General features: G+C 31.8%; 7 protein-coding genes and 1 long non-coding RNA gene across 13 annotated transcripts in view; 5 read left to right on the top strand and 3 right to left on the bottom strand.

Annotated features, from left to right (window-relative positions):
- LOC105120408 (transport inhibitor response 1-like protein) overlaps positions 1–2,189 on the top strand; it is a 3,660-nt gene extending 1,471 nt beyond the window's left edge. Inside the window, exons 2-3 of the mRNA XM_011018582.1 lie at positions 80–581; positions 667–2,189. Of these exons, the coding sequence (XP_011016884.1) occupies positions 80–581; positions 667–1,425 (1,261 nt within the window). The 3' untranslated portion in view covers positions 1,426–2,189. The remainder of the gene's footprint in view (positions 1–79; positions 582–666) is intronic.
- A 10,235-nt stretch (positions 2,190–12,424) lies between these two features.
- LOC105120407 (pyridoxin (pyrodoxamine) 5'-phosphate oxidase) lies at positions 12,425–19,622 on the bottom strand. 3 transcript variants are annotated; one of them, XR_841328.1, is made up of 15 exons: positions 19,406–19,622; positions 19,102–19,299; positions 18,970–19,008; positions 18,721–18,888; positions 18,527–18,632; positions 17,231–17,397; positions 16,851–17,093; positions 16,579–16,667; positions 15,083–15,133; positions 14,891–14,981; positions 13,739–13,843; positions 13,585–13,655; positions 13,246–13,341; positions 12,770–12,886; positions 12,425–12,579 (listed from the first exon to the last, which is right to left on the bottom strand). XR_841328.1 is itself a non-coding variant. In XM_011018581.1 (14 exons), the coding sequence occupies exons 1-14, from the start codon at positions 19,544–19,546 to the stop codon at positions 12,820–12,822; spliced, it is 1,632 nt and encodes a 543-aa protein (XP_011016883.1). In that variant the 5' UTR covers positions 19,547–19,622; the 3' UTR covers positions 12,527–12,819. The 3 variants fall into 3 exon arrangements, 1 of the variants encoding a protein (XP_011016883.1); XR_841327.1 differs by having other exon boundaries at positions 12,527–12,668; XM_011018581.1 differs by having other exon boundaries at positions 12,527–12,886.
- A 3,093-nt stretch (positions 19,623–22,715) lies between these two features.
- Positions 22,716–24,828, bottom strand: LOC105120406 (UPF0483 protein CG5412). The gene is made up of 6 exons (XM_011018580.1): positions 24,476–24,828; positions 24,197–24,295; positions 23,989–24,030; positions 23,674–23,803; positions 23,349–23,450; positions 22,716–23,067 (listed from the first exon to the last, which is right to left on the bottom strand). The coding sequence occupies exons 1-6, from the start codon at positions 24,695–24,697 to the stop codon at positions 23,000–23,002; spliced, it is 663 nt and encodes a 220-aa protein (XP_011016882.1). The 5' UTR covers positions 24,698–24,828; the 3' UTR covers positions 22,716–22,999.
- Positions 24,829–28,065: 3,237 nt separating this feature from the next.
- On the top strand, positions 28,066–30,204 carry LOC105120404 (uncharacterized). Of its 4 annotated transcripts, none has more exons than XR_841324.1 (3): positions 28,066–28,139; positions 28,204–29,268; positions 29,615–30,204. It is a non-coding gene; the product is annotated as an uncharacterized LOC105120404 (long non-coding RNA). The 4 variants fall into 4 exon arrangements; XR_841326.1 differs by having other exon boundaries at positions 28,072–28,568; positions 28,670–29,268; XR_841325.1 differs by having other exon boundaries at positions 28,072–29,268; positions 29,697–30,204.
- LOC105120405 (uncharacterized) lies at positions 30,024–32,409 on the bottom strand. Its single transcript, XM_011018579.1, has 2 exons — positions 31,182–32,409; positions 30,024–30,561 (listed from the first exon to the last, which is right to left on the bottom strand). Exons 1-2 carry the CDS (start codon positions 32,226–32,228, stop codon positions 30,157–30,159), a joined length of 1,452 nt encoding a protein of 483 aa, XP_011016881.1. The 5' UTR covers positions 32,229–32,409; the 3' UTR covers positions 30,024–30,156.
- Positions 32,410–46,940: 14,531 nt separating this feature from the next.
- On the top strand, positions 46,941–50,433 carry LOC105120403 (protein TRANSPARENT TESTA 12-like). Its single transcript, XM_011018577.1, has 8 exons — positions 46,941–47,350; positions 47,446–47,987; positions 48,672–48,758; positions 48,937–48,993; positions 49,190–49,428; positions 49,567–49,685; positions 49,926–50,015; positions 50,114–50,433. The coding sequence occupies exons 1-8, from the start codon at positions 47,066–47,068 to the stop codon at positions 50,171–50,173; spliced, it is 1,479 nt and encodes a 492-aa protein (XP_011016879.1). The 5' UTR covers positions 46,941–47,065; the 3' UTR covers positions 50,174–50,433.
- Positions 50,434–53,911: 3,478 nt separating this feature from the next.
- LOC105120402 (protein TRANSPARENT TESTA 12-like) lies at positions 53,912–57,028 on the top strand. Its single transcript, XM_011018576.1, has 8 exons — positions 53,912–54,284; positions 54,416–54,958; positions 55,422–55,508; positions 55,601–55,657; positions 55,952–56,190; positions 56,360–56,478; positions 56,680–56,769; positions 56,860–57,028. The coding sequence occupies exons 1-8, from the start codon at positions 53,938–53,940 to the stop codon at positions 56,893–56,895; spliced, it is 1,518 nt and encodes a 505-aa protein (XP_011016878.1). The 5' UTR covers positions 53,912–53,937; the 3' UTR covers positions 56,896–57,028.
- A 13,975-nt stretch (positions 57,029–71,003) lies between these two features.
- Positions 71,004–71,297, top strand: part of LOC105120401 (transcription factor bHLH94) — a 1,859-nt gene continuing 1,565 nt past the window's right edge. Inside the window, exon 1 of the mRNA XM_011018575.1 lies at positions 71,004–71,297. This exon is cut by the window's right edge and continues 438 nt beyond it. Coding sequence (XP_011016877.1) covers positions 71,256–71,297 — 42 coding nt within the window. The 5' untranslated portion in view covers positions 71,004–71,255.

The following is a 71,297-nucleotide window of genomic DNA, read 5'->3' as shown; positions in this document are numbered from 1 at the left end:
AAATTATTGAAATTTCTGATAAGAAAGTTGTTGTCTGGTGGACTTATAGTATGTTGTGTACTGCTCTGTTTGTGTACAGGCAACTCAAAGTGCTTGATCTGATTGAATCAGAAGTATCGGATGATGAAGTGGATTGGATTTTGTGTTTTCCAGATACTGAAACATGTCTTGAATCCCTGATTTTAGATTGTGTAGAATGTCCCATTGATTTTGATGCACTAGAGAGGCTGGTGGCTAGGTCCCCATCACTTAAGAAACTTAGGCTAAACAGATTCGTTTCAATTGGGCAACTATACCGTCTAATGGTTCGAGCTCCGCAGCTCACACATCTTGGGACAGGCTCATTTAGCCAATCAGAGGATGTGGCTCAAGGTGAACAGGAACTAGATTATGTCTCTGCATTTGCTGCTTGCAAATCACTAGTTTGCCTATCTGGATTCAGGGAAATCATTCCAGATTATTTGCCTGCAATATACCCAGTCTGCGCCAATCTCACTTCACTGAACTTTAGTTATGCTAATATCAGCGCAGAACAGCTCAAACCAATTATAAGCAATTGCCACAAGCTTCAGACTTTCTGGGTATGTGTTTTGTTGGGTCCCTTGTTTAAACAGAAACTGCCATGAAATGTGTGTTCTGAGAATTCTTTTGGTTTTCATTGCCCAGGTTCTTGATTCAATATGCGATGAAGGACTTCAGGCTGTGGCTACAACTTGCAAGGAACTACGTGAGCTTCGGGTTTTCCCTTTTGAAGCCAGGGAGGACATCGAGGGCCCCGTTTCTGAAGTGGGCCTCCAAGCAATTTCAGAGGGTTGCAGGAAGCTCCAATCTATTTTGTATTTTTGCCCGCGGATGACAAATGCTGCTGTTATAGCTATGTCAAAGAACTGCCCAGACCTTGTGGCCTTCCGTCTCTGCATAATGGGACTCCACCAGCCTGATCATGTCACTGGAGAACCTATGGATGAAGGGTTTGGAGCCATTGTCATGAATTGCAGGAAGCTCACTCGACTTGCAGTATCTGGTTTATTGACTGATAGAGCTTTTGCTTACATTGGAAAATATGGGAAGATTGTAAGGACCCTATCAGTTGCTTTTGCTGGCGATAGTGACATGGGGTTGAAGTATGTGCTTGAGGGTTGTCCCAAATTACAGAAGCTTGAGATTAGAGACAGTCCATTTGGGGATGCAGCTCTACTATCTGGTCTGCACCACTATTACAATATGAGATTCCTTTGGATGTCCGCTTGCAAGTTGTCTCATCAGGGCTGCCAACAGGTTGCTCAAGCATTGCCTCACCTGGTGGTGGAAGTGATTAAGCATGAAGATAATGTGGACATGGATGAGTATGTTGATACATTGTACATGTATCGGTCTCTTGCAGGGAGAAGACATGATGTGCCACAATTTGTTTCCATCTTGTAAGGCATTTGTACTAGAAGAAGTTGCATCAGCTGTTCTGATGGTGGCTGTGGGCATTTGTTTGCTCGAAATTAGATTTGATGGGTACCTTTTTCATAGCCCGTAAGAAAGTCATGGTGATCCTTGCTAGAGAAAGTTGAGTTCAGTCCTTGGGCGGTGTTGTTGCAAATGGCATTCAAGCCAGAAGCCTGATATTTTCAAGAGGACAGACATCTCTTTGTGGGGGGTGGGGGTTTGGATGCATCTGCTTCAAGGTACTGGACCACCATTGGATCTTGTTGTATTGGTATGCTTCTATATTTTATTTCTTTTTTGCTTTTCATATTCATTTGATCATAAATGAGAAGGCTCCCAGAGGAAAGGGATGGGTGTTGAGGTGCGTAAAGTATTCAATGGAAAGAATCGTTTTATCCTCTTTGTATGAAGAAATCAAGATGGGTTGGAGATTTGGAAAAATTAAGGATCTTTTCTTCCGCTTTGAGTGCCACCAGTGAAGGAGAATCAGAAAAAGCAAAACCAATGAGCAAGCAATCGCAGTTGAAAGAAGTTAGTATCTTAATTTGATTCAAATGGTAGCTTAGTCGTAAGGTGTAGCTGGTGAGAACTAAATGCCCAGACTTGATTCGTCTCTCTCTCTCTCTCTCAACGTTTGTTTTTTTCAGATGTGTTGTTGTAGCACTTGACTGTTGATTTATTATTTTTATTGGTAGCCTATGTGAGATGGGTAATAAATGCCAAATATGCAGCATGTGCATGGACCATACACATACACATCTTTAGTGGGAATGTGTCAATACCCTCCCTCCCTCCCTCTCTCCCTCTCTCTCACTCACTTCCCTGAATGTGGAATAATCAATTGACAGGGAGGCCCCTATTAATTATATATGGAAAGTGTTGTACAAGTACATGTTGCAGCCCCCCCTGCCCACCGTGTGGGGTTGCATTGGGTGGGAATCCCAATCCTCAAGGTTGTGGACGGGTCTGATCATTTCTCATCTCTCATGTTCCTCCTTGAGGCTTGTTGTAACTTGAGTTGCAAATGCGAGCTAGGTTGTCCACAAGAGAATCCGGTGGTTTGGGCTATTAGCGATTGAGAATTACTTCAGGTCTCTTTGGTGTCCTGTGACTTGTATCACGGCGGCGCTTCTCTCTATGGCTGGAGGTGGGACCAATAATCTGATGATTTGTCACAGCCAAGTACTCTCCTCACTCTCATTATCAGGAGAGAAATCCATCTACCCGCCAACTTTGTTGGTGTTCTCTCAGGCAAGATGGTAAAAGCAAGCTTAATTATCATCGAAGTGGAATCTGACTGCATTTGAAAAAGTAATGGGAAGCATGGCATAGCGCATAGCAAGGCCAGGTCTATCTATTCCAGTTGACTCAGCCGTTGTTTGTTTTTCTTCATCTTCCACCACGCTAAAAAACAAGTGACAGCCAAACCATGTATGTGCATAAATCACAGTAAAAAGAGAACCATTTGAGTTAGACCTAGGGTCAAGGATAAGAAGATGTACGTGTTCGAGGGTTCGACAAAAACATAAAAAGCATGTCGAGTTTTTTGGTACTTGCCCCTTGGCTTATCCATTTTGCTTTTCTCGGATCTCATGGTGGGATTGAACAATCCCACGGATGACCAGAGCCAAACAATGGTGGCCTCTGCTTTTTGATTTTATCCTTGCTTACACAGTCTTGCCTTTATTTCTTCTTTTTGAGCACTGCTTCCTTGTCCCCATGTAGAAAGGAAGAGATCTGACGATGACCACACACAAGGACTACTAGGATTGGCATCACTCAATTTCTTAGCCCTGGATATGTGGTAGTGTCATCTCTTGATTAAACCGTCTTACCTAATGAACATATCCTATCTATCTATCTATCTATCATTTGATAGAGAGGCTTTCATTTAATTGAATGGTCATGATATTAACCCAACCCATTTAGGGTTTTGCCCACGCCGTGCACTGTTTGCTAAGCAGATGCATCGTCATGATATGCTGCCATGACAGAGTTGAGGCTTCGCTGCCCTGATTGGTGGATGCCCATCTCAAGATGTGCCCCACACAGATCAATCAATATTGTGGGCCACGTGTACGGTATGGGAGGTGGGATACCTTAATAACTTTACACATTAAAAGACAATAAGAAGCTATAATCATGCATTTAATAATGATATCATTGTTGTTAAGAAATAATGGAGAGTCAGAAAGAGGGGCTAACGTACATAATAGCAACAAACTACAACAAAACTAAATAAATATTGGCATCTGGCAGGTGATAAGTGATCCGGTGGGTGGTGTGGGCGTGGAAAAAGTCGGTGAAGCCAAAAAAGAGTTTGGTTTTTCATTATTTTTGCCTGTTAAGCACATTCATAGCTGAGCTAAGCACGAGGTCAACCACTAAAGTATGTGCTCCCTTGTGCTGCTCCACTTAATTTAAATCTCTTCTCATCTCCATTGTTTAATTTGTACAAGCACGCATAAACTACTGGTACTGGCAGTATTATATCTTTTCTTACATGCATTGCACCTTTTTCCGAGCACTATTTCCAGGATCGATCTTGCTTTTCCCAGTGAACCCCATCATACATGTTTTTATTATTTGCAAATCTGATGCTCATATTTTTAGCATGCAGATTGATCGGTGCTGATAAAGTGAAGCTGCACTACTGATGTGACAAGAAATTTACTAGGATTCATTTTGATTTAAACAAATATTGAATGCTTCGCGATTCTTTCTTTCCCTTTGTTTTTGGATTCAGTGTAGAGAGGAGAAAGGAAAGATTTGGCTCCAACTCGAGACCCCAACAAGTATAAAATACTCCCAAACAATTGGGTTTCCTGCCACTCAACTAGTCGATGACTGCAGGTATATAATTATAGCATAGAATACTAGCTGATGCCTTGAGCATTGAACATGACGCTGATGGTAATTAATAGGATTCTTGCGTTCATGTATTTCTCTATTCAGCCTGAGGAACGTTGACGTTGTCCCAATATTCATAACAATGGCGCACCATAGCAACCCCATGGTCATGTATAACTGGAATGAATCATGCAAGGAGTGATTGGGCTACTATTTCTTAAGGAAATGATTGCACAACGTTCCGTTGCCGACATGTCCTTGTGGATGACCAGTAAATGGATTTGGTGTGAAGTGATTTGTAATCCAGCTGGAGGAGAGAACATAGTTTAGCTTCGCATAAAATGGAACATAATTACCTTGCAGGCCTCTGGTGTATGAGCTTTCTCCAAGAGATGGCAATGATATCGCAGCCACCCGTAGTAGAAAAGAAAATTATATATGACTAATACTTTAGAAAAATGGGGGCATACCAAATTATCAATCATATGCAAACAAAAGCACATTTTGACACGAACCTAATTCCTTTGACTTGGCTTGAATTTGAATTTGGGAGGAAGAACATCCAAGCAACGCAGCATCCTGGGATTTAATCCTCTACTTATTCTGCATGGATAATATTGTCTAGCTATTAGTGTCGAAATGTCAAATAAAACTTCTCTATATTGTAATTATCAAGGTTAAATACATTCAATAAGATTAAGATTAAGATACAACACCTCAAATGTCAAAGCCTCAAGATAAGAGTTGTTGAGTGTTGATATTAAAAGCAAAATGTTCTTATTTGTTGGATAAACGAAGAAGATGTTGTTTTCTTTCTCTTCCGCAGGCAAAAAATTAAAATATATATTTTTTATTTTTTAAAATTTATGTTGACTATCGAAATTCAAATATCTTAAGTCATTTTATTTTTATATCAAATTTAGTTATTATTTTTTTTTTGTTTTTAATATGTTTTTATTGCTTTTTTTTTTCGATTTTGACCCTCAACATTTGGTTTTATTTAATTGTTATATTAAATTTAATCTTGATTATTTTTATTGCTATTTTTTTTATTCTTTTCATAATTGATTTGTTTCTAGTTTCATCCCTCATCATTTTGTTTTATTTTATTTTTATATCAAATTTAATTTTTATTTTTTTCATTGTTATTTGTTTGATTGAGAATTTTACTTTGTGATTTTTTGAGTTTGCCTTCTATGGGGTTAGTTTTAACCTCAAGACCTAAGTTATGAATTTTAAAAATTATCACGAGTTAACTTTAGTTTTTTTTTATTTTTTAATTTTAAAAATTATCACGAGTTAACTTTAATTTTTTTTTTAAAAAAATTTATTTCATCATTCAATATTAGGTTAGTTATGGATTATGCTTCATAATTATTTTTTACTTTATTTTATATTAATTTTTTTTTATTTTTATGTCCTAGATTGTGGGTTTGGTGAGTTTATTTTAGTTAAATTTGATCTTTTTTATTTTTTTCTTATATTATATGTATATTTTTTAATTTTACTCTTTAACACTATATTGTTTTAAACTTGAGTCTTGTAATTTTATTCCATTTACTTTCTACAGAGTTATCTTAGTTTCACAATCAAGTTGTGGATTTTATAGGCTAATTTGGATGAACTCGAGTCAATTTATTTATTTTATTTTATTTTCAATTTCATACTTCAACATTTCATTTACTAAAAATAGAGATTTGAGTTATTTTAATTTTTATAAGGTTATTATATTTTCATTTATTTTTTTTCTTTGTCATCAAATAAGACTTTTTAAGAATCGAACTTATTACTATTAGCAAGCATTTATTTTTTAAGTTGATTATTGTTAATTTTTTTGCTAATTCAATTTATTTTTTTAATCATATTATTAAATTAAGCTAACTTATTAAATCTAGTCGAGTCAATGATCTAAATCTCTGATTTTTCTTGCTTATTTAAAAATATCGGCGCCACCAGAATATCTTAGTTCAAAAATTAATTGTTTTATGTATTGTCTTCAAAATAAAATAATCATTCATCAAAACCAATGATAGATTTATGCATGCTTTATCCAACAAAGGAAATTATTGTGATAAAAATAAAAAAAGGGTTTCATAAAAATTAAAAAATTATAAAAATAGCTATATCTCTTCTTAAAATTATTCTACCCAAGAAAGAGATTAATGTGTATTACAATAATAATTCATAGTGATTTCCTTTTTTTTCTTCTTATTTTCTAGTATTTTATGTTATTTTTTATTTGATCCTTTGATATTGCAATAATATGGATTTAGGCTTAATGAGTTATTTTGTCTATTTATAAATGGAACCTTCAGATATCAAGAAAATATTTCATTACTTAATTTTACAAATTAAAATATAATTTTATTAGTTTATATTAATTAAAGCTTTAGGGACCAGGTTGCATGATCAGGGCAAATATTTTTTTTCCTTTATTTGTTGTTGTTTTTAATTGATCCTTTTATGAACTTGTTTTTTGAGAATTGACTTTGGCCTTATTTGTTTCATGAAAAGTGGTTTCTTTCCAATCTTTCTTGTGTTTATTTATCATTAGAAAAGTTGATCAACGAAAAATATTTTTTAGTTAAAGAAAAATCTGACTTGATTTCTACAAAAGTGTTTTCTTTTTATTTTGAGCGGAAAACACTTTACAGAAGTTGTAAAAAATTTAGAAATATCATATTATTTATTGATTATATCAAATTTAATCTTCAAACTTTTGATCGCTATATATTTTATTGAGAATCTTTTTTTTTTCAATTTCATCCCTTAGAACTTGATTTAATTTAATTTTTATATTAACTTTACTTCTTATTTTTATGATTATTATTTGCTTTTCTCTTATTATTTTTTTAATTAAAATTTTTTATCTATCAAATTTGGTCATCATTCCTTTGATTGTTACTTCTTTTATTATGAAATTATAATTATAATTATTTTAATTTCATCATCTTTTAATTTTGTTATTTGTTAGATTTGATCTTTATTTATTTTATTTATTTAATTTGGGTCAATTTATGAAATTAGATTTTTTTTTCAATTTCATTCTTATTTAAAATTTTAATTTGTAAGATTTTTTTTATTATTTTAATAAAATAAAAAAAATATTAATAAGTTATTTTTCAATTTATTTTTTATGATATAACCAAACACTGAAAAGTATTTTTCAACTTATTTTTTATGACACTAACAAACATTGAAAAATAGTTCAGTTTTTAAGAATTCACTTTCCAAGAAAATTACTTTCTATCAAACAAATAGGGCCTTAATAACTTATTTTGGCTACCTAGATATAAGGGTCTCGCTTTGTCAAGAAAAAATTGTAATGCTTGGTTGTCTAAATTTGTCAAAATATATTTAAATTCCATTGATTTAGAAAAACAAAGGCTTCATGATGATGCTGAACCAAACATAGGTAATTGTAGTTAACTTGTTGACTCATGCAGTGCACATGGCAAAAAGTGAGTGAGGTTGTAGATTTTTGGCTACACGTGTTGCCTCTTCTAATGGCCAAATCTAATTTTCTGCAGTGCATATAGATGCAATGTTGTGTTCTTCCATGTGAGTCGGTCATAGAGCCCGAATCATAATAGTTTGTCATGAGAGGCTATTTTTTTTTGTCTCTCTTTAAAATTTGCACTACACTATAAAAATTTCAAATTATCCTTTTATTTTTATTGTTATTTCATATTGCTAAATTTTCATGTTGAGTCCATTTATGAAATTTAAAAGTTTTTTTTAATTTCACTTTTCAATCAGAAAATTATAGATTATCCTCTTATTGTATTCTTCAACTTTGATCCTTATTCTTTTAATTACTTCTTCTTTAATATTTCGAATCCTTTTGTCTTTCAATCTATGCTGCCCTTTCAATTTTTTTTTTTAATTTGGTCCTTATTCTTTCAATTGCTTTCTTCGATCATTTTGTATTTTTTTTTAATTTCATCCTTTTATACATGATTGACTGTAAAATCTGGTGCTATTTTTTTCTTGATGGGGTGATCTCAATTTTATAACCATAGTTACAAGTTTGAAAACTCAACCCAGTTAACATAAAAAAAAAATGTTAGGGTTTTTTTATACTAATTTTATTTTTCAATCTCATTCTTCCATGCTATTGTTTTTTTAAAAAAATTAGACTTTGTGATTTCCTTTTAATTTGGATATCCCAATCTCATCACTTGAACTGTAGGTTTGGTGAGTTTATCCAAGTTGACTCTAGTTTTTTGGTCATTTATTTTTAAATTTTAATATTTTTTTTGTTTTATCTTTCAACATTTATTTGTTTTAAATTCGAGTTTCATAATTTTCTTGATTTGTCTTTTATTAAGTTATCTTATTAGCATGATTCGGGTCGCAAGGTTTGGTGGATTTCGCCGGTTTGTTGGTATTTTTATTTTTCTTTTTATTAATTGATTTTTTTCCCTTAATTTCATCATTTTACATTAAATTTGTTTAGAATTGGATTTTATTATTTTATTATTTGTTTTATATTAGTTTATTATAGTCTCATAATCCAAATTATAAATTTGACATACTCACTTACATTAGTTCAAGTTTTTTTTTTTCAATTTTGTTTATCCATATTGGATTAGATAGGATCCAAGCTTCATAGTTTTTTTTTACAAGCTTTTCTTTATTCAGATAAAAATATTTTTTTTATTATCATTACATGTTTTTTTAATAACTAATTAAATAATACTAATTCATCGGACTATCTAATTCAGATCATGAATTTTGTTTTTTTTTCAAAAACATGCTTGCATTCGCTTGGAAATTTTATTTAAAAAAGAAAAAACAAATTTGAATGGAGCGCGGCATAACTTGAGCCACAATATCTAGTAATTGCATAAATCCACTTGTAAAACTTTTTAGGTCTCCTCAGATAACTTAAGGGCTGTAACTTGTAAGAACATCGAGAGGACACCGTCCCACAACCCCATATTTTATATCTAGTGCAGTCCTCACTGACCAACCAATTACGTGTCCACATCAATGACACAGTAGAAAATGGACTTTCCCTGTTATTGTGGTCCCTCTCCATCTATGCAAAGAATCTCCCCACCGCCTTCTTCTTTTTCTTTTTTTCTTTTTTAGCTCTATACCTGTACTAGTTAAGAATTAACATTTAAAAGACTTATTAAATTTATATGAATATATTAATGATGTGTTTTTAAAATCGGTTGAGAAAGAATTTTATTCTTAATTAACGTAAAAAGATGCATTTTATTATTAAATAAATAAAAACCTTTAGCGTAAAGTGTCATGGTTCGAAGGTGCAGAATCTGGACTCCCCCTCAGGCGTGGTCCCTCCCCTTCCTACCATAATTTATCATAATCACCACAATGGTGGAGCTGACTTATAATTTGTTTGTATGTTGATTTTTTATTTATTTAATTATATTATTAAAAATGATTATCATAATTAATTTTTCAATTAAACAAAAATATAAGTTTTAGATAAAGAAAAATGATTTTTAATTTAAATATCAGAAAATATTTTTCATAAAGAAACCAAAATCTAAAGTGGAACATTATATATATATATATATTTGAGACACAAACTACCATGTAAATCTCCATGAATTTCTCTTTCGGGACCTAAGGTAGGAAGTGGGAGTGTCCATGGCGTGTGTGTGTGTCCATGGTGGTATAGCAGCTCAACAATTTGTACCAATTCTCAACAATGATTCAAGCAATTGAATGCATCTTCCTCGATGTGATCCTTACCCTCCAAACAGTAATCATCTCTTGCAAAGTTTAGGGCGAATAGAAAGGAACATGAATCTCGACTTTGCTTTCTAGGATTTTATCCCCCAGATTTTTGCTAAAGAATCTTCCGAATTTCAAGTGTGGTAATAGAGGAGTTAGTGAAAATGATTTTTTTTTAAAAAAAAAGAAAAGTGGCCTTTTTTATTCTCTCCCAAAGGACGGTTGAAAAATGACCCGGGGAGATAATGGGAATATAAAGCAAATACATCCCCGGCGATCGAAGTTTTTTCTATTAAAACATGCTCTATCCAGGGCATTACAACTTGTTGATCTGGACGTGGCCACTTATTATTTAACGTCGGGTCAACCTTCGTTAGTGGTTGCTGATGGGCTCTTCAATAGCTGGTGTTTCTCTTGGAGTCGATGGTCTTCAAGAGATTTCCTTAATGATCTCTTTAACTGTTGACAACTCATCATGTATGTGATCGAACAGCACTACCCACTTGTGGTGGCTCCGAGTTCATTTAATGGATCATAGGCCAGTAGACCTTACTTTCAGAGACACTGATTTTTGAAAAAGAGAGAGAGGAGACTCCTTTAATCATTCTCTTTACAACTCTAAAAATCCCCCCACCGCTCGATCTTGGATCTTTGGGAGGGTGGGGTTGAGGTGTAACGACAACAGAAGAAACAGTGCCTTTGAATTTCACCCTGACAAGTAACACCTGAGATCCATGATTTTCCACTCACCGCACACTTCTCGGTCTGACCCATTTGAAAAGAAAGTGGTGTGTGGTGTGGTCACCTTGCATCGAAATGGTCTTTCATAAAGTAGTGCGTCAGAATTCAGCTTCAGTTCGGTCAAAAGAACCTTGAAAAGAAACTCTAGATATTTTATATTCGAGGTGGAGCCCCGTTTTGGTCAGGATATAGCCAATATTACAGCATCAGCAAAACATGGATGGTGAAACCCTCCAATGAAGCTGTAGCTTCATTTTTGCTTGAAAAGAAGCCAGATTTTCCTTCCGTTCCAAGGCCTAGCATCCGATATCATGGCCGGATGAAAAATTGTTTCGGAGTCATTCACACTAGTGGTTGGTTTCGATCGATAGTTACCAATTATTTTGGAGTCATCGTTTCGATCGATAGTTACCAATTATTTTGGCTATTCACAAAGGGAAGATTTATAGATCCACTAAACAAAGTGACTTCCCATCACAACTCACTGTATCTTTCGATGTCCATCCATGATTTTGTAGAGTTTGCTCGAGCACAGGTAGATAAACCAGTACATTGCATAGGCTATGTTGCGAGTTGTGTATATATAAAAAAACTAAACAAAAGAATTATTTGGGATTCTTTTTTATATTATTTTTAAATTTCATATTATAGATCAAATCTAAAAACTCATGACGCCATTTATTATTTAGGTCAGATTTTAAATTAAATTATATTAAAATTAATTTGGTATGGCCATACAAACCTGCCAAATCAAAATGACAACTTGAATAATTACTAAAAAAATAAAATATATAACAATTAAAAAATTAAAAATTAAATTTAATACAGTCAACAATAATAAAATATTTTTAATTTTTTCATAATTTCTAGAAAATATTTCCAGCTCAAATTTAAAAAAAAATACTTTTATAAAAATTAAACTAAATTTTTTTTATTAATTTTTTTTTTGTTAACCATCTTTTGTAATAGAAAAATAAACACAAGAAAATTTAAAAAATAATTTCCTAGAAATCAAAGTCTTAATTATGTTTCTACTACAAATACAGACTATATCTTATATTACATTAATCTCCAATCAAGTTTTATAAACTAACAAAAACCTTTAAAACTCAGAAAACATGAAAATAAGAACTACCAACTCCTGAAACAACTCAGAAAAGGATACAACGACAAAATAACAACTGAAAAAATAGGCATCATTGTAATCCACAAGATGGCATGGTTGAAAGACCCCAGCCCTTAATGTACTTTTAATTGTAAGGTGATCCTTACGAGTTGTGACAAACAAATGGAAAATTACGCACGACTCTACTAGGTGCGATAGGAAATATTTATTTTTACAGTTGAGCTTTATATATATATATATATAAAATATAAAATTATTTTTTTTAGATAATTTTTAATGGTTTTAATATGTTAATGTTTAAAAAAATTATTTTAATATATTTTTAATTAAAAAGGAGGCAATCTACTCCAACAAATACATACATGGTGCCCAACGAAATTGAAGTACCAGTGATCTAATGCAAAAGTTTGAGGAATTAACAGATTACAGGCTAGTTAAGTTTCAAAATAATAGTTTGAGTCATGTTTTTGCTATCGTATGAAACATATAACAAGTTATACTTGTAACAAAATTCTTTTCTTTTCTTTTTTTCATTTTTTCAATTTCAACATTCCATTATATATTAAATAACAGCAACAGCCTACCTCTGCCGCCCACAACTTTTGGAGTATAGCGTGTCTCTTCTCGTCCATAACTTGCTTTCCAATTAAAATGCACAAATTTAAACCCAACCTCGACCCATGCCTTTCACTTCAATTATTTCGCCAATAGATCTGCGATCCAAGATCAAAATTTACGGTACAAGGTTCCTCGCTGAATAAGAATTTATGTTCCTGGGTATACTAACAAGACTTTTGGAAGTCTAGCAACACAATCAAATAAACAGAAAAGACAGAGAACATAATTATACTATTTGCTACTTGTACCAAAATAACTAAACACGGGCAACAGATAACAAAGTACCATGACATCATGAATGACAAGCTTCACAATGAGGAAGCTGGAAGTACTAGTCAGGGAGCTAACCGCACAATCTTCCAAACTAGCTTTCTGTCAATTTCTTGAGGAATATACTGCAACCTGTAAAAGAGCATGCATATATTAACCATGCAGTTAACTACCATAAGACCATTTGATATCCAAAACTCTCTATAATTATGAATACTTTTATACTTTCCAAACCCATTTTTCTCAATACTTCACATATATATATATCTCATAGTATGCAAAATAGAGTACCTTCCTGTGAGAATTATATTTTTTTTCCTGGAGAAGCCACATTCCTAACTAACATTTTTGTAAAATTGTGATGCAGTCAAGCATTCAGCAAAACACAATAGACAACAAAATATGATATGGGGGATTGCTAAAAAACCTGCTCCATTCAATGTTTGCATGCAAATATAAATATGCAGCACGAGAAATGAGATGAAACTAACCTGTCATGTAAACGAGACTGCTGTCCTTGCCAAAACTCGAAAAGTTGTGGTTTAAGCCTGTACCCTCCCCAGTGTTTAGGTTTTGGAATCAAACTTCTGCACTTAGACAACAGGCAAAAAAACACTACATTTTATTGATACTTGCTCTTAAACAACCATACCCACTTAAACAAGAAATTGCTAACCACCAATCTTAAAATCCAGAGTAATCATTTTCTTTCAAAAAAAGGTAGCAGAAATAGTCTTGTGTGTAATAATAAACTGAGTTATATTACAGAATCGTAAAAGCTAGTTATTTGAAGCCACTCAAAGAGGAGAACGAAGAGAAGTGCAACTTACCCATCAGAATATTTTTCCTCTAATTCTTTGTATGTTTGGTGCAGAATATGCCGTCCAGGGATTATAGTACTCTGAAAGGAGAAAGAAGATGATAAACAAAGCTCACACCAATATTTTGATGTGTTGGATACACTCTGAAAAGAATAAAAGAAACCTGCTTGCTAGCTATTGCTCCAATTTGACTCCCTCGAGGACGGCTATGAAAGTACTGTTCTGATTCCTCATCAGGAACTTTCTGCACAGATCCTTCCACTCGTACCTAAAAATCACAGTTATCATGCGTTTAAGCAACAGACCCAACATGAAAACAGAAAACATTTTCTGCATAATTCTTAGCATGTTTCATGTTTATATAACTGTATATGGACTTTAGAACCAGGCCTAAAGTGGAGTGGAAGGATAGCCTAAATATCATGCAATATAGGATAATGGTTAGCATAATTCATTGTTAACTGATGGTCATACTTAGGCAACAAGCATGATTGATGGAATGCTAACATCATGCTTAACATAATTCATTGTTAATTGATGGTCATACTTAGGCAACAAGCATCATCGATGGATTGCTAACATCATACTCTTGACAATGGCAAAATATGGCTTTTCCTCTCCTACCTAATTCCCACAACTAACAATGCAGCATTGTTATTTGGGACAACCAGTTATGTCCCTATATACAATGACAACAGACCTACTGCTATAGATACTCAGCATGTTTGATAAAACTAATTAAACTGCGTGTGAGCAAATTGTGATGCCATTTTGCAGCTGCTAAATATTTACCGCAAAAGGAGCACCAGATTCAACATGGAAATTTTGAGGTAAGTCCACAAATTATTTGAGATTTAATCATCTGAGCTAACTTTAACTAGAAAAGAAAAGCTACCCCGTGGACAAATGGAATAACAGAAAAGTATGTGAAACTACAGGGTCATATTTTTTTTCAAATCTTCCAAACAGATGTGACAGAAAAAAACATGCAGAAAGACTACAGCACAGATCTATCAGCAGGCAACTAAAACACAACCCAACAATAACGGTCACCGGAAAGCACATGAAACTGAAAACCAGTGTCTTTTTTAGTTTCAGTAATCCTTAAGAAATTACACTTTTTGTCCAATCTCACATGTAAAATAGCCATCAAAGTTGTCTACTAGGTCAGTATATAATATAAGCTCACATACAGCATACAACAATGAATATGATATAAATAAAATTCCTCCCACCATCCTTCTGTTGGGTGAATCCTCAAAAAACCCCTTCCCCCAAGAGAGAGAGAGAGAGAGAGAGGTGATGCTTGGAATACCTGCCGATTAAGACCATCCCAGTAGAAGAGGAGTGATGCTTGGGGATTTTCAGATAATTCATGCGCCTTTTGACTTTCATAATTGGTGTACCTGAAAAGGGTAAAATTTTCAGCAATTTTTAAAACCACGAGCAGTCATGAAACCACTTCTAATCTCACTATTGCCACCAATAATAGCAGAAGAACACTTACCAAACAAACCCATCCTTGTCAACTCCTTTCAACAACACAATTCTTGATGAGCTGTTGCAAAAAGTCAAGTGACAAGTGATGACTGTTAGATAAACAAATACCATACATGAATAAGGAGTCATCATATAGTCATTCCAGCATCTTTACAGACATCTGACAATGTTGAAAGAACATTTGATGTGCAGATCTTCCACATAATCATTAATATGATTGAAAAATGACAATCAATTCTACAAAACAGCCAGCTATGCATTTTATAAACAGAAAAAACGTAGAACAAGATTTGAGCAGCAAATCCTTTCATTTTCAATTCATGAGAGAACTGAGTTAGTTTTAACTGAGTAGCAAAATTTAAGAGTAAGAGATGCTTTAGACTTTTTGATAATACCAAACAGAGACAACACTCTTCAAGAAATGGAGAGTAACTCATCTACAACTTCTGTTAGGATTGTAAAATCACACATGACAGCTGAAAATTCAATCTGAGCCCACTCGTTAATTTATTCTTTGTATAAGCCTCGAGTCTTGGTAGATTGTTCTACTTAAAGCTTAGTAGTCTAGAATTTGTAGAATTAAGATACCTAACAAATCTCATGTAATGGTATCAATCAGGAAGGAGGCTAGTTTTACAAACGTGTCAAGTTGTTAAGCCATCTATATGAGATTATGTGATGCAATCCTGACCCAAGGAGTGATGTCATGAAAACATTGGGTCCTATGCCCAAGGAGATCTGAAAATGATGATTGTAGCATTAATTTCTTTAATTGCACCGAGGAATGTATGGAAGAATTATTTATCTTTTTCATCCATACAAGCCCAATAAATCTTACCTTTGTGATCCAAATCCATCTTATAATCAAATTTTTTTTATTAAAAAAAGACTTTCTAAAAGTACCATAAACAGCACCTGCACCAGCCCTAAGAACTGGATTTCCTTGTCTAGTTCCAACTCACATTTGTCCTTTTTACAAACTCCAAAGGAGCCAAACCACTCCACATAGTTTTGTGCCTTTGAATTGCCTGTAAACCACCTAAAAGAGTTCCATGTACTTGTGCCTACAACAAATCTGCGGATTTATTTTGAAAGTCTTATATGTTACGCGGCAATTCAGTCATTACTTGGAACTCCCATCAAAAATGTTGCACAAGCTTCAAAGTTTCCATAAATTACAAGGGTGGATAAGTATCCTTCTGGGTCCATAAGCTCCCTCTTCAAATTCAGATTGAAGAACCCAATTAAGAAAGCATACATGGTCTAACATTCTTTACAGTTTACTGTGTCATGAATTTAGTACTTCAGAAATTAGTAATACAAGAGTATTCTGAATTTAGATGTAGAAGTGAAACCATATCACTGTAAATCAGATCACATGAACCACTAAACAAAGAAGCAAACAATGCATCCAATCATTACCCTCAAAAGTAGCATGCATGTTAACTTGGATTGTAATTTAACAAACTATCAACAATGAATAGCAAACGAAGAGCAACATACGGTTTTCCATCCTTTCCAACAGTTGACAGGGCCATAGCATTTGGTTCCCTCAACCCAGCAGTCAATGCTTCGTCAAACCATTTACGAAACTGCAAGATAGAAAATGGCAGACTTAGAATACAGCAGAATAATTTTCCATTGATTGTGAAAGACCAAGAGCAGAGATTGGGAGAGGGAAAAACTCTGAAAGCTATGTGTTAACAGTTATGCTGTCAACTCAAGCATCTAAGGGAAAGAATACTTAAGTAAATGGCCAACAATAGTGTTCATACCTGATCAATGGGGTCAGCTGCCACCTGCTCCTCAAGCAATTCTGGAGAAATATAGTTTTGTCTGAGAGCTGATATATCAATTTGTAGAGGCTTTCCAATCCTGACACACATGGAAGTTCCTGGATAAGGTGGAAGATGCAGCTTAAATTTGTCCGCAATAGATGGTGGGACAAATCTACCCCCTAGAAAGTGGTGTGGACCAGTAAATTTCTTTGCGCACAATTTTGGAGCAGTCAAAGAAACCTAGATAATACTAAAGTAGTATCAATAAGATGGTTTGAATATAATTAAATTGGATTATGTTTTGGAAAATTATCTGCAATCTTTCAAATTATTGAAGTGGTAATAGTATGATACAAATGTCTCCACTAAAAACATACCAACATATCAGGCTTAACTCCCTCACCGCTAACATCACCCTCTTCAACATGCCATCCAGATGGAATATCCACAGACACAATTACAGTGGATTTTTGGTGATTTTGAGCAAAATTACACAATTGCACCAGCTTCTGGATTAGGTCATCAAAAGGTGGTCTTGGGGAACCTGAAAAATATTTGAAAATGTTGAAAGTCAGATTATAAACACGATTAAATTCATGTCAGAAGTAAGAATTTATGTTGAAAGTCAGATTATAAACATGATTAAATTCATGTCAGAAGTAAGAATTTTGATGTATGATAGATAAAGAAGTTATCCAGGCAAATTATAGAATCAAATAAATAAAACAATTGAGGTTTCTAAGCTCTGATAAGTTGATTTTGCATGGGGATGGAACTACATATTGCACTGGAGGACCATGGCACCCCTGATTTTTTAAATTTCCTAATTTGACCCTTAGGTTGTGTTTGGTATGGGGTGAAAAATTTAAAGGAGAAATGTTGACTGGCTGGGATTTAAAGGTGAAGTGTTAAAGAGTGTAAAAAAGGTTAAAGGATGAAGTCTTAAGGACGCCTGGTGGGATGTAGAAAAATTATGGATAATAATGAGTCCCCATAAAGATAAGATCAAATTTTAAATTAAATAGAATAGTAAAAGATTAAATACTTAAAATTTTGGTCTAAGATAGAAGGAGATGAAAAAAAGAATATAATAGTGTTGAATTATATATGTAGAAAAGAGAAGGAGGGGGGGGCTGCAAAAAACCTGACATGCCCCCTCAAAATTTATTTACCCCTCTCCACACAAGTTTAACATTTAACCCCTTTTTTGAGTTAAATTTTAACCTCCATTAAAAATTTTCCTCCCTGCAAGGGTAATTTTTATCCCCTTTACCCTCCTAGCAAACATGTACTTCGTGATGTTTCATATGAGGAGTGCATTTGATGGTACACCAAAACTAGCATATTTTCTCTTTGATCCTTGTTTAATTTTATTAATTTCATGTTCATCATTCACATTTTTATGCCAGCCCTCAATTTATATTTTCTACTTCCTCACTCTAAGCTGCTCAATTAAATAGAATATCAAAGGAAAAATAAACCAAACTGTAGCAACTTGAAAAGAACTATATTTCAGTATTGCTACAGCATTTTGCAAATCGAGCATTAGCATAAAATCTTAATACACTTCACATAAAGAATGCATAACAATAATCTCAAGTTGTTGAGACACTTATATGTATACACAGTCATAGAAAAATCAAGAGATAGTTTGCACTAAGACAAGTAATTACCATGGAATGAGAACCCGAACATTGCATCTACTAGAATGTCAAAATCTTCAGACAAATCCACAGGCAAATCCTCCACTGAAAGGAAAGGGACTGACAGTGATTCCAACTACCAAAAAAAGCAACATCGTAATGGGTCTCCAATGTTATACTATAATTTAAATACAGTTCAATTCAAGACCAGATGAATACTTTACCTGAGTAACAAGACCATTATAAAGAGGTTTTTGAGTCCGTTTTGGATAACAAACGGAAGGTTTGTATCCAAAATGATGCAAGTGACGAGCTGCCACTAAACCATCACCGCCATTATTCCCTGGACCGCAGATTGCAAGAACACGACTGTATTCGCTAGGTTTATACACCTTTGATTCACAATACTAGAGGTTAATAACAATTTTATTTATAAACTCGATTTCATAGAAATAATAAAAATTTGGCAATACCTCGGCTATTGAAGTAGCAACACTCAATCCAGCCAATTCCTAAAAGAAGAACAAGCAGCAAAATGAAAAATTGAGTCTGTTAATAATAATAATAACAATGATAAAAAAATCGAGATAAAGATTGAGAGTGACCATCAACTGATCGACGCTGAAGCCGAGCGGGCCCATGAGAATCTCATCGACTTCAGCAGCTTCTCGCTGAGTTAGGTATGATATGGACTCTGAATTTTGCATTCTTGCGGTGGTGCTGGATTCGCTGAATTTTGAACTAAATGAACGAATTGTACGAGCTGCACAGACTGTGGGACACCAGATTGAACCTAGAAAATCCTAATAAACAAACAACAAACAAAAAAAAAGGAGTGTGATTACAGGCTGTGTTGGTTAGTTATGTAGAGATGTGCCGGTTTGAGAGAGAGAGCGAGCGCTAAGTTACCGAGGGAGTTTTAGAGAGAGAGCGACAGGATTTGTAAATGGAAAAGGAGTGGTTATGGTGAGAGAGCGTGGGAGGAAGTAATTGAGATAGAAATAAGCATGTCATTGCTCTACTGCTACTCTTTCGAATCACCATCGTCATTGTTATTGCCCGCTGCCCACATGATTCTTCTAGAATTCCCTGATGGAATCGATCCTTTGCTTCGATCGTTAGCACGCTAGCGGTGGTTTTGGTTATTTTTTAAATATATTTTATTTAAAAATATATTTAAATAACATTTTTTTATTTTTAAAAATGAGTTTTGATATTAATATATTTAAAATTTTAAAAATACTAGATTAATATTAATTTAAAATAAAAAAATTAAAAGTATTAATATTAATTTAAAATAAAAAATTAAAATATTTTGAAAACATAAAAATAAATCTAAATTAACGAAAAACCAGCGTTGCAGGTATTTTTTTTTTCTAGTGTTGTGGATAGAATTAAAAGTTCATTTCTATTGTAATTGAAGAAAGGATTGGTAGTATAGATTTTTTTTATTATTATTATAACATTTTTAATTGAGAAAATAAAGATGTTGTGTTTTATTAAATATTAAAATAAAAGGCTAATTTTTTTAATAAAAAAGGATAAATAGATATACATGTCAATATTTAGTCTCAGAAGCTTTTTTTATTTTAAATATTTTATCTTATGGATTAATTTTAAGAGCAAGTAATTTTTATTTTTATAGATATGCAATGTAAACGTAATTTATTTATATAAAATAAAAGATAAAAGATCAATTAAAATATATTTTAAATCATTATGAAATTAAAAAATATCAATTACTATTTAAAAAATATACACCAAGCATTTTTTTTAAAAAAAAAAGAAATATGGTATTAATTAAGATTTTTTAAAAAAGAAATATGGTATTAATTAAGATTTTAATAAGAAAATAATATGAAGTAAAAAAATAAAAAATAAGAGAATTTTTTTAAAAAAAGTTATGAAATACTAAGCTTTTGTTTTGTTTGCACGATTGTTTTTTTATTTCAAATAAATAATAAGTTATTTATTCTTACAAACAACATGTCTTTTTTATGATAAAAAATTAAAGATTAAGTTTTTTTATTTTAAAAACCTATTTTTTAAAAAATTTTCTACTTAGAAACACCCAATAAACTACTAGATCAATTTTTGACCCCAAAATAATATTTAATCTCTATAAAAAATTACAATTAAACATGTTTAAAAAATTAAGGATCTTAATTTATTTTTTTTATACAATCAAAGGGTATAATTATCTCTAAGCTTGTCTTAAAAAAACAAACTTACTAATATTAAAATTAACTTTTATTATTATTGAAAAGTTGTTATCTGAATATTTTCTCTCTCTTTAATATTTTGATGACTCTTTTTTTCTCTTATCATATAAAACCTAAAATGAAAAAAAAATAGATTAAAATATAAAATTAAAAAACAACAAGGACCAAATAAAATAGATAAATCAAAATTTTAATGAGAAAATTAAAGTTTTTTATGATAATATCCAAACAGGGTATGTTTTGTTTGTTTTTATTAAACTTAATCTCTTTTATTATAATTTTTTTTAACTAACAACAAAGTTTTATTTTAGAGAAATGATCTTTAATTCATGATCGTTATATTCCTCAACACTTTATGTGCAAAAGGGCAAGTGCATGTTCCTGGACCAAGTTGATTCCTGTTAAGGTGGTAAGCTTGGTAATACCATTATAATAATTAGAATATGAAGACATATATGAATCAACCTTTAATGTGCTACCCCCGTAGTTAAAGGTGGAAAGCTACTTGGACTCTTGTTACCCCCGTGGTTAAAGGTGGAAAGCTACTTGGACTCTTGAGACCAATAACGGGAGACTTATGGAGAAGTAAAGCGTGGTTCTTAGGGTGAAACAGAGGGCAGGCGCAACTCCAAGATAAGTAAATTCTTGGAAGAGTGGTGAGTTCGTGATCACATTGAAATACTCAGTAACTGTCGCACTTGGAAAAAGAAATTTTCGAGTGACTGTCGCACTTGGAAAAAGAAATTTTCGTTTAAGGAGGTGTTGTAAGCTTTGGTGTGAGGCCTGAACAATCATTCTAGACCGAGCATGATTGATATGCTCGAAGGGGAATATTGTGTCCTAGAGATAAGTTTTAACACTCTTCAAATGTGATGAAGTAAATTATTTGGTTAAACTGATCATTTGAAGTGAGCAAAGGGATGCTTGGGTTACTTTGGTGATTGAAAGATTTGGCGAGTATCTATAAACTTGACCACAGACGCTCTCAAAATAGTAAGTTTGAAAGAGCTGCAGAATGCAAGCTTGTGCTGGAAAAACAAAAGGACAATTGCTCATATAAATGTTAAAGGGGGTGATTGTTGAGATTTTCCATTAATAGACAACAAATTATGCAGCCTACCCTAAAAAGTAGGGTTACTATTGCCAAAAGGCTATAATAGTAGTTGCACCAACCCATTGCCAAAAAGCTACAATAGTAGTTGCACCAACCATTAACAAAAATGGTGCAACCTATCTGTTGTTACCATTAGTGCCATGATTTATGACCTCTTGTTTGTCATAGAATTGCCTATAAATAAAGGCATTATTTGAGAACAAAATGAGTGTGAGAGTGCAACATGTGAGAAGAATAGAGAAAAAGGAATTGTCAAAAGTAACACCTCTACTACAACGTGCAACAGTTTGTGTAAGCTGAGAGTTGAGTTTGAGTAAATGTAATCTTTTTCCATCATATATTTGTTTTTTATTTTTTTTATAGATATAGATAATTTATAAATATCATGTCAATATATTTAATTTTTTATGATTAATTATCAATACATTAGCCATAGAATTCTTTAAAATAATGTACTTCCACCGAATCCATATTGTGGACGGCAAAACATCACTTGGTGACCGCATACCTGATTTTGCCATTTTGGCATATTGAATTATTTGAGGGAATAGGATAGCATGTAAAGGGTGATCAGACGGGAACCGTCAAATATGGAATGTGATGTTTAGATATGCCGGCAGCTCTTATCAGGAGGTGCGTTATTGGACTCCTCATATTCATTAAAAAATGATCCCATGACAGAAAAAAAGTTCTCTCCCATCTAAAAGAAAAGGATGTCAATAATTGTCCAGATCAACTACATATTTTTAATTAATTTTATAAATTTTAAAATTAACAACCATATAAAAACTAAAATTATAAGTGAATTCTGTCAGAGAACATGGCTTGGCTTGTGTAAAATTGAATGGCGAGCGGGCTCGCTTTGCAAACATAAACTAATGGATTCAGATAAAGCCACGTTACTTATCAAGTAACCAATACAAACCGTGCATCATCGTCTGGAAAATAATGGCTTGGATTCAAAAAATACCAGTACACAGGCTCACACAGAAGAAGGCAGCAGGTAGAAACAAAAATAAGAGCATGTATGGGGGTGAAACTGTCAAATTGCATTAAAAAACTACGTGTCGGCACTGGATTAATATCATGCGAGCTCTGGCTAGCCATCATACACTATTGATCCGCTTAAAGTGAATCGATGACGCGCTAAACAAGCGCCACCATTATCTACTTGTCTAGTAACATGTTTTGAATTCTGTCAATGAAGCTCAGCATGGTTTCCAAACCCTTTTCATCTGAAAGAAGAAGAGAAATAATTGCCTGTTAGTAAATAACAATGATAGAAATGTAATAAGCAACACGAAGAAACACGAGAGATAAAAGAGTTGTTGGGTCCCTCGTCAGCAATTAAGACTTGGGATTTACACTTGAATATTTTAGATCCAAATCATGCGAAGGATGCACTTAAGATTCAATGATTGACGGCGATCTATCCCTTATTACAATAGCACAAGATGCATTGAGCCTCCTGTTAGAGCAAAACAGAAAGAAGGGTGATTCACATTTCAGTACTCACCAAGTCTTGGTATCGTATGACCCTTAGGATGATGAATCACAACATGGTCTGCACAACATTTCAAGAGTTCCATTCCATATTGCTTCAAGAAGTCCGTCTCCCCTGCAACAAACAGGCAGGATGACATTAGCAAATATGTTCTTTCTGAATTCAATTATATACAGGTTTGTTTTATATTCTTTTCACAATGATTGTTAACCGTTTCTTTTATAAACAAGGAGCCCGAAATGCCTTATTAGTACATATCAAAGCTGCTAGAGGAGTAATGGCAAAAGATATGGAACTCTATACTCGTAGAAAGAAACAATAAATGGAGATAAGATACCTAAAAAGTGGAGGGATGGGCATTCAATTGGGGAAGCATATGCTTTCTCAGCCAGAGATGGTGACTTAAACATGGCTCCTCCAATTATTATCAGAAACTTTATTTTGGGCACTTTGGTTAGAGCCACACCCTGCAAAAGGAAACAGCAAACAGCCCAATAAATCATCTAGCATTATTATAATTCTATTAATAAACTAGAGGCTGCCAGTGACTTGTATTCATATTCTCCTTCCCAGAGATGTCGGGTTTCGAGCCTCTCATCTGTAAAAAATAAATTATAATTTAAAAAATAAAAAACGAGCAACTTCATCTAACCGTCGCTTGCAATCCGGGAAGCCCAGCCGATAAAATTGCGCCCTGTATCATATATGCACATCCAGTGAATAAGTTACATGAATATATTAAATTAGCCACGAGTAAAATGTAAACAACAAGAATCATTACAGTTTTCTGCATTTTCTCTGCAACCAAATAGAATCTTTATATATGTGGAAACAAATAAAGAACACAGTTTTTCACACACCTGAGAAAAGCCAAGTAGACCATCGAAGGGTCCGTTCTTGATCATGAAATCCTCGATATAAGCGAGGCATTCATCAAAATTAGTGTATTCATTGAATTCCTGGAAGAAAACACACCAAACATCTCTTCAAATTAAAAACAAATATACAACAAAACAAACCGAGTATCAAAATCAAACCACAGAGAAACAATATAAATTTATCCTTTTACATATAAAGATTATTCGAAAATCAAATTTCTTTCTTTGAACTTTATACAGTTGATGCATAAGGATTTGGACCTTGTTAAATTGGAACCACTCATAATAAGGAGGGTCAAAGATTCCTTCCACATCTGATTTTCCTTGGCTAGGAAAAGGGGCATCTAGATAAACGAGATCGAGCATTTGAAGCACTGATTCAGGCCACTTGTGCACTTGTTTCTTGAGAATTTCTCCGCTTGTTCTGAATCCATGAAGACATAAAAACCTGGGCTTTTTAGGAACCTCAGCTTCACTTCCCATATTGCAAAGTTTGGGGGCAATCCTCTCTCTCTCTCTCTCTCTGGGGATTTTTTTATAGGAGAGAGAAAGGCTGTGATACCTGTGGCTATGGAGGGCAATAATTTATAGCCAGACATCGCGTGTTATTTCTGCGTTTACGAAAAGGGTGTGGCGTTGATGGACATGGATTGATGGAAACTTCCAAACAACGCGTGTAATTTGTTTGACAGTGAAAGTGGTTTCTTGGGCAGCGTTGGATTCCTCGAAGATCAAACTAGTGGATGGTGGAGGATGTGCGTCAGGCATGACTAAAGGTTGTGATCCATGGGTAAATATGGAAATATACATCTTAGAGCATCTCTTTGTTTCGAAGAGTCAAATTGATAAATTTGTATTTTAAATAGTATAAATATAGTTTTTTATGTATATTTTAATAAAAGAAACTATTTGAAAAATCAATTTTATTGGAGTATAATAAATAAGTGTTTTATTTAAAAAAAAAACTCAATGTCATTTTATTACACATTACTGTATTTAATTGATTTATTTTTTTATTGACCTTGCTTTATTGGTTTTTACTAAATATATAGGAGCACACTTGGAGCACATGAAATAAACATTGAAAAATTAAAATAATATTTTTATTATTATTTTTTACTCTTCTTTTGCCACGTCCCTTGGAGTTGCACTTAGGTTACTGTGCATTAGAGAATTAATTATCACACAGGTTCCAATTGACTTGACCACGTGAGGAAAGAAAAACAAAAAAACAGAAAGCCACCGAAAAGGAAAATCAACGACGAATTTAAGACGCTTTTCACCGCAGAAAAAACTAGTCAATTACCCGTTTTAAAATTAATTTTTATCAGGAGAGAAAATTATTAGGTATCGTGATAACATTTTTTAACATTACAAAATATTAATTGAAAATTTAAAAATTAATGTGTGAGTTTACAAAAATAAAATAAAAATTTAATGAGTTTGTAAATCATAAAAAATATAGTTGATGCTAACTAAAAAAAAATATAAGTAGAGATATTTAATTTCGTGGGTATTTTAAAATTTAATTATATATTAATAAAAAAGAATTTTTATAAGAAAAATATTAATTTAAATTATATAAGAAAATGTAATTGTGTATATTTCCATACAAGACGCTAATATTATTTGAAAATAATAATGTACCTGGATAATTATTTAAATATTATTTAAATAGATTTGTTTTTAAAAATCTAATTATAAAATGTGAAATAAAAACAGAAAGAAAAAAATGTAGAGCTAGGCATGCATGGTCTAAAAAAATGGGTTTGCAAGCCTGGCTGTGAAAACCTAGACCCCCACCCAATGTTTATATATTTTTTTTAAGAGTGTGTTTGGTATTGCGATAGCTATTGTGATTATAATTTAAAAAAATTTGTTTTATAAAAAGTATTTTTAGTTAAGGTTGATATTTTTTTTTTTAAGAGTGTGTTTGATATTGCGATAGCTGTTGTGATTGTAATTTAAAAAAAATTGTTTTATAAAAAGTATTTTTAGTTAAGGTTGATTTGAAAAAATAGATATTTGGTTAAAACTATGGTTGAAATTGAGGTTAAAAAAAAGTAGTTTAATGTGTTCGGTTAAAAATACTTTTGAAATTAAGGCTATAAAATAATTTTAAAAAATATATATTAATATTGATGGTTTTAAATTTAAATATTGTAAAATTAATTACTCCTATTACATCATGAAATAAATAATACTTTATATAAAATATTTTTTATTATTCTATTAAATTATTTATAATTCCATTACATACAAAATTTATCCGATAAAAACTATAGTTTTCATAATATTTTGAGCGTGTAATAAAATTAAATAAAATATTATCAGGTATAAAATTGATATTATAGTGCGAGTGAATTTAATTCACTATATATTAATTTTTCAAGAAAAAAATATTATTCACATTACAATATAAATTAATTTAATTTACTTTAAACTAGTTTTTTTTTTAAATATTAATAAAATTAACAATCTTTAACAAAAAGAGTATGTGAACAGTGCAAGTGAATTGCAAAGTTCACGCGAACAGTGCAGTGCATTGTTCGTTATTTTTCAAGCGAACAGTGCAGATCTACTGCATTGTTCACATACACTGTTCACGCTAATTAAAATTAGCGTGAACAATGTGCACAAAGCAGCAAAACGCTGCTTCTTCTTTTCCTACGTCTCGGATGCGAAAAAACATGAGACCTATATATAGTAAAATACGTTTTGTTTTTACCAAACAATTTACATATGCGTTTTAAATAAAACGCAGACACAACCTCTTTGTCAAACGGGTTCTAAATGGCGGACGCTGCATCACCCATTCGAGTAAATGATGCACATTTGTTTACCATCCTTTTCAATTATATGAGGTAAGGATTGGGAAAAAAAAAACTGAAATATTAAAAAAATATATTAAATTAATTAGAATTTTTTAAAACTAATTGATTTGGTTTTATAAGTTTAAAATTTTTAAAAATAACATTGAATAAAAAAAAGTCAAACAAAAAAAATCAAGTCAAACCGAAAAAACTAAAATAAATCAATTTGAACTGGTTTGTTAATATAACCAAACCCAACTAAAATCAATCAATTTGAATATTTTTCAGTTTTTTTTTAAAAACCAATTTAGTTATTTTTTAATAAAAACTAAATCAAAATAAAAATATTATCTATAATATAAATTGGCTCAAGTACATCCAAAGTTTTTTATTTCCAGTAACCTAGATTCTAATCATCTTTAACCCAGGCATATAACAAAAATCTAAGCCTTTATAAACCCATTTGTAATAACATGGCATGTTATAATTAAGTTAGAAACTCAAAAATTGAATCAGATAAAATAATTTTTTAGCTTTGATATATTTTTTCAGCATGATTGAAGATACAAAACATATCCATTAAGTTCTCTCAAAGCAAAATCTATAGACATCATAATCAAAATTATAATAAATAACTTTATTGTATGTTCATGGTCATGAGATGACTGTATATGGTCACGAGATGATTGTACGTGTAGGTTGAGAATCAAAGCCAAATAAATAATGCACTTTAGTGTTCCAGAAAAAAAAATGTTATGGATGCACATTAAAACAGGAAATTTTATAACAATAGTTATTTTATAAATTTATCTGGAAAAATAAATCCAATTAAGATAAATTTTAGATGAAAATATTTTTAACACTTTTATAGTTTGTAAATTTTCTTTTTTTCTTTTTCTTTAAAATTATTTTTAAAAATAATTAATACGTGGAATATAAAATTTTCGAAACTCGCTCGTAAAACGCCACTCCCCAATTCTTCGAATTTAAAAATTCGCGCAAATCTCCGGCCCTATTAATTTGGCTTCACCATTCAAATTTGCTTCAATGGAGGATGGTTTGAACCGAAGAGGCGGTTCTTTTTACAGAGGCGCTGCTCCTTACAGATCAAGGTATTTTTTATTCTCAAAGTTAGGGTTTATGATTCCTTTATTAATTCTTTTCAAATGTTTGTAGAGAAGGACTTAGCACGAGACCCGTGGCGAGCTCCGATTAAAAACAATTGCGGATTGACCCGATCCATTTGGATGTGGACGGTTAGATCACTGGCCTACGTCACCAAGTTAGGCAATTAAGAAACGTAACCTCCTCTTTAATTTTTATTTTTTTTTATATAAAAACTGTTGACCTTGCTTAATGAAGGCAAAGCAATTCCTCTGGAAAAAAGCGGACGCGTTTCTGTATTGTTGAGCTAATATTTTGCACGAGGGCTGTAAAATGGAGTGATTTATTAAAGATTAGATTTTCCAAACCCAATTACATAAACAAGCCTGGCTGTGTTGCAAATTTGGGCAGCTCCACTTGCTGTTTCTCCAAGCCATGTAAGATGTTGTTTCGGGGTTTATTTTTATGACATCTGTTCCTACTGGTTTTGTATCGGCTGGCTTTCCCGTGCAATTGAAATGTTAACTGTGCATGCCAGGAAGATTGAGTCGTGGAGTGAGAAAAAGACCGTTAAGGTTGTATCGAAGACCCTTAAGTTCTATGATCTTTGCTCATAGTGGAAGATGTCTGTGATTGATCAACTCTGGGTTTGTGAAATTGTTCTTTCATGGGATTTTACAAAACTGTTGTCAATTTGTTATTGGACTCTGGATATTTTATTGTATTTAATAAAAGAAGAAACAAGATAAGGTCCTTTCTTGGGTTTTTTCCCAGTGAAGAAGGAATTATGGTGGATTGATTGCTTTGAAGGCTCTGAGGAAGTACATGCATGCCATTCTTGGCAATCGAAGCCAGGATTGGTCTGTGTTTGTTGTCGTATGGAATTTGGGCACATTTCCTGCAAAAATAAAAACTGCTGTTGATGATTTTTCTGTGTTTATATTGTTCGCATATTTTTGCGATGAAGATCTTTCCATTTGAAATTTAACATTACCATCTGATGTGGTCAGTTTGAGTGCAGAATTTTTCGAAGTTTCCTCTGTTGTAATGTTCAAGCTCCAATTTAATCATATGGTGTAGGTGGCTCAAGAGATATAATCAGAAGCAAAATATGAGAAGGATTTCTTAGAGACTCTGGTATATGCTTAAACCCTTATTTTTTTATTTTTTTTACATTTGTGCACGCTAACTTCTGCTATCTTTTAGTTTTTGGTTTGCTCAATGTTGCCACTCCTATGATATAATGATTTCTTTTTGAATTGCTAGTCTTCTAATTTCAAACTTTTTTTTAATAAAAAAAATTGAAACAAAACGCAATGGCCGTGTGAAATTTTTAAAGGGCAAGGAAATGGTGGATAAAATTACTGAACTTTAGAGATAGCGCATTATATTGTAAAAGAAGAGGACAGTTATCTGCCCGTAACTGAAAATACTGATTCTCAGATACAGAAAACAACTTGAAATGTTGAATATTTATTTTTAGGAAAGGAAATGGATAGATGAAACATGGGTCCAGTACAAAAATCTGCAACTGCCTTCGGAAAGCTTCCTTTGAATGACAACAGCAAATCACTGATGAAAGCTCAAGCTGGTGTGAAGAACAACCTTAGGAAATTAAACAAGAGTATCATCAAGAGTGGTGGAAACCATATTGTTCATGTGGTTCCTTTTGCACTGTTTTGTTTCTTGGTGGTTTATCTGTGGTCCAAAATGTCTAGAAGATGAGGTCTATTGAGCACCGAAGAATCTGTTAAAGCAATGCCCATCCTTTGGATGTATCAAGAGTTAAAATGCAGGTTCCATTGTAAATCTTCCCAGCAACTTCTTCAATTTTAATGCGACCCTTGAAAAATTCCCTATAATTGTAGTTGAATGCTATATTACTTTTGCAAAAAGAGAATATTACTGCATATTTTCCTCTTGTTTCTCATGTCCAAGAACAAAGCATTATTTCATCAAATTTTCTGTTACAATTCAACTGTGCCCTATAATATAAGATTGTAAAATGCCAAGTGAACAAATACACTAGCACTTGCAGGCAATTGAGTTTGGCTGTGGCTTGTTAGTGGGACTCCTAGTGGCAATTTGCATCTTGCTTATCCTAACTTCATTGAGAACAATTCTCGCCCACTCTGCAAAATAGGTTTCATTGTGACCAACTCTCCCATTTTTGTAAAACTTAAAGCAATCTACATCTTGTTGAGGAAATGGACATTCCTTTTTGTCCAGTGGATCCCACCATGCACCTCGGTGATTCATGCCAGATTGGTCTGCCATCCAGTGATGTGCGTACTGACCCACTCCGGCAAGCTCTAACCATCCTTTAGGGAAGAACTCCATCACACTACTGTTTCTGTCCATGAAAAGCATGTTTGTCAACTGAGCACCATGTGGGGATGCAACGACATCGGTGTAAGTCATTACTCTGACCTGAATGATGAACACAATTGTTAAAAGAATGAGCTAGATTGCAGCAACAGGCATTTCGAACCATCGAGCTTTTTATTAATTCCGGTTGGCTTATTGCTACTGTCATTGCATGTTGTTTAGTAAGCATGTACAAGAAAGAATTTCAGCAAAGGAAACTTAATGATCAGTAAGTTGCAAAATGTTCTAAATGTTCTTCATTCGACCAATCGGATGGATATATAGAAGTTCGATTATTATGGCATTCGCTTGAATTACTTCTGCTCCCAACCTAACCAGTTACTGCCCGCAGGTGTCCCTGACTAAGCCAGAGATTTTACCATCAAGATCTCTAGCATTTGTTCATAAGAAATTGAACGCTGGATAATTTGATTTCTCAGGAACAATGAAGGGGCCATGTCAGTAATATAAGATGAGTGTAAGAAAGTAACATAAGATGAGTGTTGTTTTTTTTTCATAGAGAACTATGTATGTTAAGTGTAATAAATGTATCGATATCTTGGGTATATTATGTTTTGCATGAATTCTCTTTGAAAATATCATCTTTTTTTTCAGTGTAAAAATAGTAGGAAAAGAAAGAAAATTTTTGGATCCAACAGAGTAGAGGTTTCAGACAAACAAACCTGGTCGCAGAAGCTTAGATTTTCTGACTGAGCTACCTTGAATGTGCAGCCCTCCACCTGTGCACACTCCCGTGCAAATATGTCCGTCACAGCGCTTGCATTCTTGAATGACCTCGAACCTCTCCTCATGAGCAGCGTCAGCCTTATAATCGGTTCACCTCTTTCATTGGTCTCTTGTCCCTTGCCTTCAGGGCTTATACCGCAAAATCTTCTAGCATTACATCGCAACAAATCGAAAACCTGAAGCTTCCTTTCCTTTCCCATACTTCCCTCGTTATGTCTCATCACAACTGCCTTCTCAAAGCAGTACGGCCCATCTCCTCTTTCAAATCCCTCAACTTTAACATCTCCAAAGTTAGCTTGCATTAGGTGTTGTAGCCATAACCCCATTTTAGACCTCAACTCTCCCCAATGGAACAGTACCCATCTTGTAGGATTCAGGCACTTATTTTTCAAAGACCAACCAACAAAGGGCGCCATACCAGTCAATCCATGCCACAAATTGCCATAATCATAGAATGTGTCTGACACAAAGGTCAAGCCCTTCATGAGTGTGGCAGAGTCTGGAAGAGCTTCTGGCCAAACCAAGGCATATGAGTTCCTGGTGCCGTCTGTCGCATGACTTCCCTTGATGCATAGAAGCCGCCCCTTGGACATTTGTGAAGGGAAATAGAGGTATTCAGCTTCGTTCGCCTCATGGGTGTCGTTCAAGGAGCTCATAAACCAAGTGTTCCCCTCCATGGCAGTTTCAGCGAACCTCAGATCTTTCAGGGGTAGGAAAGTGACTGACTCTCGAAGCTTTGAGATCAAACCGTCACTGTTGTTGGAGATAGAAGGACCAGCGGAGGCGTCAAGTGCTATTCCTTTCCATTTGTTGAAGAAAGCCCGTGAAGTAGCAGTGGGAGAGGTAAAGAAATAGAAAGGGGAAGCTTGCAAATGCACAAGTACGGGAATCAGCAGCAGTAGAAGAACACATGTGAAGATCTTGTTTGAGTGACATGAACTCTTCTTTTTGGTAAATGTTTTGGTGGTCTTTTTCACATCCATACCTAACTTAGTTTTGAGATGGAAGTGGTGGAAACCTGTAGCCTTTTTTATGGGTTTTTGTGAGGAGTTGAGCTCCCGAGATTGAAGTGGCCCTGATAAATAATTCTGCTAATCGTGATTGGTCAAAGGTTAATGCATAAAATATAGATTGTTCCCGCTCCAGGTCCGGCAGTGAGGGTTATCAGCTGCTGTGTACTATGTTAGTTGATTTTTTAGATATATATTAAAATAATATTTTATTTTATTTTTACATATTAAAACGATAAAAGAATATAAAAAAATTAAATTTTTATAAACCAATATTTTATGGAGCACTCCCAAACATGAATGGCAAGGGCGTGGGCGTTTAAATATTTATTGTCCATGATGTCATGTTCCCATCTTGCTAATTAGCTACCGACCCTTTGTTTGCGAAATTATAACGTCAAGTTGCTTGCGGAGGAGAACTAGTCGTGAGAGGCTAAGATTAGTGTTCCGAGGGATAAGATTAAGACATAAAAAAGAAGAAGATTCACTTTTCCAACGTCCAAGCCTTATTGAAACCACATCAACTTACTTCAGACATAAAATTAAAGACAGAACAAATAGAGGATGTTACGGATCTACATTCCTGTGTCCATCGAACCATGCCTCCTCAGCAGTTGACGTTTGGAAACAAAACCTGGGGAGCTATTGTTTATAAGATTTTACGCATCGAGATCCACAATTGACGGTGGCACAGAGTTTAGCATTTGAGACGGATAGCAGGAAGGCAATGCCAATACATTACAATCCCGAGGGCATCAACTGTTGTTCGACTTCGACATCATTGCTTCTCTGGAGCTCAAGGTGAAGAGCTCTTTTACACAGCTCCTTAGACAAATTAGTAAGGGCCTGCAATTTACTTCCGAAACAGACTTCGAAAAGCAAGGAACTAATCCATGCAATCTGACATCAAAAAATTAAATCATAATTGCTCATTGGCACTATTTACAAAATTCTGTTCATCAAATTTCTCAGCTAATCAGTCTAGAAACATCATCGGAGTTAAATCGAGAACATGGCTACTGAAAGAAATTACAGTCATATTTGATAAAAAAGAAATGACACCATATTTACCAGCTATGATTATGTTGCTCTGTAACCATCTTCGCCCAGTGCCCACTGAAAATTGGAGTTACGGTGTGGCTGTTTCAGATCTTCTCTCCCAGCTCACAAAACAGTGGAGATGAGCTTCGTTAGTGGTGTTAATCTGTCAGCAGGGTCAAAATACTCTACACAAATTGTTCGCTGTGATGCTAGATGATCACTCTGGCTCTATTGGGCCAGTGGGTCCACATCTGCTCCTCTATTGCTCATATTCGTCCTGCTCTTTGACTTGCAGGTTTAACTATCAGATGGAAGCTGATTTGAGTCCTCTTCGGGACAGCCAACTCTAACAGGTGCATTTGCAGGTTGGGACGAAGTTTCTGCAACTTGATTCTTTGTTTTTGACCTGATGGACAGTATCTTTAAGGTGCGCTCTGGGTAGAACAAAATCCATGGATGCCCTGGGAAGACACTAGTTAACAGTCAATTTAGTCAGCGGAACCAGCAATAAATTTATGAAAAACTCCACTTTCCACCATTATAGTGTACAAGAAACTTATCAAAGATCACAATGCATAAATCGAGAGAGTTAACAAGAGCTCGGTGAAAATGGATTTGACAGTCACATTTGCGGACAGACAAGGTTGCATGGACTGTAAACCTAGGACCTCAAGGCCGGGAATTGAGGACTTTCTACTGTACCTAAGAGGAGTTACTAGAAATTGAGATTAAATTGGAAACAAGCAACCAAGAAGGAAAACTTAATATCACACGAGGGAAACTTGCAAAGAATTATTAGGTTTTTTGACACCTAAGGATGCATCACGCACCATCAATCTTAATTTAAATGGCAGCTCGCCACATGAAAGCACGGAAGCTGAAAATTATTCTTTCAGCCAGAGGGGTTAATTACTTCCCAGAGATGTAAAGACCTCTGAGACAAGTATACATTAGAGATTTCGTCGAGGAGATAAACACAAGCAATCACCTAGAAAGCTTGTCATCAAGTTGCTGCTAAGCAGACAAGGAACTACAGAGTGAGGTTCCCTTAAAAGGCAAACTGCCACTCATTAAAGAAGCTGTCACTAAGTAGTCCAAGTCCTACCCATCTAGTTGGATAAACTAGCAAAAAAAATCCCAGTGCCACAATACGAGCAGACATGCGAACCCAGAAGAGAAAACAAAATGCAATCATATGTCCGTCGTCTTAGTTCATTGCGTCTCAGATATTTATCAAGTACTTCATCTGTGGTGATCCTGGCAGATACATCCCTTGTCAACACCCTTGCAAAAGATAGCGTGCAGGTTTAGATATTGACTCTCCTATCCCATTGTGAAGATCAAGCTGGACATTCTTGATTGCCTCAACCAGCCTATAAGGAGTCAGCTTGAAATGGAAGGCTCACGACCAACAGAGCATGTAGGAAGACATTAGCACTCCAAATGTCGACCTTCTCAGAATAGTTTCCCAGTGGAACATCAGGGACAACATACGCTGGGCTTCCAGCCAAACCAGATAAGGTCTGATATGCAGGAGAGTAAAAACGACATCTCATATGCATTAGATAAGCTTTGAGCACATCATTCAACTAATAATTACAAAAGGAGATTGTAAAGAGCATTTGATCTTAGTTCTGTGTTACATCGCACCTCGTCTACGGAAGTCAATTCATACAATAACATTGAACGTACTATTTATCTGATGACATCACAAATTAAAGAAAACAGCTTGCTTTCTCAACCAACAAATCATACAACAGACACCAAGTTATTTCTCCCTCCTACATTTCCTGCATTAATGCTTTTCAACGAAATGCTCTGATGTCCCCGTGTGCATGTCAAAGATTCTTCAATTTTGCTCTATATGCTTATTGTTGCATGCATAAGTTGCCGACGCGAAAAAGAGGAAGTGATATAAAAGCTAGCACTGGAAACAAAATTAGCGTTCTCAAAACAGATGCAGAATGCTTCCCATCTGAAATTCTCATGGCCAGGCATAAAATATATGAAAGAAAAATGATAAAAAAAAAAATCATGATTTAGCATTTCTTAAAAATAAAAAAAATTTAAAAATAGTTTTTATATTTTTTATGCATCATGGATTTAATAACAAGTTTATTAAATTTATGAAACTTGACATGAATTTCAAAAACACCAAAAACCAATTTATTTATTTTTAATATAAAAGATTATAAACTTATAGATAAAATATATTTCTATATTAAAGAAATATATGCAAAAATATATTTTACCTCTAGAACAACTAGATTTAACTCATAAAACTATAATCCATTCTACTGAAATGGATCTGCTTTAACCAATAAATAAACCACTATTATGAAATACACAATATTATCTTAGCAATAATCAGATAAATAAACAATGTGGTTTATTTTGGATGGAATGTACTAAAAATAATATTATCATTTCTATACACAACCACATCTTTTTATTTAGATTTTGAAGTTTATTTATGATTTCTAGTAATTAAAAATTACATGATGATTCCAAGTATTTTTAACAATACAAGAATTTTTTGTTTTTTCCAAATACCTAGAAATCATGATTTAGGATTGTGATTATGATAACGTTATATACATGCACTAAACAGCGATTAAAGTGGCTTTGCTTTAGTTGGAACCAGCTTACATATCATTTTAAATTAATATTTTTTGTTGAGAAATGGTGAGAGAAGTTTAAGGTTAATATATAAATAATCAATATTTTTAGTTAATATATATATATTATAAGAAATTTGTTTGATAGGATGCCACAAACTCTAGAGCAGTCAGGCAAATCTTGAAAAACCATAACAAAACTATATAAGTTTTAACATGTGAAGGAAATTTTTTTTTTGTGAAATTATGATCTATTTATATTTATTTAATTTAAAGAGTTTTAAAATCATATTGCATGATTTTTGTTATGATGCATATCTATGCTAAAAGAAAAGTTGAGTCAGATAACTTTAAGGTGTGAAAGAATTTTAAATCTTCTTATATCACTAAGAATAAATAAAAAGATATATCTAAAATTTTTTATATTTAACGGCTTTAGAAGATACTCACAAAATAGGTTATCGAATAGAAATAATAAACCTCACGGTTTCATTAGCAAGCTTATCATTCAAAGAATCTAGTATGAGTTTGTTTTCTTTTTTACTTATTTTGTTTGGGGATTGTATACTAATTACTAGGAATTTTCACCCTAGACATAAACAGTTTTCTCTTACTTTATTATTTTTTTGATTGGGAATTAAGCTATTATTTATGACGGGTTTACAGAATAGCCTTATGATAAGAAGAGAGATCATGAAAGGATATTCTGATGAAAAGAAATCCCAGTTCGATCTTGAAAGAGCCTTCCTAAAGGAAAAGATCTGATGCTAATCTTGTAATGGTCTTTTGATAAGATGAAATTTAATAGCGACCAAAACGATCTCCCAATAAGTGAAGAGATATGATGATGATGATCATGAAAACATCTTTTGATATGAAGAAATCTCATATTGATCCTGAAAGCATCTTCTGATTGGATGAGATTCGATCACTATCTTAAAACAATCTTCTGATCGAACGAGATCTGATGGATGCATGCCATAGTTGTAAAGCCCAGCATGGCAAGCCCAGCTTTTATTTTATTCTTCAATATGCTAGCTGTATGATTGGACTTACTTTGTGTGGGCTTTACTATTTCATTCCTTCATTGACACCTTGTCTCAATTTAACATTAGGTGTCGATCGAGCCACCACTTGGCTCGCCATGGCTAAGACCTTCTTCGATAACAAATATTGAGTAGACTTGGGGTGTTAGCTGAGAAATTCAAAGCCCATAGCCAGCAATTATGAAAAGAAGCTAGTCACGAGGCTGAATGATCGATTGATGTCATGAATGAGAGGCGTGCCTGTAGTTCTTGAAGGAGCAACCTCCCAAGTGGCCTTTACCGGCCAGTAGAATTATAATTGACAGTCGTGAAGAAACTTCTCGGGAGAATCTATGTTTTTTAGTGACATGAGCCTACCGTCTCTCGTCACAGATTTGTCACTTCTAATGCAGGAAGGATAATGATTATTTATTTGCACGGCAAGCTAAATATGAGATTATTGAAATCACTTGGCTTTCTCGCTCGGAACACCGAACATGCACTCCTCAATCATGCTTAAAGGTAACTTCTTTAATCTCATGATAATTATGCGTTATCTTTGTTGAAGTTCTTTGTTTAGTTAAAGTTAACTGTAATCTTTTTAATAATTTTATTTGAATCTCTGCTTCATAGAAGATGATTATTGTTTGTTTGTTTTTTAAATCTTTTGAGCCGCAATTAAACTATTATCCCGCTCTAGCGATTATCTTGAGGCGTTCGATAAATGAGCCTGTTCAAATAGCACTTATTGCTGTTGACTCCAGGAAGCACATGCATGGCCAGCGATTGCTGTTGACTCCAGGAAGCACATCATGGCCATAGAGGATTAATTATTAAAGATAGTGAAATTGGTGAAACATATTTGATTGTCTGTCGACAAAGGTACAATGCCATAAGTGTTTATGTAGCCATTGCTCGAGAACATCATCACTTAGGTTCTGACTGCTACACATGCAATTAAGAAGAGGAAGCGTGGAAGGAGCTTATTTTTTTTTTATTGTACTTAGATTCGCTTGTTAGCCCAGTGTTTTACCTATTTATTGTGTTTGTAGAATCTTTAGTGGGTCATCAGATTAGATGTGATACATATAAATTAATTTAAATATTTATATAAATAAAAAAAAATATGTATTTTCAGTTTACAAAGTATTTAGTTAAATAAAAAAAAGCATGTATTTTCAGTTTACAAAGTATTTAGTTAATTATGATATATATAAGTTAACTTAAATTTTAAAATAAAACATCGAGATTTATAAGCTAGTAATTTTAATAAGATTTTTTTATATAAGCATCTTAGATTTAAGTTTTAAAATGTATGCTTGTTATTTTCATGGTATTTATTTATTTATTAAATTTATAAAATATTTAATGAGTTTGAAAATTAATCATGATGTGTATAAAGTAACCCAAACATTCTAGATTATTAAAAAAAATAGAAAGAAATATGGTATTAAAATATTTAGTCGAAACGGAACTATATTAGCTATATGATTAAATTTAATTTATTAATTATAATATAAAATCTCAATAAGATATTGTATGAAAAAAAATTAATTTCTTTTATCTTGTCCATCTTGACTTTGTATTATATATATATCTTTCATAACCTTTATTTTAAGCAGTTTTTTCTTTCCAGGATTATCTAAAGCCTATGCTTTTTTTTAGTCTTATAATGTTATTGAATTCTATTATAGCTAGCAATTACCAAGGCATATATTTTCTTTTTATTTAAAAAATGAGACTTCGAAGAGATGATGTCACGTACTGGTTTCAAGTAGTTATGCTCATTAAAACACGTCAACATATCTTTCTTGTTCAATGTATATATTGAATATCTAGAGATTGAATTTATATGATTTTATCGAAATCTTCTGGTACATTGTACTCAAAGCTTAAGAACTTAAGGAATGCAGTGCCAGACAGGAAGAAAGTAAAACTACAATGTTACAAGTTTTAACGTGATTTTACGGATGGATGATTGATTGAGGTCATTTACGTTTGTACCCTTTCACCCTATTTTTTAATGTCCTCTAAACGCTATCTTAGATTGAAATAAAAGGGATATTGGATCCCCTTTTTTATATTACGGGCTTCGATAGTTCAATTGACGGAGAGTGGAACACGTGTGCTACTTCTGTAGGCCGGAGAATTTTCTCCGCTCTGGACCGCAAAACACAACGATTTTAATCCCCGCGATTAGGCTAGATGAGTAGAATTTTGGGGGAGTCCAAAAGTTACATGGGGCACGTCTCCTGTCTCTAGAGATCTGACGTGGGTAAGACGTGTCTGAAATTGTGGTTAAATTATATTTTTTTAAAAAAATAATTTTATTTTATTTTATTATTTTACAAATAAATTTTTAAAAATAAAAAATATTATTTTAATATATTTCTATTCATTTTAAAAAAAAAAAACAAACTATTATTTAATATTGCACTTTTCTATTCAATTTTTTTTTGAAAAACAAACTATTATTTAATATTGCACTGAAAAATTTGTCAATTTAAAACTAAATACTAAAATGAATAGTTGAATTTAGAAGAATGGGAAAGTGGCTATGTGATTTTCCCAAGGAAGTGTGATTTGTTTTATCTTTTTGGTGTTTTGTTTCTGGTCTTGCATTTGTCACGAACTGTAATCTCTAAGAATCATTATATAGTAAGGTATACATTTTGTTCATGTAGAAGAGATGATCTCGGAAGGATTTTCTTCGAAGAAACAATATGATGATAGAACTTGGAAAGAGTATTTTCCAGATAATATTCGAGATAAAATGTGAACAAGGCAGAGGAGACAAAATTGAATTCCAATTCCAATGAAACAACGTCAAGGGAAGTGGGGGCGCCAGACTTTCTTGACGAAAGGAGTAGTAAATTAGGACTTTTTTTATTTCTTTTTTGTGGCGAGAGAGTAGCAAAGGGGGAGGGATGTCTGGTGGACGAGATCTGACTGGCTTCCTTTCGTGGACCTATAGCGCACATTATTCTGCTGGGTCAACAATTATTGATGATTTTTGTTTTTTATAAATTATTAATTTAAATTTTATTTATTAAAAAAATATATATATATTAACTTTAAAATTTACAATACATACAAGTTAATTCAAATATCTACATTAAAAAAAACTGGATGACCATTCGCCTTCTCGAAAGAAAAAGAAAATAAATTCAGTGAATAAAGTTAAATTGCTTTTCCAGAAACGAGGGAGGCAGTCACGTGGAGTATCTATTCAGAATAGACGAGAACAATCATTGAGGCCGCTGTACGGGTGTTAAAAAAGAGGGGATAAAAAATAATTCTTTAAGTAAATTTTTTTAAAAATAAATTCTAGAAAAATAAATTATTTTTTAATATTTAGTAATATAATAAAAAATAAGTTTGGTTTTTTTTTAATATTTAGTTATATCATAGAAAATAAACTACAAAATAATTTGCTAATATTTTTTTTTTCAAGTTTATTAGAATAATAAGGAAAAAATATTACAAATTAAAAATTAAAATTAAATTAAAATTAAAAAATATAATTATATAAAATAAATAATAATCAAAGTGACAAATATCAAATCTAAGAAATAAAAAAATAAAAAATGAAGAAATTAAAATAATAATATTAATATTTCATAAATTATTTCAAATAAAATAAGTAACAATAAAAAAATAATGATCGAATTTGATAGATAAATTTTTTTAATAAAAAATAAATAATAATTATAAAAATAAGAATCAAAGTTAATATACAAATTAAATTTTAAGAGATGAAATTAAATAATAAATATTCAAAATAAAAAATATATAGCAATAAACAATTTGAGGACCAAATTTGATATAATCAATAAATAATATAATATTTTTAAATTTTTAACAACTTCAAGAAAGTATTTTTGACCCAGGTTTTTCAATAAAATATTTTCTTGAAAATCAAACTAAATATAAAGTATTTTTGACCCAGGTTTTTTAATAAAATATTTTCTTGAAAATCAAAGTAAATTTTTCTTTAATTGAAAATATTTTTTATTCACCAACTTTTTTAATAACAAACAAATATAATAAAATTTAAAAAATAGTTTTTCAAAAATTATTTAAAAAAAAAACAGTGCCTTGGTTAGTTCCTGCTTTCAAAACTAATTTTTATTTATTTATAAGATTTTAAAATATGTATAAGATAATTTAAATAAATATTTGCAAGTATCTTAATAATTTAAACAAAAGAGTGAAGGTTTTTATTTTTGATATTCCAAACTTTCATTTTTTTATTAACTGTCTTTATGAAAACATATTTGTTTATTATTAGCATGTTATATTTAAGAAAAAGCTGTTATATATATATATGGGGAGAGAGAGAGAGGAGGAGGAGGTTGCAGGCGGTGGTAGGAAGAGGAGAGGTGGGTGGCCACAAGGAGAGAAACGAGGGGAAAAAAATAAAGAAAAGAGAATAAAAAGGATCTTTAGGTCTAAATTGGGCACTGGTAGCCAGAGATAACTGGTCACCAATTAGGAGTTTATTTTACAATTATAAAAATATCTTCACACTAGAAGGCAAAGAGTGTTCATCGTGCCACTCGAGTGCCTCTAGATTTTCTTTAAAGACGGCGTACGATTTGCTTGAAAATGTTTTTAATCAGAGCACTCGTGCTTGGAATTTAGAAATCTCACAGTTGGACGCACTTTATGATAATCAGAAAAGGGAAGGGAAAGAATAAGTAAATTATCAAACACCGAGCATTCGTCGATCTGGTGATTTAATTTTCGGCTCCTTTAACACATTTGCTTGGTACAGTCATCATGTCAAGTTGACGCCATCATTGGGAGTCAGATAAAGGAAGTTGCTAGTCCACCTGTTCTATTTGCTGGCATTGGTCCACGTAGAAAAGTTTAGCTCCCTTTGTATACTTTTCATGGTTTGGATTTTTTCTCTTGTCCTCTCGGATTCTTCATGTGATTAGGGTTTGATTTTTCTAGATACGATTTGGAAGCACAGTCAATTGATTAATTTGTCCGGAAGCATATTGTTATTTTAATTATTGGAAACAAAACATAAAATACCCAAGATTGTACGGACAGAGCCAATCCCACGTCACTTCTCACGATCTTTTAAGGTAGCAATTACCACGAGGATAAAAACTGAAATTAGGACTGTAGAAGAATAATTACAGTAAGAGTAATTGTTAATTAAGAATGTCCACGATGGTAGAAAAAATGCAAACATTAGTTTTTAAAGATACTTAAATCACTGATAAATTTAATGATAAATTACTAGAAGAATTAAAATTAAAAAAATAAGAGAAAGAATAAAATAAATAATATTGATAATTTGGGGGTAATTTTACACTCCATTCTTGGAATGGTAATTTATGTCTTCCAGTAATTGAACCAGAAAGAGAGGCTTAGTTGATTTTTTAGTGCTTTAAAAGACTCATCACTCACACTTACAGCGAGATTCATCCAATCATTCTCATTGATAAATATATAAATAAAATCAAAGGAAGAGGCTACATGATTGTTTTTATTTTTACCTAAAAATATCTTTGGCTTGAAAAGAAAATATGCACGCACCGAGATGGTCGGTTTAGTTTCTTGTTTTTTTGTTAGCTGTGGCAATAAATGCGGGCCCTTACAAAACAATTTCTTGTGGATGTACTGTCTACTGTCTAGCCTGTAATTCGCCAGCTCAGCATGTACAGCCTATCTCAGCCTAGTGGTCACGCCACTGACCGAAAAGGAAAGTCGTACAGTCCCTTTCTCTCGTAACAATACGTACGCCGTGGAGTATAAGCTTGAAAATTAGACGTGTTTTCACTTGTAAACATTATTTAAAAGATTTTTTTTATTGATGTATGATTCAGACCGACTTGAATATGTTTTTGATTAATTTTATCATTTATAAAATTAATAATCATATAAATTTTAAATAATTATTATATTAACGATTATAAAGCTATAACTTAAAAAAATAAAAATTAATCTTAAACTCTTACTCTAACTTAAAAAAATAAAAATAAAAATTAATCTTAAACTCTTACTATTATCCATGCGACGTACTAAATGATTGATTTGCAGAGTAGCATAATATAATATATTTTACAGCGAAAGCGGAAAACATGATGCTTGAAGTTTTCACTATTGCAGAATAGATATTTTTAAGAAAGTGGAATTAACAAGAAGCCAACGACTATATATTCAAATTACTGAATATATTAAAATGCTTAGGTATTTCGTTGTAGCTACGCTGATTTTTTTTTCCTTTCTTTTTTTCAATTGCAATCTTCAATGGACAAGTTAATGACAAATATGTGAAAATTTGTCAAAGATGGGAAAATTAAAAAAGGTGACCCAGTATAAAATTCAAGGAAAAGGTTCGTCTTAGTCCTTTTACATTTTCTTTTTCCTTGAATGTCCTGCTAGTTTTTGTGATTTTAATTTTTATACAACTTTTTTTCATTTTTAAATTTTAGTTCATATAATTTTTTTCATTTTTAAATTTTAGTTCATAATTTAAGAGACAAGAGAGAAAATTATTAAATTTTGATTAAAAAAGAGCAAGTCATTAGTTAACACCAATTCTATCTATTAAATATATTAATTTTGATATTGACAAGCTAATCTCATAAATTAAAGTTTGATAAAAATTGTTTTGGATGTCAATATTATTTAAAAAAACATATTAAAACCAAGAAAAAAATTTTACTCGGTTTAATCATATGTTTTTGAATCTTTTATTTTGTTTTTCTTTTCAGGTTAATAAATTATTTTTTTATGCACCGAGGATATTTATTATAATAACCCTAAAGGGCATAGTGTGATGGCAAATAATTTGAATCTGTACAACAAGTTTTGAATTGGAGTTAGAACGTGTATTTCTTATAAAAGTTTAGGACAATTAGAGTTTTACTCGTTTATCTAAATTTATAAAATATATTTTTTAGGAAATGAGATTTTCTCAGATAAAAAAATATATTTATTATAACTTTCATATGAAAATAAATTAAATATATATAATAAAAAAAAAATTCTTTGATTTTTCTCCACTATAATAGTAGTTATAACATAGACAAACATCTGCAAACAACTCTTTACTTGTATTATTAAAAAAAAATAATAAATCATTTATCAGACAAGTATATCCCAGTCGGGAGGCTCTTAGTTGGGCTTTTTTAAGTGGGTCATGTATATTTAGTCGCATAAATTTATGCATTTAGTCTATTTTTTTAATTTAAATTATTATTATTATTTTTATTTTAAAAAAGATATCTATTATCATATATTTAAATAGAAAAATATATTCTCATTTTAATATATTTTCTTCTCATAGTTAAAAAAAATATATAAAAAATATTAAGTTAATAGAAAAACAATATAAAAAACACAAATCGCATTATGACATTAAACATGATTCTACCGGTAGGAGATAAAGTTGCCGACATGTGTGGACAATAATATTTAAATGTGCGGAGCATGTTAAATTCTGTAGGTTGATTAATTAATGCTCAGAATGGACAGATAAGTTTATTTTAAAATAAAATAAAATAAAACCTTTTGATTTACAAACAAAACATGGCCGATCAGAATCAGTCTGCACTGTACACTAAATTTTACAAGGCCAACCATCGCCTGTTTGCTTCCGGACAATGTACTTTCGTTTCGCCGGGCACCTTTATGTTAGGATGTCCTTTCGGAATAACAAAAGATATTTTTCTACGCGATCCTACGGGTCATTTTTTTATTTATTTTAAAAAAAGGTTTTATAATTAAAATTTATATTTATATAAAAATAATGATTTAAATTCTATAAAAAATAATTTTTACCATATTAATGATTTTTTATCTATTCATGTATTTTTTTTATTAGCACCATGTTTTTTAAATAAAAAATAACAACAATAAAAATAAAAATCCTTAAAAAATCCAGTTATCTAAAACAGGCAGGGAAAATACATCTCTCTAATCAAAATTCTATTTCCTTTTTAATATATTTATTTTTTATTTTAATATATATTTTTAATTAGAAACATTATTTTTTAATAAAAAAATTATAATAATCTCAAAATCAAGTTGTAACAAAGGAATATTAAAATACAAACTTCGTATTCTATATGTGAATGAAGAAAATAACTAATTAATGGGATTAAATTATCTATGAAAATATATTAGAAATAACAAAAATAAAAATTTGTTTTTGTTAGATATTCATGAGCATGTTTTTAATTTCTTTTGCTACTAGATGTATAATAATTAAAAATAATAATTATTAATGTTACTATAAACCTTTGATGTTGTTTAAAAATTGTGAAAAAATTAAATAATAATTTAAATTGTTAAATGAAATGCAGTATCTTGCTAAAATCTTTCCACTCTTCGAGTTTTTTTTTTTTTTTCAGGTTTAGGTTATAATTGACGTGGCTGAAATCGTTGGTTGTAGACTTGAAAAATGACGAATTATGTCAAGCTTAATATTAATTAAAATGATCAATTTTTACAATTTAAAGTTTAAGGAGGACACGTATTTTTAACACTCTAAACTGACGAATCTCGTCAAGTTAGCCAGTAATTATTTGACATCTTAGAACTAGTGCAGATGATCAGTAATAAAATTTGTTAAGTTCAAATGACAATTAGTGGTGTTTTGTCAACTTTCATATTAATCAATTAACGTGGTTACACTTGTCAGCCACGAGATACTTTAAAAAAAATAAGATGACCGAATTTTTTTAATATCTGATAATATCATGAAAAATATATTTAAATATTTAGTTATATTATAAAAAATAAGTTAAATACAAATTATTAATATTTTTTAAAAATTTATTAAAATAATGAATGAGAAATCTTACATATTAAAAAATTAAATGAAAATAAAATTTAAAATAAATCTAATTTTATAAATTATTTCAAATTAAATAAATAATAATTAAAATAACAGAAATCAAATTAAAAAATTAAAAATTTAAAAAATGATGAAATTTAAAAAAATAATAAATTATTTTAAATAAAATAAATAACAATCAAAATAATAATGATCAAATCTGTTAGATAAAAAATTTTAATTAAAAAATAATAAGATAAAAAAATAAAAATTATAAAAATAAAAATAAAAATTAAATCAAATTAAATTATAAGAGATAAATTTTTTTTAAAAAATTAAAATAAAATATATAACAATCAAAAGTTTAAAAATCAAATTTGATATTATTAATAAATAATATGATATTTTCAATTAAAATATTTTTTGTTTAAAATAAAAAATATTTTTAAAAAAATTATGTTAATTTGTTTGATTGAAAATTATTTTTGATTGGCTAATTTTTTAATGAAAAATAAATATATATTTTTTTTAAAATCATTTATAAAAAAATATTTTCCATGAAATAAATAATATTTTAAGATTGATGATGTAAAATTCTAGAAGACAATTTAGTAAATATGTAAAAAGATATTTTTTTTAAATGAAGATCTTAAATAAAATCTATTAATTAATAATTAAAATGCAGTAGAATTGTTAAAGACATACCGTTTGGTAAACTGACGTTTCCAAATTCCCAGCCACCAACGTAAGACGTTCGGTGACATGCGTATGAAATGACGTCACTGAAAAAATCATAGTATACCATACCAGTAGAATTAGTTTCTGTAGAAAATTACGATTAAAACAGCTGCGTCCCCCGAGAGCATATTTACATTTCAAAAGCTGTCACCTAAAAGCATTTAGAGTTGGTATTTCGCACAGTGGTGCAAGGAATTTTTTTAATATTTTTTTATTCTGAATTAATTTTTATGATATTTTTTTAAATTTGATATTAAAAATAAAAAATATTTAAAAAAACACAATTTTAAAAAATAAAATTGATAATGATTTTTTAAATAATGAAGATATATATATATATATATAGCTCCAACGCTAGAAATAATTTGGTGAACAGTAACCTGGACCTCCAGTAACAGGCAGTCCAAAATAATATGCCCATATTTTTTATAATTCTAACGTGCATTTGGACACCGTTTCCTGACTGAGCTAGATTTGGGTGAGAACTTCTTCTATTTATACCATTTCTTGCTTGCCATCTTTCTCCCCAGCGCTCTCTCTAGTTTTCTCAAAAGTCGCGAAGAAAAATAGAGGTGCATTTTTTCTTTAATGGGCACAATCAACAGAAATGGTGATGATCTCCATGATACCTTGTTACCAGATGATCCAGTCAACTACGATGTCGGTCAAGAAAATCAAGACCCGCTTGCATCTAGAGTCTGGACTGAGACAAAGAAGCTATGGGTAATCGTTGGGCCTGCTATCTTCAGCAGGGTGGCCACTTTCTCCATGAACATCATCACCCAAGCTTTCGCTGGCCATCTTGGTGATGTTGAACTTGCTGCAATCTCCATAGCCAATACTGTTATTGTTGGCTTCAATTTTGGACTGCTGGTATGCTATAGGAAATTTCGCTTTCAATCTTGCACCTTTTCCCTTTTTCCTTTCTATTGTCTAAACTTCTTAAGGTGGTTTTGAAAAAAAAACAGCTAGGAATGGCAAGCGCTTTAGAGACTTTATGTGGGCAAGCTTTTGGTGCAAAAAGATACCATATGTTGGGAATTTACATGCAAAGATCATGGATTGTTCTATTCTTCTGTTGTTTCTTGCTCTTGCCATTTTACGTTTTTGCCGCTCCACTTCTTAAATTCTTAGGCCAGCCCGATGACGTCGCAGAGCAGTCAGGATTGGTGGCTTTATGGTTGATACCGCTACACTTTAGCTTTGCATTTCAGTTCCCGTTGCAGAGGTTCTTACAGAGCCAGCTAAAGAATCAAGTGATAGCCTGGATTTCTTTGGCGAGTCTAGGGGTCAATGTGTTGACGAGTTGGCTCCTTGTTTATGTGCTTGATTTTGGAGTTATTGGTGCTGCAATTGCTTTGGATATATCTTGGTGGGTTATAGTTATTGGATTGTTCGTATATACTTCTTGTGGTTGGTGTCCTTCTACTTGGACTGGGTTTTCGGCACAAGCCTTTTCTGGCCTCTGGGAATTTGTCAAGCTATCTGCTGCTTCTGGAGTCATGCTTTGGTATCTTCTTCTCACCCTCAAAATTCCCTTGCTTCTGTCTAATTAAAGTGGATGTGGTTATAAAGAAAAATCTAATTAAAATGAAAGAAAGTAATCAATTAACTTTCAAAGGACTGTTTCTCTAAGAGAGATAAGGTAAGGTTAAAATACATGTTGTCAACAAATTGCAGCTGACTGGTATCGGTGTGTGCTCCCTTCAAGAAGCATGGAGTCCAAACATCTCTTGTGAAATAAAAAAGAAGAAGCATATTTTAATATTTAGAGGCGGCGGAAAAAGAAGGGATGAGGTTTAGTTCGTTGATGAACTAAGAATAGATTTATCAAATTCTCTTAATCTTTTTCTAATAGGTCGGTTCTTGCGTTGGATCCTTTGGTAGTTGCCAATGATCTTGGGCTTAAGTCTTGTTGGGCTTCTTCTTTGGAGAATGAACTAGTCAGATGCTTATATGTCTATTCATTAGCTAACCCATTTGTTTCCTTTTTCTTTTTCCACACGCTTCATTTCTTTTGCCATATCCTGTCATCAAATTATTGTTGATGTTGTTTTTTTTTTAAATGATTAGCCATATATGAACAGAGAATCTTGTATTGTATGATTTATTTGTTTGAGCAGCATTGCTCATAATTAAATAGAAAAAAGAAGAAAATAATAACTTGCTCTTTGTATCTGGCTTTGGTACGCAGCCTGGAGAATTGGTACTACAGAATACTAATATTAATGACAGGGTACTTGGAGAACGCAACGCTTGCTGTGGATGCCTTGTCAGTCTGGTAAGAGACTTGAACGATCGATGTTGTTTTTTAAGTGTTCTATCTCTTCTTAATTTCTCGGTATCATAAACCCTCTTTTACTTGCTACATTCTTATTGTGAAAGAATAACATGCGCGCCTCTGTAAAATACTTATTATGATCTCCACTTTAATTTGTATTTCTGATTGAAATTTGCAGCATGAGTATTAATGGGTGGGAGATCATGATTCCTTTGGCCTTCTTCGCAGCTACAGGGTAATTTCCTGATCTTTTGAACATAATTCAGTAATTATAAATTTTGAGGTTATAAAGAGAAGAAGATGCACTCCTTGTATTTGGGTTTGGGGTCAGTTAGACACAGTGCTATTTAAGCTATCACTTCAAGAAATGATTCGTATATTTCTGTCTTCTTGTTGAATTTACAACCATGAAAAGCTCGTCAAATTTGCAGAGTACGGGTGTCTAATGAGTTAGGAGCTGGAAATGGCAAGGGAGCAAAATTTGCAACTATAGTATCCGTGGTGCAATCATCTATAGTTGGACTTATATTTTGCGTAATTATCGTGTTACTACACGACAAGATTGCATTAATATTCACCTCTAGCTCCAGCGTTATCCAGGAGGTTGATAACCTCGCCTTTCTTCTGGCCATTACTATTCTTCTTAACAGCGTTCAACCAGTTTTATCAGGTAATTTTCAAACCCCTCGTCAATTATGACTCCCCCCACACAAAAAAATAAAATAAAAAGAATTGCTGACACATTACCTCAATTCCTGTCCTCTTTCTTTCTAATTCAAATTAATTACCAATTCCTTCACCATGGCAGGAGTTGCGGTAGGAGCAGGATGGCAAGCATTGGTTGCGTATGTAAACCTTGGCTGCTACTACATTATTGGGCTCCCACTTGGATTTCTAATGGGATGGGTCTTCAAGTTGGGTGTTAAGGTGAGTTAACTGCCTTCAATTAAATTTATTCCGATCAAAAAAGCTTTTTTTCAAGCAATATGGACTGAATATCTCAAGCCTTGAGTACCTTGCAAGGAGCGCTTACAACAATATGGATTTGAATATCTCAAGCAGTCATTTCATCAAATCTCGTTTTTCTCATCTGTGCAATCGAGAGATTGTTAATTCTTTGTTACTAATAGAAGTTTGTTTCTCGGACCGCTGTTGTGGGTATACCAGGGCATCTGGAGTGGGATGATTTTTGGTGGAACAGCCGTTCAAACGGTGATATTGGTCATCATAACCATGAGATCTGACTGGGATAACGAGGTAGGAAGCATTAACTGCCTTCTTTATTACAACTTCCAACTACAATGCATTATTGTTTCTCTTATGATCCTTAACTTGTCAATGCGTTGAATTTGAAGGCGGAAAAGGCACGCATTAATGTAAACAAGTGGTCGCAATCGAAGCCAGATGTTCAATGATAAAGAGACTCAATTTGATAACAGTCCTCGAGGGGTTTATTACGAAGAAGAGGTTTACACAGAAAATTCTTGGAGTAGAAAACTTTTATTATTTAAGCTACATTTCATTGTCTTTAGAGCGGTAAGGTGTTACCCTAATGGTAGCAACCGAGTTTCTTTGTAAGCACATGATTTTGTTTTTTCATTTTTGCATTTCTTACACGCTAAGCAAATTAATATTAATTTTACCAAAAATACAAATAAATTCATTCTTCCATGTTTCTCTTGTGCATATTGGGAATATCTGCATTTGTCTAGTAGAATCCTAGGTGCTTCCAGTCCTAATGAAGTCAAAGCATTAGATCCCTATTTAAAAAACACGGTGATACCAAGCCTGTTAAGGTACGTGAGTGATTAAGGTTGTTTTTTTATGTAAAAATAATATATTTTTTATTTTTAAAAATTAGTTTTGAGATTAAAAATATATATTTTTTTAAAAAAAATTAAATTTTTTTAGAGATGCAAATTGACTCCAGTTTTCAAACAATTTTTAAAATTGAAATCATTGCCTCAAAATACGTGATATATGCTAATCTCAGAAAAATATGAAATCCATGAAAAAAATCCTATCTCTTGCCTTTACTTCTTCACCAAATCCTCAAGGATTCTATATTGCCTTTTCTTTTTATGACTGGCGGTCTGCTTTAAAAATGTTACATAGGCTTCACACACACTGTTTAAAGCTTCTCAATGGACCAGAATGAAGAAGAATGCCAATCAAATGTGAATGATTTCAGAAATTCAATAGTGAAAGCGAAACGCAGTTTGCATTCATTCTTGTATGCTTGTTTGTTTTTGTATTTTAAAAATATTTTTGAAAAAATTAAATTTCGACCAACTCCCTGTACACATGTTTGCGTTCCATCTGTAATGGAGTTATTTCCAGCATAAAAATGCTGATGAGAATGTTGGAGAGATATAGGAGGTAGGCATGAAATAGTCTCAAATTCAACGAAATGATGAAATCTACAGTCCATGGGAGTAATGGGCTGATAGAACTTGAATTTGGACTCTGGAGAATCCAAGACAGGCAACAAATACAATAAATTCAGCAACATAGGATCCATGACAATTACACAACAGTAGCGAGTTGCTCTGACAATTATAATCATGGTTTCACAGGAAAAATGATTGTCCAGTTCTTGGGGCCATGATAGCTGGAAGATCATGAGATCATGTGGTAAAATTACCCACAAAATCCATGGTAACTTGGAGAAGAAAATACCCCACTATTTTCTAAAGTATAGGAATAGTAGTTTTATATTTTATCAGCTATATAAATAGACCGAAGAGCCTTCATCGTGTAAGAAGAGCCTTCATCGTGTAAGAAATGTTAGCTTGGGTGTATAGTATGGTAATTTTGTATATATTATGCAAGTTTTGAATATAGCACGTAATTTGTGTATTTTTTTATTGTTGATATTAATAAAAGTTAAGATTGGTTTCTATAATAATTTGTGTTTGTATATGTTGTATTTTCTACTTGTGTGTTTCACTTATTTTATAATAGAAAGAAGAGAGTATGAGAAAACCTACAGGTATATTTAATTGCTAGTCAAACACGAGTATATAAAAAGAAGGTAGCCTGAGGCTAGCGATTGGGCTGCTGCATAGAGGTTGAAAATTTTTGAAGTGAAATCAACCATGCGACGCCATTCATCTGCTGGTTAGCCTATAGGCTTCATCCTTCCATGTCCTTGATGGGAATTTTTAGATATCTATCATGTATTTATTAATTAATTCATTAACTTTTCCTTAAAAATTTAAATGCGGTAATGATTATTTTTAAAAATATATAAAAATAATATATTTTTAATATCAGAATATAAAAATGATCTGAAAATATAAAAAATATTAATTTAAAATTAAAAAATTAAATTTTTAAAAAATATTTTTAAAATTCTTTGCCACTCTAAAGAAAATAAATAAATAAATAATATGTGGTATTGTTGGATTTCAAAAAGCTATTAATATGAAATTCTGAAATTTATGTTTGAGAAAAAAAACATTGTTAATTTTTTTATACAGAATTGAATAAAAGAGGTGCATCTTAATTAGTTATAATTTGTCCCTACAATTATTTCTCGAGAAAAAAACAAAAAGAGGAGCCTTGTCCCTATTATATCCATGGAAAAAGAAACCATCTTCAACGTGACTGGAGCGGAGTAGGATCCAGATTGCAAGAAAAGTTCGCGAATGTAAACCAGGGCTGCGCTTATGGACGGGTCTTAACTCTTAAGGTATGTTTTCAAGTTCAGAAGCAATGGGCCGGCTGATGTGGCCCATGTTAGATTTTATGGTAGTTAGCTATTGCCCAGCCTGAGACCATGTTCATGACACTTTTGATCCGCATGGTCCTGAACCCACTCAATCTTGGAATGCCGTGTTTGATTTTCTGTTATCAAAATATTTTTAAAAAGTTTATCATTTTTTATTTTAAATAAATATATTTTAAATTATTTTTATATGTTGATATTAAAAATAATTTTTTAAAAATAAAAAAATATTATTTTAATATGTTTTAGAATACAAAACTCTTTAATAAATAATCATTATCATATTTTCCAAACAGAATTTAAATTTATGTTTATGTTATTAATAATTTGACAAACACAGAATTACTTTTTATCCTAAATCAAAATCCTCTCTCTTGTTTTTTCAATGTTCTAACACATTTTTATGCCAACTGCGTATATGTTGTCCAAAAAGTTACTAAAAAATAAAGAAGTGAAAAAAAATGTTTAGTTTATAAACATATTTTGCAATAAAAAAGAAAAAAAAACTAATATGCTGATATAATAGGTAGACCCCTGTAGCTAAACCTGCAGTGTCCTTCCGACCTGCTTCTGTTGCTGCTCAAAATGGTGTTTTACATCCAAAAACCACCGTCTCCGTCGCAAAATTTGCTTGTCATGGCAGAGAAGTTTAGACGGGCTTCCAGTGGTTTTTCGTTCGAGCAGGATAAACAAGTGCCTCCAGCTTCAACAACATAAGCCATTACAGATCCATGTACCTTCCTTCTAGCAACAAGTGCCTCCAGTTTTATTTAATATATTTTTAGTATTTTTTTTATTTTTATTAACATGAATAATCATTTAATTAAATAAAAAAATATTTTAAAAAATGAAGTTGCTAAATATAGCTAATTAAATATTTTAATTTTAATTTCTTAATCTGACTTAATTACTTAGATGTGTATATAAATATTTTGATTTATATATTGAGTTTTTTATATCAAAAAATACATTATAAAATATTCATATTTATTTTTTTAATAAAAAAATTATCCGCCTGTAACAAAAATATGGGCCCAATAACCAGTCTTAGCTATATGTCAAATGTGTTCATTGAAGTGGTTTAATTGGAAATTCTTGGTCCTTAGTTATCATAAATAGTAGTCGCTAAATTGAAAACTTCTTTACAATTAGATCATTGCATGTCAAAAACTTATAATCTGTACATGCGTCAAATAAATAAAAAGATGCATAGAATGATAATATGTAAATGAGATAATGTTCAGAATTAAGGTTTGTATATACATATATATATATATATAAACGGACCATAAACGTAAATGAGTAAAATATTTCCAATACCCATTCCCATACTCATTTGCCACCTTTACCTCCATGTGTCCTCAAGCCTATAAAATCAATGCCCAGATGCCCTTTCACTTGATTGCCATTTGCCAACCAAATCAACATATAACAGCAAATTTACTAACCATGATACTTCTTCTTATTTATACGTCCAGCAAACTCTCTCCCTCAGAAGCAAATAAGAACCCAGATTACATTGCATTTTTTTTCCTTTCGATGGGGAGTGTTGACACAGATAGTGAACGTAATCAAGCCTTGTATCTCCAAGATCAACATGATCAAGAAAACAAGGACGATCTTGCATCAAGAATCTGGGTTGAAACAAAGAAGCTATGGCAAATTGCAGGGCCTGCCATCTTCAGTCTTATGGCCATGTTCTCCATGAACATGATCACTCAATCTTTTGCTGGTCATCTTGGTGTTGTTGAGCTCGCCGCTATCTCCATATCGAATACCGTTATTGTTGGCTTCAATTATGGACTCCTGGTGCGATATTATTTGATTTTCATTTTCTATCTCCAAATTAAACTAACCAACTTCTTTTCTATTTTTCTTTTTTCCATTATATGCTCTAATCTTCTTTAGGGGATGTTTTCGCATTTTAGTTAGGAATGTCAAGTGCTTTGGGGACACTTTGTGGGCAAGCTTTTGGGGCTGAAAGATACCATATGTTGGGCATCTACATGCAAAGATCCTGGGTTGTTCTGTTTTTGTGTTGTTTCTTGCTTTCGCCATTTTACGTTTTTGCCACTCCACTTCTCAAACGTCTAGGTCAGGCTGATGAAGTGGCAAAGATGGCGGGAGCGGTGGCTTTATGGTTGATACCTTTGCACTTTAGCTTTGCATTTCTGTTCCCCTTGCGAACGTTCTTGCAGAGCCAGCTAAAGAATCGCGTGACTGCCTGGGTTTCCTTGGTGAGCTTGGGGATTAATGCCTTGACAAGTTGGCTCTTCGTTTACGAGCTCCATTTCGGGGTTGTTGGCGTGGCTATTGCTTTGGATATATCCTGGTGGGCTTTAACACTTGGGTTGTTCGTTTACTGTTCTTGTGGTCGGTGCCCTTCTACTTGGACTGGGTTTTCCGTCCAAGCCTTTTCTGGGCTATGGGAATTTGTCAAGCTCTCTGTCGCTTCTGGGGTCATGCTCTGGTATGGAGTCCTGCCTCCTCCACATTCCCTTTATTCTTGCCGAATACCTTAATCAGAATGACTTTTTTTCTTTTAAAAAATATCTTCCAAATCTTGATACGGTTATAATTTGTTAATATTTTTTTTAGAAAAAAAAAACACAGTGATATACATTATCGTTCTTGTTGAGCAAGGTCAATTACATGGAGCCTTATGTTTTGAGGGGTAGTCAAAATGGTTGGTGCGTGTTTGCATCCAGCTAAAAAAGTGAAGATCACTAATTCATCAGGTGGATATAGTTCGTGAACTGAAGCAACAAATTTCTTTTTTTACCCATTTATAATACATATTTGAGCAAAATATCATATACAAAGGCAAATAATATTGTTATTTTGTTTTTCCACGCTCTACCAAGAACGTTAACTAAGCAGCAAATTTAATACAGTTAAACCATGAATTTACATCTAGCTCTTATTTGCTGCAGCTTGGAGAATTGGTACTATAGAATACTTATAATAATGACTGGGCACTTGAAAAACTCGACACTTGCTGTGGATGCTCTCTCAGTTTGGTAAGAGGCGGTTTTTCCTTTGCTGTCTTTGCAGTTGTTATTAGCTCGCGATTCTGTAAGCCTTGCCTTAACCAAGGATTAAAAATTTGCAGCATGGGTACTCTTGGGTGGGAACTCATGATTCCTCTGGCCTTCTTTGCAGCTGCAGGGTACTATTTTGAACCTCCTTTTCTTACCTGTAATATCCTAGAACACATTATGTAGTCAGTATGTGTGGCGGCATGGCCATGTTAGTGTTTTAATTCGAGTTCAAATAATGTCACTACCTTATCGAGTTGATGTCCATAAATCTTACGAGATTGCATCAGAAGTCCATTCCTGTAAACACTTTGAATACATTTGAACTCCTAAATCAGGCATTTAGAGCTGCTTTTGTTGGTTATATAATCTAGTAGCTAGCTATTCTTGATCTTACACTCAGAAATCTATCATCAATTTTGCAGCGTGAGAGTGTCCAATGAATTAGGAGCTGGGAATAGTAAAGCAGCAAAATTTGCAACAATGGTTTCAGTGGCACAAACAACTATAACTGGACTTGTGTTGTGTGTGCTTATCATGCTATTAAAGAACAAGATTGCTTTGGCATTCACTTCTGACGCTGATGTTATCCATGAGGTTGACAGCCTCTCGCCCCTCTTAGCAATTAGTATTCTCCTTAATAATGTTCAACCGGTTCTGTCAGGTGATTTCGAGATTCCCAGTTAATTAATTATAACTAAACAATATTCAACAACAACAACAACAACAATAATAATAAAAACTGTTAATTCTGTGCTATCGCTATAGAGGAGCTGGTTGTCCCTTCCGATTTCCTCTCTATCTATTAAAAGAAACCGCCTTCGCCGTGACAGGAGTGGCCGTAGGATCAGGGTCGCAAACAAAGATCGCGTATGTAAATCTTGGCTGCTACTACTTTATTGGGCTCCCTCTTGGATTTCTTATGGGATGGGTCTTCAAGTTGGGTATTAAGGTAAGGTTCCAAAGTTGGGATCTCTTTTACTTCCATGACTTTCCTTTCATCTATTCTGCAGGAGATAATAGCTAGCAGAACATAGAGTCGTCTACTTTTCCGATTGACAATTGGGGTTTGCAGAAAAAACAAGCGACATTTTTACAAGATAACGGCCAATAAAAAAGGAGTTTTCTAATTATTATTTTTTTGATGTACCAGGGCATCTGGTGCGGGATGATTCTTGGTGGCACTTTTACTCAAACTGTTACCTTGGCCATCATAACGATGAAATTTAACTGGGATAAAGAGGTAGAACTTTATACTGATGAATGATGCTGTACAGCTTCAACATGAATTCATATGTCTTTTACTCGCAAGTTTTGAGAAATTTATTTGCAGGCTGAAAAGGCTCGGAATCGCGTGGACAAATGGTAAAAACCCAGGCTAATGGGATGATTGCAGCCCAAACGGATGCGCTCCTTGTTATGTTAATTGTCAAAAACAAATTGTAATATTAATTATCGAAGAAAATTGAATGATCATGGTGTTTTCTTCTACACTGTAGCTCGATGTTGGATGGGAAATAGTTCATCTACAATGCTTTTGGCTTCTTTTTTTCATCCTGTTTTATGCCTGTGATATATATGTTAAAACAATACACACACAATCTTTATCTCTCGAGTTTGTTTTTGTTTTTGAAAGAGAGATAATTACCGGTGTTTTAAAACCCAACCTGGCCCGACAGGTTGACCCGGGATCCAGCCAACTCGAGGCTGGAACCAGGCCGGATTGATAAAAAAATAAGATGAGTCATGGCCCGGCCGACCAGGCAGGTCAACCCGTCGACCTGGCTGACCCGGCAAAACCTGGTTAAAAACCTGGTTGCAACCCGTTAACTTTTATTTATTTTTTTACTAAAATGATGTCGTTTTGAATTTTTTTAAAAATAGAAATTGACCTGGCTGATTCAATTAAAACTCGGTGACCCGGTCAAAACCCGGAACCCGAATTTTAGACCGGACCGAGTTTAAAAACTATGATAATTATAAATATTTATATGAATAAAGTACAAATTTTTTTATTTTGAATGTCTTTAATCAAACATCAAACCCGTTCTCGTCTCTTTTTTTTAATAAAAAAACTATTAATCAAACACTGAAATAAAAAAGGTTTTTGAAGAGAAAAAACAGGCTTCTTGTTTTATTTTTATTTTCTTAATAATTTTAATAACAACTTGACCGGGCTTCCCTAGCCTAGAACGAATGGGCAAAGCTCTTTGAGCCTAGGCGTCGTCCTGAGCGAGGCAGCTTGGCATCATTTTTATTTTTATTTATTTTTTAATTTTATAAAATTAACTTTTTTTATAAAAACTAATATAAATAAAAAAATCTTTATTGTGCATTTAATTAAATAAATTAAAAATTATATATACCAATAAATAAATAAAAATATTAATGTGTATATTCAACTTGCCTACCTACACCTGCAAGTTGGATATTTTTTTCCTAACATGAATTATTAATATGATTCTTAACCATGAATAAAAAATGTAACTGTAAATTAAAAAATTAATATCTATATATAATAAGATATAGCAAAAAATATATATATTAATAAAATCATGTAAGATCTCAAGCTTATTTTTAACATAATAAAAAAAATATGCTAATATTGCAATTGCTAGATTAAAACACTATTTTTTTAGATTTTATGTAATGTTTAAAAAAAAAGTTTAAAGAAGAAAACAAAAATAAATTACAAAAGAATGACGACGAGAACAAAAACAATGATATAAATAATTCAAGTGTAGAGTGATAAATATTTTGAATGTAAAGAAAAAATAATAATATTTTTTCCAAAAAAATGTAAATATTAAGTTTATTAAGAGCTTAACTTCATAATTGTTTTATGATTTATTTTTTATAAGGTTATCCCACACTTATGATTTAGATCACAAGTTTAGTGAGTTGACTCGAGATTTTTTCATTTTTCTAATTCATTTTTTTTAATTTTATCTTTTAATATTGGATTAGTTGAAAATTAGGCTTTGTTTTTTATTTCAATTTAGAGTTATTGTTATTTCATGACTTGGGTTACATATTTGATGGGTTAATCCTGGTTGATTCGAGTTGTTTTTTTGTATTTTTAATTGATTTTTTTAATTTAATTTTTAACATTAGATTGATTCAGAATTAAAATTCATAATTTGTTTTAATTTTATTTTTATTGTATTATCATGGTCTCATAATCCAGATTATGAGTTTGATAGGTTAACCTAAATTGACTTAGGTTATTTTTTTAATGGATTATTTTCAGTTCTTTGATACTAAGTTTATCAAAAATTGAGTTTTATAATTTTTTTGTTTTTTACTATGGGGTTATCATGATCTTGTGATTTAGTATGCAAATTGAAATTTTAACTTAAATTGATAAAAACTAATTTAATATGTTACTGTCTCAGTATTTATTAAAAAACCTCATATTAAATGTATATTTTGCATCAAATCCTGTTTTTTTCTATTATTTGAATTGTCATTGAATCTGTCAAAATAATTGGGTTACATTAAATTAATTTCCACACAATTTAAGTTTTTATTCTACAAGAAAAGATATCAACAATGCTCATACATTGTTTTATATTAAAAAATAAATAATTTAACCTATAACTATAATGTAGCATGAATCAATAGCCTAGATAGATATATTTATAAACTTAATATTTAAGGACTCAGAGAGTATCATTTTAGAAAACCAATGGAATATTCAAATGAAATTAAGGGACCATAATAACATCTAATGTTTGAAAAATACCTGCAATAGATTTAAGAAATGCAGAATGTGATGGTGACCAAGTGGTAAAGACTTGGGACTAAGGGGTTTGCTTCCTCTATGATCTCATGTTCGAGTCCTTGGTTGCTCATATGATGGTCATTGTAGGCTTACATGGTCGTTAACTTCAGGGCCCGTGGGATTAGTCGTGGTGCGTGCAAGCTGACCCAGATATCCACGTTAATTTTTTTTTTTTAAAAAAAAAAAAATGCAGAATGTGAATTTCTCTAGTGTGATAATCTATAATGGGAGAAGCTTTATCACTTTAATTTTTTTTTCATTTATCATCGTTTTTCTATACTTATTTTAACTATCATTAAATCAAATAAAAATATTTTCTTAAACCAGACTTACAACATCGTGCACGAGTCTATATGCTAATTAAAAAAAACTATAAGAGAGTGAGAAATTATTGTGCAAGACATGTATTTATCTACGTGTAGTTTGATAAAAACTAATTTAATATGTTACTGTATCAGTATTTATTAAAAAATCTCATATTAAATGTATAGTTTGCATCAAATCCTGTTTTTTCCTATTATTTGAATTGCCATTGAATCTATCAAAATAATTGAGTTACATTAAATTAATTTCTACGCAATTTAAGTTTTTATTCTACAAGAAAAGATATCAACAATGCTCATACATTGTTTTATATTAAAAAATAAATAATTTAACCTATAACTATAATGTAGCATGAATCAATAGCCTAGATAGATATATTTATAAACTTAATATTTAAGGACTCAGAGAGTATCATTTTAGAAAACCAATGGAATATTCAAATGAAATTAAGGGACCATAATAACATCTAATGTTTGAAAAATACCTGCAATAGATTTAAGAAATGCAGAATGTGATGGAGACCAAGTGGTAAAGACTTGGGACTAAGGGGTTTGCTTCCTCTATGATCTCATGTTCGAGTCCTTGGTTGCTCATATGATGGTCATTGTAGGCTTACATGGTCGTTAACTTCAGGGCCCGTGGGATTAGTCGTGGGGCGTGCAAGCTGACCCAGTTATCCACGTTAATTTTTTTTTTTTAAAAAAAAAAAAATGCAGAATGTGAATTTCTCTAGTGTGATAATCTATAATGGGAGAAGCTTTATCACTTTAATTTTTTTTTTCATTTATCATCGTTTTTCTATACTTATTTTAACTATCATTAAATCAAATAAAAATATTTTCTTAAACCAGACTTACAACATCGTGCACGAGTCTATATGCTAATTAAAAAAAACTATAAGAGAGTGAGAAATTATTGTGCAAGACATGTATTTATCTACGTGTAGTGTAACAAGACATGTTAATTCCCCCCCCCCTGTACGGTCCTCTCTCTTCTGCTTCCTCTCTCGAGCAGTTGGGCCTTTGGACCAGACTAGTAGCTTGGACAAGCTACTGTCTTTGTTGTCACGCCTCTGGCCCAAGAAAATTAACTGGACAGCATTATTCATTTTGTTTTAAACCTTGGGCCTTTTAGCCGATCAGTAACAATGCCCTTTTTTTTAAAAAAAAGAAAAACTTAAAACACTGATTGGTCATAGAAATTTTCATATGAAAAGGAGTGGTGAGAAGTTTAACCTTTTTCAAGGAAGCATAATCTAATTATTAATAAAGGATATTTCATTAAACTTCGACTGTTGGATTTATCTTAAATCAATGGCTGAAAATTTATGTAAAATATTTTATTTTATATTGAAAGTTATTGGAAAAGTGCCACACTTTCACCTGTATTTGTACTAACTAGGCAAATTAAGTTATGTAAAAAACATTTGTCCAAAATTTAACCTTTGTCTGTAAACTTATTTTAAAGAATAAAAAATTTCACAACGCCCAGATAAAGATTTGAAAAATATTTAATCCTTAAAATTGTCGAATATGTTTAAAAAAAGAAAATTGTAATATTTTAATGGTTTAAGAGTGATATTGAGTCATTATATGATATTTTTTAGAAAAAAATATAAAACATTATCAAATATTTTAATGGCTGAGCATTTTTCAAAAATAGTTTTTATTTAAGAAAATTAAATGTTTATGGTCTGGAAAAGTATCAAAAGTTTTTGGTTTATGAAAAATAAATTATTTTCTCCTTATTTTTTTAATTTTTTAATGATCGAGTATCTTCGGATTATTTTGTTCATTAAAATTATTTTAAAAAATAATTATTTTTTCATTCAAGAGAAATATTAAAAAATCTCAATGCAAGCAAGAAATGAAATGATGGAACGAGCTAATTATATTGATGGGCTGAGGAGCAAAGAAACCCGTCCATTCTCTTTAGAATTAGGGTGTCTAAGCCGACAACAGTCCATGCGGACATCTCCAGCCCATTTTTAAGCCCATAGAATTCCGTGCCTACCATCATTTAGCCCAATTACAAGAATAGATAATCAAGCCCAATAAACTAAACTAAATCAGGCCTGGATGTAACAATAAAACGATCGATATCTCATATTACATTATTTTTATTTTATTTTATATTGAACAGTCAATTCACTAGATAACTAAAAAAAATATAAATATCTAAAAAATTTATCCAATAAATAATAGTATAATTCTACCCGTGAGTTATAGTGATCACCTATTAGATCTCTTTAGTTTTTTTTTAATTTTAAATTATTTTGCTTTAATAACGAGAACAGATATATCATTGCAGTTTTTATAAATTATGTTCACGTGCACTGCTAATTTATTAAAGGAATAATAACTCCTCCTTTTCCAAGACATGGTAGAAGGAATTAGGGATGTTAGCTTTACTTTATTGGTTTTTGTCTTATTCAATTTAAAAATTGTTTATATACAGCTAAAATTTTATAAATTATGTTTTTTTTTTTTAATTCAAGCCGAGGGTGTAAAAAAGGGAGATGGGGTGGTGGGTGAGGGGTTCACTTGACGCCGCCCCCGCCCTCACTTGATTTTTCAAAGTTTTTATCATATTTTAAGGAGTCTTAATTTTTAAGCTTTACTTTATTGGTTTTTGTCTTATTTAATTTAAAAATTGTTTATATACAGCTAAAATTTTATAAATTATGTTATTTTTTTTTAATTCAAGCCGAGGGTGTAAAAAAGGGAGATGCGGTGGTGGGTGAGGGGTTCACTTGACGCCGCCCCCGCCCTCACTTGATTTTTCAAAGTTTTTATCTTATTTTAAGGAGTCTTAATTTTTATTTTGTGATATAGTATGTGGATTTTATCTCATGATTTGTAAAATATTTTTATAATTTTATGTATGGATTTAAATTTTAAATTTTATTTTATGGTTTTGTGATTTACAGGTAGAGATATAGTTTTATTTTAAATTTATATTTTGTTTTTTTTAAATAAAAAAAATCCGGTTAGGTACCTGCTATGGAGAAATTCTCCACCTCTATAGAAATTTAAATAAACAAGATTGTAAGCTAGTGGGAAAAAAAGTGAATGCAATACATTATTATTCTTTAATCGTGATTGAAAATTCGATATGAATTATATTTTTTTGTTAAAAAATATTTTTTTATATTTTTAAATTATTTTGATATGTTAATATTAAAAATAATATTTTAAAAATAAAAAATATTATTTTAATATATTTTCAAATAAAAAATACCACAAACAATTAATACTACTACCCTACCCTTCCAGACAGATTCATTATAGGAATTCCTCCTTCGTCCTCAAGCTATAGTGTACGAAAAGCACGTTTGCTTTTTATTTTTTCAAAGGCACTTTAGCAATTTTACTATATTAAAAAAAAAAGCAAAAAAACCAAGTTGTGCCTGGTTAATTGAATAATGACTAATGAGTCATTGGAAAAAACCAAATTACCCCTAACATTATATTAAAGCCATTAGATTTTTTGCAAGGGTAAAACAATAATTGCATTGAATCAATGGATAGTAAATTAAGAACATGTGCATAATAAATCTGCTTTCCATTTTAGTTTTTTTTGGTTATCGTCCAACTTGTGAGCGGTCCAAGAGATTGTTACGTGTCTGGCATAAGGAGCTCTTATTGTCTTTGACAGCGGGAAAGCAAAAATAGCTTTAAATTTAAGAGGAGGGTATTTTTTGTATGATACGGCACTGACTACCACCTCTATACTTGCAATCAAATCAAAATCCGACACGAGTTTAGTCGATCCAAAAGTATTTGAGGTTGTTGTTCTAACTAAAATAAGATTTTAATATAAAGTAATGATAAATCCATGGAAGTTTTAGATCTAAAAGTATTTATTTTAAGGCATGTAAATTATTAGTATTGAATTCATTTTGAGAGAAGGAATTGGTTTTTTTTTATTTTATTTACAAGAAATATTAACTAAAATAAGATTTTAATATAAAGTAACGATAAATCCATGCAAGCTCTAGATCTAAAAGTATTTATTTTTAAGGTATGTAAATTATTAGTATTGAATTCATCTTGAGAGAAGGAATTGATTTTTTATTTTATTTACAAGAAATAAAATTTTTAATTTAAGCTTTTAAAAATAAGAAGATCTTCTAAACCAAGACAAAACCTTGGTGGTGGATTTTTAACCCTCGAGTGGTTTTTAATTATTTGTTAAAGCCTTGAGCTTATTCCTCTTAATTCTAGATTAATATAACTTTTCTTTCATCTGGTTTTAAATTAACACTCTATAATTACTGAAGTCCCATAAGATTTTTACTTGTTTTCTTAATCAAAGATTTGGTTTGATACCATAGTTACCCATAACTTCCTTGTTTTTTTTAAAAAAAAAAACTTTGAAATAGGTTTTTGATGTGAAAATCTGACATATTAATATATTTGTTTGCTAAGAAAAGAGAAGTAAATATTCAACCAGAAAATAATGGAAAAGTAGGGTATAAGGCCTCGGCTCTCGGTGCATAAGGTTCTGAGAATTAGGTTTGAATTTGCTTTTAAAAAACCTATTTTTTACTTGAATTTAAATTTATTATAAAATAATTTTTTAGTTTTTAAATTTTTTTTAGTCCATTAGCTTTTTCAGCCGTTGCCCTTGAATGAACAGTTTGAACAATAACCTTACATTTGCTAGACAATTTATTTTCAACGGTAAATAACCGAACAATTTTTTTTTAAAAAAAAGTAAATCTAGTTTCTAAGGCATAAACCTATTATGTTTTTATTCTTCCACCTATCCTATTTTTATTTATATAAAGTTTATTTATATACTTATATCATAATTTTTTTAATTATTTATAAATTTTATACTTATACAAACACTAAAATTTAAAAGCTAGTATGATATAACTAGGTGTTGAGCTTAATAATATATAAATCTAGTGATTTGTTAAATCCATTAGTATTAAGCTCAACTAGATATTAAATCCAAGCATATATAAGTCTAAAGAGTTTTTAATTTTAATATTTTTAAGTTTAGTTAGGTGTTAATTCCAAGCATGTACGAACAAATTATCAAATCTATTATTTTCAGGCTTAGTTAAAAATTGAGTCTAAATATAAGAAACTTTAGTAATATTACAATGATTCATATTGGATTACAAGTTTGATTGAGTAAGAAATATTTTTTTTTTGTTATATAGAAAGATGTTTTAATACTATAAGAGAATAATTACTTTTTAATAATTTTCTTTTACTAAATGATAAGAATGATTAGTTATAAAGATTTACTAGGTCCTTGAAAAAGGAGAGGGTTTGTAATCATTTTATTTTGAATACTTTTTTTTTAAATATTTATATTTTTAAATTTCATCTTTTAAAAAAAGAGAATTAACCATTAAAGAGTCTTCAAACCTAAATTTTTATTTTTATAGGCACCAACCACCAATTATATTAGCCATATAGACATTAGGTATTGGGCTACCAGCCACCTTGATGAAGAAAAATAAATTAATATACTAAAAATTAGAAGCTTAACAGATGATGCGCAACACATAAGTCTTGATGGTAGGCTGATAGGATACTTTGAAACCATATCAGTAGCATGGGCTCCAGTCTAATACTATCTAGTACACTATTCGAGTAATGTCTTCAAGTTCCATTACTGTTCAAATATTTCGAGTGGGTCATACAATCGCTAAATTGAAGAAGGAAAGGAATAAAGTTAGTGTTAACTTGCAATTATCAGAGTCAAGACCTCAACATCAAAGTCGCTAGTGCTTTAATGACATGATATGTATATATGCATTAGGCTTACTCACGCTAAGATTCTTAATCTCAACTCAATAAAACAAAATGTTCTCCGGACAATATCCAATCTTTTGCTCGCAAAGCGAAAGAAGGAAAAGAAAAGGGATGATACCTCTCCATAAAAGCTATACATTATTATCAAGCAAAGACGAAGGAGAAGCTGCGTATTTCACATCACAAGAACGACAATGAATCCGAGTTTTTATCCTTTTCAGTGTGAATTATGAAGCCAGGATTGCCAGACTCGGCCCCCCTAGCGTGTGTTTTTACTTTCCACCCCCATGGGTTAGCCTATCGCGCACCGGCAGGGCCTATTATTGACGTGGCTCGCTTCCATTGGTGTAAGCAGCCACTTTCAATGAATATGGTCTCAGCCTATAAATATTGCATGCAAACCTGGTTATGAGAATCTAATTCTGAAGGTTGGCATCGAGTGTATTTAACGAAGGAATACTATGAAACAAACAATAAACAGGTTCCCGGGATTTCAGGTCTCTATGTCTCCGCGTTTCCTTGATTAAGTCAACAATCCTAATTTCTGAAGCGGCTACGGTGATTAGAATATGATAATAGTTATTTTTTAAAAATATATTAAAATAATATTTTTTATATATTTTAAAAATAATTTTTAATATTAATATATTAAAATGATTTGAAAATATATAAAAATTTTAATTTTAAACAATTAATTTTTCAAAACAAAAAAATTAATTTTAAACAATTAATTTTTCAAAATATAGCTATTTAATTATGCTAGATCTCTGATCCCTGGCTTAACACTCATAATAGCACACTTGATTAATACATTAGCTGACTGGTTGATGGATACAATTTTTGACAGCATGCACAGCGCTCACACATGCTACGATTATAATTAAGTAGGTTCGTACCATTATAGGTTAGTGTGGACGATGAGTTGTGAGATTAAGCCTAGATTAGACATTGCTGGGTGCAATTCCAGCAGTATCGTAGGAGACAAAGCCTGGATTAGACACGAAAGGTTGTGGTTTAGTTCTGTCATCATCATTGACGATTCACCCTATCTGTTGAAATACATTTTTTATTCACTCTCGTGCATCACAACTAAAATTCTTGGAAAAGCTTTCAGGCTCCTTGTACTGTTTATATTTTTTTTCCTTTTCAATTCAGCTATTTTTTCATTTTTTTAAATTTTATTATTGAATTTTTTAACATTCATTTGAATTATCTTTGAACTAGCAGCTAGGTAGAATAAATCATCTCAAAGTAATTTTTTTATAATTTTAAATAGTGAAGTTGATATATTTTTTAATATTATTTTTTCTCTTAATTTCAATCTCAAACTATTTTTACAAGTAAATTAATCAAATCAACTACATCATATTTAATTAATTTTTATATAATTTAATTTTAAATCTGAATTAAATAAGAAGTTGGATTAGAATGATTTTTTTTATCAATTTCATCATCTTTATATAATTTAATTTTAAATTTGAATTAGATAAGAAGTTGGATTGGAATGATTTTTTTTTATCAATTTCATCATTTTTTCTAATAATTTCATCATTAGATTTTTCTACTAAAATGAAGTCTAATCAATTTTCTAAAAAATAAATAAAACTAAATTTATTTAAATAAAAGCTAATTAATAGCTAAATCTAAATATTAGATCAGACAACAAATCATGAACTACAAGAAATAAAATGGGCATGCATACAAAGCAAGAAAAAAAATGAAACTAGCCTACCAACAGAAGGATGTTAATTAATTAAAAAATATAAATAAATTAAATTACACTACTTATTTAATTGAAGATTAAACAATATAAGAGATTAAACTATATTATGATAAATAACTTTTCTCTTTTAATATTTTTTAGTGTAGTATTATAAGATTTACTCGATGATTAGTTGGTATAATATCTTGAATTACTTATCATTTTATGCAAACCAAACCAATAATATTTGTATAGTTCCTTTTTATAGAGTTTTTTTTAGTTCTCATAGTTATATTTATTTTATCTTCAAAGAATGTTTAATTTTATTAGTACCTTATAGAATTTATTTTTTAAAATTCTCATAAAAGTGACCATATTTATTACTCATATAAGTATTTTTTTATAGCAACACTTCATTAGATAAGCTAAAGTATGAGAATCATTAAGAGCCAGCAACGGAACCAAGAGAGGTCGAAGCCTCTGCAGTGAAACATTTTTTTTCCAATTTCCCTCCAACAAATTATATTTTTAGCCCTAAAAAATAAAAAATTGAAATTTGCCCCCTAATTTGTTTCCTTTAATTTGAGCCCCCAAACTAAAATTGTAGATCCGACTTTGTTAATAGCACAACTTACCCTTTTCTAACACCTTAATTATATTATTTTTTAGAATTATTAAGAGTGTTATATGACTTAATTTTTATATTAAAACCTAAATCTTGGGGTTAATCAATCAACTTGATTTGAGTTATTATCATAATGTTTTTTTATTTTTAAATACTTTAAGATTATTCACCTCGATGAACTATACACAAGTTTTCTTATTAAATTTTTCATAAATAAATTCTTCATATTTTTCTTTTACAATGCATAGGCAATATTTTTCTAAGAAAGAGCTACTAGCTCGATAGAAAGGGCGAAGCAACGAAATTGCAAATTGGATGGATAAACAATGGCTTAGGGAAACCTACCCTTAACTTGAGGGCAGGGTTTTTAATGGAGGTAAGAGTGTGATGAGTTTAGGTACGTTTCCATGGAGGCTGAGAAAAACTTAATTGTAGAAAGAGGAGTTTTATAAAGACAACAAGGGCTAAAACTTCGGGAAGAAATGATCAAGAAATATTGGAATGTACAACTCGGACTGCATGAGAAACTAATAGAGAATAATGGGATAATGTTTCACCAGCGTACCAATAGGAGACAGGTGTAACAACTCTTATAGTCAGCATAAAACGACAATAGATCGTTACAATTTGAACAGTTGAAGAATCATCTCTAGATTAGCCCAGATCTTTCAAGTTTTAAATATTTCAAACTTGAATAATTGAATTCTAGTTTATTTATTGATTAGAAGTCTAGTTAATGTCATGTTGAGTCTTGATAAACTTTCAATTTAGTCATTGGAGGTCCGGGCTACCTCGAATATATATGCCTAGAAAAATGTTTTTTTTTTCATTTTAATTTGTAGTTATTGATTTCCCAAATCAATAAATTATCCATTATCAATTTCATTCATTTCGTCCCTTTTATTATTAATTAGTTACATAATTGTTACAAAGCACTCACCATTAAAAAAAAATTATTTTTATCTATTTCTATTTTGTTAATAGCCACAATAATTATTAACATCCGTACAGATGATATATGTAAATATATATTAAAATAATTCATCATTATTGTAGTTTAAAGTCTTTAATAATAAATCTTATTCTGTATTTGTCAATGGTTATATCAAAACCTCCACCTTCATAGACCTAGATGGTCATCACTTCGGTCCATGAAACCTTTATGAGTTATTTTCTTTTCTTTTACACTATAGAAAATACATGCGACATCTGATAGATTTTTTTCCGAAACACCGGGACTTATGACGTTGTAACTAAGTACAGAAGCAGAAGGGACTCACCCAAAAAAGTAGCGACTTTCTTATTTATGCAAACTAAATCCATGAGATCTGCATTCATCGCAGATCTTTGTATTCAATGATTTGGTGACATTGAATCATATGGGTTTTTTTTTCTAAACAAGTCCTTGATTCTAATACAGATTTAGTCCCCCGATCCATTCAATTTGTTGCCAACTTTCATTAAAATTAATGGTCAAATTTTGACCGAAATTCAACAACCAGTGCATGTCACACATGCTTGCTTAGCTAATGATTTTCACGTCAAAAGAAATCTCAAACGAAGACCCAATACGATTAAATTATTGAATCACAGGAGCCTTCGATGCTGGAGAACTTGTCGATTTATCAATTTATCTCCACCAAAACTATTTTGGAAATGATTCGAATCCAAGCATGAAATATTGGGACGCAACTTCTTAAAGACTTGAAACCCTTCAAACCAAACTTGATGGCTCAAAATAGCGCTCTAGCAAACACATGATCTTCGTGCTATAATCTTACCGATGAGTTACAACATTTGATTTTGGTTGCCATATAGTGAAAGAGCTGTTTTGTTTTACTCGATGAATAAAAAAAGCATAATCTTTCTATTGTTCTCCCTCTCACTCCAGGGAAAGGAAACAAAGACACCCGTAAGCATACTGGAGTGATTAATTAATTGAAAAGCGATTCACTAGCATATGATTTGTCGTGAGTATATTTGAATAATTATGCTACAGTTAAATTCGTACAACATAAATTACTAAATTAAGGGAATGGGTGAGAAACTGCTGGGTGGTAGCGTAATGTGACACTCAGAGCAGTAGGCTGATGGGTATTTCTCGTTTTTTTAACAGGAATTTGGTCCTTTCAATGAGATCTCAAGGAAGAAAATAAGTGAATTAGAGGTATTAAAATAGCCAGTTGATTTTTTTATTAAGCATACATTTCGACAAGGAATCTCATAAACTACATTTTTGGTGATACATTCAAAGGAATGCCAGTTCGATAAGGATTGTTTTGGCAGTGTATAGCACCTATGGCATGGAATCACATTTCTCTAAACACCAAATAAAATAACGTTGTGGGCCAATTTATGCTCTATGGGATAGAACCCGAGAAAGAAGAGAGGAAACCCTAGAGAATGTCTTATTGACTTGTGATTAATATTACTAATGTCATTAACATTACAAGGCATCAGTAAATAAGGTTAATTTATGTTGGGAGTTGGGGAAGTGTAATAAGTAAGAGGCAAGAGAACAACGAGGGCGTTCATTGGGAAAGTAGACACATAGTCTTGACTGTAGATGATCACGGAGTGGCTCTTTGTTGGGTCACATGGTAAAATTGTCCTCCTTCTCTCTCTCTTTCCCCTGTAGATCTTACTCGGAATCTCTGGGTTATTATCAGCTTTTCGACATGTTCTCCTTTCCATGACCAAGTGTCCGACCACATTATTACCAAATGAATCTATCGTCACATCTATTTAGGCACATCCTTTTATTTATTGTTAGAAACTAATGCATCCCATTGAAACTTTGAAAGGACCAAGTAAGCCTTTTAACGTAATGCAAGGAACAGTGGTGTCAAAGAAGACGACTCATGCCGCCCTTAATTTGGAAAATAATGTTCCCTTCTCACAAAATGGGATATAGCTTTTGGACCCGCCTTTTTTCTTATCGAATTCCTCTCCTTTTGTTACCTTCGTATATATTTACTTTTTTGGGATGTGCATGCAGCAGTAAGGTAGTCTGGTTTTTTTCTTTTTCACTAGTAGTGTGTGTTCCATGTTAATTTTCAGGAAACAGTATTTACGATCTCCAAGAACCAAGAGAATCTCTCTTCTCTCTCGTTTATGAGGGGTTCAAATTGCCATCTCACGTGCAGAACGCTGTAGCTTTTGTTAGTTAATTAAACATCCCTAAAGTATGATGCCTTTCCTCCTACGCGGAGAAAGATAAAAAGGCAAGTTCGTTTGTCCTTTGGTATATAGACGTCCTTCGGGTTTGTGCATGTCATGTTCCTTTGGGTTTCTTCAAACGGAACGCCACTTCCATACTATAATTCTTCCTCCTTCTAAGCCCTCTCTACTCATAAGACTCCTCCTCCCTTGTACACAGTACACTAGCTTGTGGGTCTCTACCCCGAATCCTCTTTTCATGTTTGTCTGCCTCTTGGAGTGAGGAAAAAGGAGAGAGAGATTATTAGAAAACACAACAGGTCCGTCTGTTTCCGCGTTTGAGAGAGAGTAACTAGACATGGAGCTAGAGGCAATTGTGTACTCTCAAGATCCATTTACT

The sequence above is a fragment of the Populus euphratica genome, unplaced genomic scaffold, assembly GCF_000495115.2.
Source record: "Populus euphratica unplaced genomic scaffold, PopEup_1.0 scaffold6.1, whole genome shotgun sequence".
NCBI lineage: Eukaryota > Viridiplantae > Streptophyta > Magnoliopsida > Malpighiales > Salicaceae > Populus > Populus euphratica.
This window is presented reverse-complemented; position numbering and strand designations above follow the sequence as displayed.

Coding starts and splice junctions, on each gene's coding strand:
- LOC105120407 (XM_011018581.1), bottom strand. CDS start 19,546: ATGACGATGGTGATTCGAAAGAGTAGCAGTAGAGCAATGACATGCTTA. Junction 13,656..13,738: donor GAGCAATAGCTAGCAAGCAG/GTTTCTTTTATT, acceptor TTCTCCTTTCAG/AGTACTATAATCCCTGGACG. Junction 13,342..13,584: donor GAGGAAAAATATTCTGATGG/GTAAGTTGCACT, acceptor GTCTAAGTGCAG/AAGTTTGATTCCAAAACCTA.
- LOC105120406 (XM_011018580.1), bottom strand. CDS start 24,697: ATGGGAAGTGAAGCTGAGGTTCCTAAAAAGCCCAGGTTTTTATGTCTT. Junction 23,804..23,988: donor TTCCCGGATTGCAAGCGACG/GTTAGATGAAGT, acceptor TTCCTTTTGCAG/GGTGTGGCTCTAACCAAAGT. Junction 23,451..23,673: donor CCCATCCCTCCACTTTTTAG/GTATCTTATCTC, acceptor TGTTTGTTGCAG/GGGAGACGGACTTCTTGAAG.
- LOC105120405 (XM_011018579.1), bottom strand. CDS start 32,228: ATGGATGTGAAAAAGACCACCAAAACATTTACCAAAAAGAAGAGTTCA. Junction 30,562..31,181: donor ATCTAAGCTTCTGCGACCAG/GTTTGTTTGTCT, acceptor TTCATCATTCAG/GTCAGAGTAATGACTTACAC.
- LOC105120403 (XM_011018577.1), top strand. CDS start 47,066: ATGGGCACAATCAACAGAAATGGTGATGATCTCCATGATACCTTGTTA. Junction 47,988..48,671: donor GCTTCTGGAGTCATGCTTTG/GTATCTTCTTCT, acceptor TTTGGTACGCAG/CCTGGAGAATTGGTACTACA. Junction 48,994..49,189: donor GCCTTCTTCGCAGCTACAGG/GTAATTTCCTGA, acceptor TCAAATTTGCAG/AGTACGGGTGTCTAATGAGT.
- LOC105120402 (XM_011018576.1), top strand. CDS start 53,938: ATGATACTTCTTCTTATTTATACGTCCAGCAAACTCTCTCCCTCAGAA. Junction 55,509..55,600: donor GTGGATGCTCTCTCAGTTTG/GTAAGAGGCGGT, acceptor AAAAATTTGCAG/CATGGGTACTCTTGGGTGGG. Junction 56,770..56,859: donor AATTTAACTGGGATAAAGAG/GTAGAACTTTAT, acceptor ATTTATTTGCAG/GCTGAAAAGGCTCGGAATCG.